A 72089-nucleotide genomic window follows, 5' to 3' on the forward strand; every position below is an offset into this window, starting at 1 on the left:
GTTGGTAATACAATATTTTCCATAAACATTACTGTTCAATGTACAGTAATAAAATTGTTTACAGCATTACTGCCCAACTTGTACTGGCAGCAGCATTGTTGCTGTGTAATCATTATTATACTAGTTACTCTGCAGCCAAGGCAGTCACTGTGATGTGGCGGAGGTTGCCAGGCGGCTTGCGTGTGGGTGGCTGTCTTTTCTCCAGCTGTGACCAGTTGAATTATAACACCTGTCCGACTTGATGTATTATGATATGCCCAAACCCAAGATGCATGATGCTACAATTGGTAAATTAATGTCTGCGATCGCAGGCAATTAATAATGATTAGCAGCAAACCGGCAGGGTTAAATCTTTGCATTTAACAAATTGCTTCAGTACTTTTTCCACTCTTGCTATTTGGCCAGACTGTCTTCAGGGAGGCCTCTGAATTTGGTGGTATCTCTGTGACAGGAAAACAAAACACTAACCCCTCCGACCATTTAGAAATCCCCATTAGATAGTCATGTGCGCTGCACTCCCGTTACTGCAAGTATAGTTGATCTTTTTCTTCTAAGTTGCAATGTTGTTATATTGTTACATAATCATCACAATCAGTTAAATCATTATTTTTTGGTTCTTGTGTTAAAGTACATAAAACCTAAATACTGGATAATATTCACACTTATCAAAACCTGAGCGATCCTGAATGAAAATGGCCTTTATTCATTAAAAAGGAAAAGAAATTCATTGTACCCATGTGTGAAACACCATCCTCAGTAAGCAGAATGTCAGCACTATGTATAATGTCTTTCAATCATCGTCCTTACACTGCTGTACTCAAAATAGCTTTAAAATGTGTTTTTTCTTACAAATAGGAATGGCTCTTCAGCATTATGTTCAATTTGTTTGTAAATCAGAAAAGCCATTTATGAACAAATATTAATTCAAATATAGACCATTGAGCTCCGTTAAGGGATTAAACATGAAAATGATTGACACCAGTCTTAGTTATCACTCTTCATCTCCAGAGACACAGACTTAAATACAGCCAATAGAAATTGATGGCTGTTAAGGAACACAAGTGGCAGCATAGCACAGTCAACAAAGATTCACGTTAAATAAACTCAAAGGGGGGAAAATTCGTCAACACTCCTGAGGCGTGAGACTTTGCGGCAGGCGCAGAAGTCACGCCTCTCACGAGAAATTGGGGTTACCAACCCCAATAGGAAGTGGAGCACTAAATAACGCGCTCCACTTCCTTTCTGAGGTGGTAGTGGGGCGAACGTATCGAGAGAGGGGTGCAATGCTATGCACTGGGCTGCATAGTGCTGCCGCATAGATGGGGTTCTACCCTTAATTAAAGTGAAGGGACCAAGCTGCAAACTCTGCATTAATCAAACGGTCCTACCTGGAGCACTGGGAAGGTGGGTGAGCCTGGTGTTGAAGCAGAGTGCCGGACTGATTGGTCGCAGCACGAATGTGCAAACTGGACGCAGGAAAAAGTGGCATAATTTCTTTTATAAATACATCGCACCTCCCCTTTAAGTTGCGCTCCGCGAGCGGCCGGCTGCTCCGTTCACGTCCCTTGAAGCTGTCGCTGTCATCGCCCCGCGCAATTTCAGGGGGCGATACCCAATTTAGGGTCCAGGGCACTACACGTGGTGATGACGTCATCACCACTGGCGCAGTGGAGTGAGGTGCTACGGATTACCGTTGCCGCTAAACTCCCAATGAATTTAGTGGGAGTCTTTAGCGGCGCCGGACCTGAGCGAAAAGTGGGGGCGCTAATGGGAGGCGCAAACGACCGAAATTTCTAGGCCTTAAATAGTATAAACACATTAGTTTGACAGTCCTAATCCTGTTGCTACTAAAGATTAAAGAAGAACTATATTTGGGTAAACTTCCATGTAATCTTAAGAGCGAGAACTAGAAAGAGAATGAGAGAGTGAGAGAGAGAGAGAGAGAGAGAGAGAGAGAGAGAGAGAATGAGAGAGAGAGAGAGCGAGAGAGAGAGAATGCAGGAGAGAGAGCGCGCGAAAGAGAGAGAGAGAGAGAAAATGAGAGAGAGAAAGAGAGAGAGAGAGAGAGAGACCTTTGTTTCTGTTTGGGTTGTTCCAAAGCTCAGGGGCACTGAAACAAATTTTAGCACCTTAATTGTTGCCCTGGCTGAAGTTATCTAATTTAGCAAAGCCCAGGAATCAAGCCTAGGATCTCCTAATCTGGGGTCTTACTTATCAGAACTCGTCTAAAATTGCCTGTCTTTTCTCTTTACAGATGCTGATTGGTGCTGTGTGCTATAAGCAATTTTATGTCTCAATATAGCATTTAGAATGATGACAATTCAAATCATTGGAGTTCCCCTCTAAGGGAGTGGTATATGGTGGTGGGCGCTCTAAGTGCAGTATTATGGTTTGGGACTGCTCAAGAGCTAATCTCAAAGGTTGTGAATGGAAGCTACAAGAACAATCTGTCCCAGTTGATTCATATTTTTATATGGGGGCCTGATGGTTGCCTACTTGGTGGGTACAGTCCTTCAGGACTATACTGAGAAAGGCAAAGGACATTTTTGGTCTTTCTTGTCCTTCTTTGATGAGATCAAAATCCCAATGCAGATTAGGTTTAGAAACATAGAAACATAGAAAATAGGTGCAGGAGTAGGCCATTCGGCCCTTCAAGCCTGCACCACCGTTCAATAAGATCATGGCTGATCATTCACCTCAGTACCCCTTTCCTGCTTTCTCTCCATACCCCTTGATCCCTTTAGCCGTAAGGGCCATATCTAACTCCCTCTTGATTTTTTTTTAACTGGAACAATAGGACTGGCCCACTCGTTGAACTAGATCAGTGAAATGATGCCTTCTCGTTGCAGCCAGTCTAGCTCAATCTCTACCCTTTCTCTCATCATGTATATTCTGGCATATTAAACCTATTCTTAAATAGTTCTTCTTCAAGCTTCATAACTCTTAATAGACATATAACAGAATTGCTTCTTTCAGCCCAAGATCCAGAAGAAAACTGTATGGGTTGTGGCAAAAAGGTCTGCAAAGAGAAGGAGAGAGAGGGCTACATCGTCACTGAGTACCCTCGAGCAGCATTCAGCCTCATGGTGGGGACATTCTTTGCTAAATTTCTTCATGTGAGGGCATAGATTAAACAGTTGGTGATAAGTAACTCCAATTCATGGGATTTGATTTGGATGTCTAGAACATCAAGGTAGCTGTTATGTCACAAGGTGCCCTCTGTAAGCCCTTCCACCATGATAAAGATGGATTTCTGTAAAATAGCTGATGAGGGAATTCTGAGGTGAGAGAATAGAGAGTTGTATATCCAAGGTGAAGATGTCACTAACTTAGGAAGCAGAGTAAGTTATGAGGATGCAATAATACAGGTGAGAGCGATCGTTCCTCTGGGGAGTGAAGCCAGAGACAAGACTATGGCACAATGGGTGGCTCAGCTGTACGGGGAAAGAGAGGATGAAGGTCAATAATGTAATAGTGATAGGGGATTCAATAGTTAGGGGAACAGACAGACGTTCCTGCAGCTGCAGAAGTGACTCCAGGATGGCATGTTGCCTCCCGGGCGCCGGAGTCAAGAATGTCACAGAGCGACATTCTGAGAGGGGTGGAAGGTGAACAGCCAGAGGTCATGGTACATATCAGAACCAATGACTTAGGTAGAAAGAGGGATGAGGTTCTGCAGGCAGAATTTAGGGAACTAGAAAAAATATTAGTAAGCATGACCTCAAAAGTAGTAATCTTGCACGAGTGAGTACAGAAAAAGAATGTTAGAGCAGATGAATGCGTGGCAGGAGAGATGGCGCAGGAGGGAAGGTTTTAGATTTCCGAGGCATTGGGGCCAATTCTGGGGTAGGTGGGACCTGTACAAACCAGATGGGTTGCACCTCCACAGGGCCAGGACCAATATCCTCGCAGGGATGGTGGGGGTGGGGGAGGGGGATTGGTTGCTCGTGCTGTTGGGGAGGGTTCAAACTAGCTCGGCAGGGGGATGGCAATCTGTGCATAGATTTAGTAGGGAGAGAGGCAAAGCTGGAAATGGAAGACAGTAAATTAGTAAGTGAGTTTGGAAGGCAGAGGAAGCAAAAGCTAGAAAATAGACAATGAAGGGGTTTGGCAGTGCTTAATGATATATACTTCAATGCTAGTGAATTTGAGTCTCGTGAACATGGCAGATGACCTGAGGGCACAGATAGACATGTGGAAGTACGATATCATAGCTATTACTGAATCATGGCTTAAAGAAGGGCAGCAATATCAGCTCAACATTGCTAGTTACAGTATTTTCAGTCAAGATAGAGACAGGGATAAAAAGTAGGAGGGGGTAGCAATATTGTTAAAGGAAACAATTACAGCTGTGAGGAGGGATGATGTGCTCACAGGATCATCAAATGAGGCCATATAGCTGAACTGAAGAACAAAAAAATGGCAATCACAAAGCTGAGAGTGTATTATAGACCCCAAGCAGTCAGAGGGAGCTAGAAGAGCAAATATGTAGGTAAATTTCTGAGAAGTGCAAAAACAATAGGGCAATAATAGAGTGGGATTTCAACCAACCTAATATTAACTGGGATAGAATTAGTGTGAAAGGTATAGAGGCCGCAGAATTCTTAAAATGCATTCAAGAGAACTTTCTTTAGCCAGTATGTAACAAACTCAACAAGAAAGGGGGCGGTTCCAGACTTCATTTTAGGGAATGAAGCTGGGCAGTGGGAGAGTATTTTGCTGATAGTGATCATAATTCAGTTAGATTTAGCATAGTTGTGGAAAAGGACAAAGATAGACCATGTTGTAAAAGTTCTCGATTGGGGAAGGGACAATTTTATGAAGCTGAGATGTGATTTAACAAAAGTGCACTGGAAACAGATACTTGTAGGTAAATCAGTGTTAGAGCAGTGCGAAATCTTCAAGGAGGAAATAGTGAGGGAACAGAGCAAATATGTTTCCACAAAGAAAAAGGGTCGGGCGCCCAAATCTAGAGTTCCCTGGATGTCAAGGGGCATACAGGGTAGGATAAGACAAAAAAGGGAAGCATTTGCCAGATACCTAGAGCTCAATACCACAGAAAGCCTGGAGGAGTATAAAAATTACAAGGGTGAAATTAAAAGGAAATTAGGAAAGCAAAGAGAGGGCATGAAAAAATATTGTAAAGTAAAATCAAGGAAAACCAAAGATGTTTTATGAATACATAATGAGCAAGAGAATAACTAAAGAAAGTGTAGGGCCTATTAGAGACCATAAAGGTAACCTGTGTATGAAGGCGGAAGATGTGGATATGATTCTTAATGAACTCTTTGCATCTGTCTTCACAGAAGAGAGGGGTGATGCATGCCTTGTAGTTAAGGAAGAGGAGTGTGAAATAATAGATGGGATAAACATAGAGAGAGGAAGAAATAAGAGGTTAATCATCTTTGAAAGTTGACCAGACCCGGATGAAATGTATCCCAGGCTATTCAGAGAGGCAAGAGAGGTAATAGCGGTGGCTCTGACTATTGTTTTCCAGTCCTCTCTGGCTCCAGGTGTGGTGTCAGAGAACTAGAGGACTGCTAATATTGTGCCATTGTTTAAAATGGAGAAATGGATAGATGGAGTAATTACAGGCCAGTCAGCCTAACCTTGGTGGTGGGTAAATTATTGGAAAAAATTCTGAGGGACAGTATAAATTGTCATTTAGAAAGTCACAGATTAATCAAGGACAGTCAGCATGGATTTGTTAAGGGAAGGTCAAGTCTGACTAACTTGATTGAAATTTCTAAGAATGTAATGAGGAGGATCAATGAGGGTAGTGCATTTGATGTAGTTCAAATGGATTTTAGCAAGGCCGTTGAAAAGGACCCACATGGCAGGTTGGTTAAAAAAGTAAACGCCCATGGGATCCAAGGGAAAGTGGCAAGTTGGAACCAAAACTGGCTCAGTGGCAGGAAGTAAAGTGTAATGGTGGACAGGTGTTTTTGTGACTGCAGGGCATTTTCCAGTGGGGTTCCTCAGGTCTCAGTACTCGGTCCCTTGCTTTTTGTGGTATATATCAATGATTTAGATTGTTATGTAGGGGCCATGATTAAGAAGTTTGCAGATTGTACAAAAATTGGCCATGTGGTTTATAGTGCGGAAGATAGCTGTCGACTGCAGGAAGATATCACTTGATTGGTCAGGTGGGCATGAATGCAGCAAATGGAATTCAATCTGTAGAAGTATGAGGTAATGCATTTGAGGAGGACTAACAAGGCAAGGGAATACGCAATAAATGGTAGGATACTGAGAAATGTAGAGGAACAGAGGGAGCTTAGAGTGCATGTCCAAAGATCCCTGAAGGTAGCAGGCCAGGTAGGTAAGGTGGTTATGAAGGCATAAGGGATACTTTCCTTTATTAGCCAAGGCATAGAATATAAGAGCAGAGAAGTTATGCTAGAGCTGTATAAAACAATAGTTAGGCGACAGCTAGAGTGCTGCATACAGTTCTGGTCAGCACATTACAGGAAAGAGGTGATTGCACTAGAGCGTGTACAGAGTAGATTGATGAGGATGTTGCCAGGACTGGAGAATTTTAGCTAAGAGGAAATATTGGATAGGCTGGAGTTGTTTTCTTTGGAACAGAGGAGGCTGAGGGGCGATGGAATTGACTACATAGGATTACATAGGACATACAGCATAGAAACAGACCATTTGGCCCAACCAGTCCATGCCGGCGATTATGCTCCACTTGAGCCTCTTCCCATCTTTCCTCATCTAATTCTATCAGCATAACCCTCTGTTCCCTTCTCCTTCATATGCTTATCTAACTGAGGTGTATAAAATTATGAGGGACTTAGATAGGAAGCACCTATTTCCTTTAGCAGAGAGGTCAATAACCAGGGCGCATAGCTTTAAAGTAATTGGTAGAGGGATTAGAGGGAAGTTGAGGGGAACCTTTTTCACGATTGGGGTCTAGAATGCACTGCATGAAAGGGTATTAAAGGCAGAAACTCACATTACATTTAAAAAGTACTTGGATATGCACTTGAAGTGCCGCAACCTGCTACGGACCAAGAGCTGGAAAGTGGAATTAGGCTGGATTACACTTTTTCAACCAGAGCAGAATTGATGGGCTGAATGGCCTCCTTCTATGCCATAATGTTCTATGATTCTATGGCAGCAGCAAGTTACAGGGACCTAGACAAAATAAGTGACTGGGCAAAACTGCGGCAGATGTAGTTCAATGTGGGGAAATGTGAGGTCATCCACTTCGAATCCACAAACGATATATCAGAATATTTTCTTAATGGAGGAATGCAGTGGGCAAAGGGATTAAGTATCCATGCATGATTCCATCCTGGATATCCCGACCAGAAAGGGGCTGTCTGGATTGCATCCTTCCTTCTGCTTCCTCTTTTTCAGCTTCTTCCTCTTCTGTGTCGTCCGCTTCCCTCTGTGAGCAGATGTTGTAAATGAGATTTGACAACATAAAATGCTGGAAATACTCTGCTGGTCAGGCAGCATCTCAACCTGAGACATTAACTCTGTTTCTCTCTGATGCTGACTGACATGCTGAGTATTTGCAGCTTTATCGGTTTTCTCAGAGACCTTCCTTTACCATCTGAGGCCTTGCACGCATCTAGCAGCACTCCCCACATACTCAAACAACCTTTAAGATCTCTTGCAGCAAGCCACTACTTCAATGGAATTTTTAAAAAACAGTCTAAAAGCTGAAATCCAAACTTACCTGAAAGATGTGTGTATCCCTTTAAGAGGTGCTGAAATCGCCACTGTCAGGTTTACCTGGTGTGCTTGGGACTCCACGCTGAATTTAGCACTAGGGTCAAAGTTCGGAGTGGTGACATTGCATGTTGATTGACATCACCACGCCACTATTTTTTTCCAGGGTGCTGCCAGCTACCGGACGCGGCTGAGTGGTGGTAAATAGATGAATTTCTAGCCCCAAGTTTGTATTCCCTTGAGTTTAGAAGGTTGAAGAGTGGTGTAATTGAGCATTTTGAAATGCTAAAGGGATTCAAGAGGGTAGATACTGCAAAGCTATTTCATCTAATGGAACCACCCTTCAATGGATGTAAATGTGTATCCATGTCGACATGAGTTGTACTACTCATTGTATCCGTGTGTACTTTGTAACTGCTGTCTAACTAGCAAGGTTCAAATCCATATTTAGCAGTTGTCTAGTAAAACGGTTTTCACATGTTTTATAAAAATTGACACACTCTCTGGGACCTCCTGTCCTAACTTCTGAAAAACAATGAGGGTAAGTTTCCTCAGAGGTTTTCCCACTAGTTCACCATAACTTTTTCAGAAGAGCTGGAGAAACTGGAAAAACAGTCTATTATTGCAGAAGGTGTGTGTTATTAATATCCAACATCAGAACTCACCTTCTAATAACTCTCCAGAGGGTTGGGGGGCCCCAGTTTGAAAACATCAGCATAAATTTTACAAGGCTCCATTTGCAACACAGACCCAAACTTGATGGGAGAGCAATTGGAAGATTGGGCAATGAGACTAGTCGATTCATGGCAATCCCAGTTTTCTAGTGACTTAAATGAATTACTGGAAAATTGGATACTCCATGATTAGAGTACGCTGGCCTCCATTCTCTGATTTGGCTCCTGTCAAGTAAGTCTTTGGGCTGTGAGTAGATCCTCATAACATTTACCATATGGTCTAATGGCCAACTAGTGACCAGCCTCTTTGAGGGGGTGGGAGACAGGTGGTTGCAAGATGATATGTCTATAAATGGTAGAGTCAGTAATCCATAATCCATTATCTGAGTCTGGCCGGTTTGCAGTACTCCTAATTGATGTTAGTCCAGTTAAGTTGGCTCAATAATGGTACCTTGAACAGTAATCCTATCACTTGGAACCAGATTCATCCTACTTGGCTCTCGCTAACTCTGCAAGCTAATGCCCTGACTGCGGTGGTGCTAGCGGGGAAAGCAGCAGGAACTGACCTCTTGCTCTGTAATTGTATACTGTATGGTTTTAGCTGATTAAACCCTGCAAGCCAATGTCTTAAAGCAGCAATGTCTAACCTGCGAATTTAGGACTTATGTGATCCCCATGCTCTGGCAAGCTGACCTTGAAACTCAGGTAACTTAGTCCTATATGTCCTTATCTTTCTTATTTGTTGGTTTGTCCTGCTTGGATTTTGGTGCTTGGAGGTTTGGAAAATGATGCTACAGGTATTAGCACTTCTGTCTTATTGGTGGATAAATGTTAAATTGGAACACCCAAATCTTTAGTGCCTTCAACTTGAAATATATTCGAAGTAATGGGAGCGTGGATCTAAAGTTTATATATGACCCCCGAGGCTCAATGGTATACACCATATGGCTCATGAAGACAAAAGATTGGGTACCACTTCCTTAAAGGGCAGGGTGGTCCTGGCTGGATAAGAAGTGGGAAGCTTCCCAGTGCTTTGTGTTTGGCTCTTGCGAAACTACACCAAATGTGTCTGGACTTAAATAAGTGGTATAGTGACAGATTAGGAAAAGGGGGGGTGCAACGAGACCTGGGTGTCATGGTACATCAGTCATTGAAAGGTGGCATGCAGGTACAGCAGGCGATGAAGAAGCAAATGGCATGTTGGCCTTCATAGCCAGAGGATTTGAGTATAGGAGCAGGGAGGTCTTACTGCAGATGTACAGGGCCTTGGTGAGGCCACACCTTGAATATTGTGTACAGTTTTGGTCTCCTAATCTGAGGAAGGACATTCTTGCTATTGAGGGAGTGCAGCGAAGGTTCACCAGACTGATTCCTGGGATGGCAGGACTGACATATGAAGAAAGACTGGATCGACTAGGCTTATGTTCACTGGAATTTAGAAGAATGTGAGGGGATCTCATAGAAACATATAAAATTCTGACGGGATTGGACAGGTTAGATGCAGGAAGAATGCTCCCGATGTTGGGGAAGTCCAGAACCAGAGGTCACAGTCTAAGGATAAGGGGTAAGCCATTTTGGCCCGTGATGAGGAGAAACTTCTTCACGCAGAAAATTGTGAACCTGTGGAATTCTCTACCACAGAAAGTTGTTGAGGCCAGTTCATTAGATATATTCAAAAGGGAGTTAGATGTGGTCCTTACGGCTAAAGGGATCAAGGTGTATGGAGAGAAAGCAGGAATAGTGTACTGAAGTTGCATGATCAGCCATAATCATATGGAATGGTGGTGCAGGCTCGAATGGCCTACTCCTGCACCTATTTTCTATGTTTCTATATTTCTGTGTGTCACTACAGAGAGATTGTGCACTCTGTATCAGGCAAACAGAAATCCTACCTGTGTGGATTCTTCAGTTGCTTGGCTGGAGATTCTGAAACATAATGGCAGACACCCAGATTAAAAAAAAAATGTTGTCAATGATTGTACCATTTTAGTATAGCAAAGAGTACTGTTTTAAGGTCGTACATCTTCTAAAAATTTATTATAGTTGGGCTTACTGCCATATCTCCTACACATATGCTTGCTGCTATAGATTCATGGGGATGAGCATGACTGGGGATCCCCTTTCATTCATTGGGCCAGCCCACATGATGCCAGTGGAGCTTGAGAATTGCATGCGGCCCAGGATACGTGAGCCTCTACCCATGCATACCCAAGAGGCCCAGGAGCACAAGTCGCCGTGGATCCTGAGGCACAGGTAGACCTGTAGGAAGCCTCCGACTGCAAATTCAGGGCCATTATATAGAATTACATAGAATTTACAGCACAGAAACAGGCCATTCGGCCCAACTGGTGAAAACCGGTGTTTATGCTCCAGATGAGCCTATTCCCACCCTTCTTCATCTAATCTTATCAGAATATCCTTCTATTCCTTTCTCCCTCATGGAATTATCTAGTTCTCCTTAAATACATTTATGATCTTCTGACATAAAATATTATAAAATAATGTGGATGTTTGTGCCAATCAGAGATCTGTCTTAGTTCATAAACTCTATAGAATAAATTCACCAATCTCACACTTCCAAAAAGAGTGCAGGTTGGAGAAGGAGTGCTGTGGTGTTGCACTAAATCTAGCTCATTTCAAGTGTAACTCTCCACTGAAAGCACAAGTTCTGTGATGTTACTTTTATATTTTTAATACTTAATTATGTGAGCTTGTGTCTGTGATCACTTTAATTTGATTACTACACTAATGGAACACAGTCTGGCCAATGGGATAGACATTTTTGTGACTCAAAGCTATATAAATAGTGTGACTTTTGAGTTCCTTATCTTCTCTAATGTCATCAATTACATGCCAGAAAATGTGTAGCTATGAGTCAGACAGGTAGGATGGGAAATCTAAAGCCTTCTGGTACAGCAAGTGTGGGAAGTCTGAAAGTTCTCTCAGGTAATAGAAATAACTAAAATAGAACACCAAGGTCTGGGTCTCCCCAGATATACAGTCTCTTTCATGTACTTTTATGCCAGGTCATTGAAGGGCTGCTAGCTGCGATGGCTGTCTCAACAGGGGACCCTGTTTATCAGACTCACAGCGCTACTTTGTCCAGGAAATAGATGAAGGGCTTGAGGGGGAGGACACTTTGAAGTTTATTTTTGATCGATAGCTCTATAGTGAGAGACTGCCTGTTTTGCGTGTAAGTGTGATACCTCTTTGGCTGTTCACTACTTCCCCTTTTTGCTGTACTACCCTTCTAGTGAAGACAAACAGAAATCTCCTCATGCTTGTCTTTCTTAAGTAAAGTGTTGAATCAAGGTCAAAAATGTAAAATGAGAAATTATTTTTTAAAATCCCAACATTTACTATTTTGAGAGAGATGCCATGAGATTATGTAAGGCATTATGATACAGTGATATATATTCTATTGTTGCTTCTATTTAATTTCATTTATTTGTTTATAGCCTGAGAGATACAGTGTTACACCTCAATCAGCTGAATGTTTATCTATTATATAGTCGTTGCTTTAGAATTTTCAACAGATATCAAGTTCTGTAATGATCAGTTTTTCATTAATCAATCATTACAATTTTAGTAAGTAACAACTCCAGTCAACTAATTCTGAATTAGGCTTCACACCTTTATGTCAGTTCTGGTGAAATGAAGTTAAGGCTTTTGATGCAAAAAAGCACATATTCACTATATAATGGGAAGTTTTATGGGGGTGAAATTGCGTGGTGCCCCGTTTGGGGGCAGTAACAGTCGGAAGGCAGGAGTTCCTGCGCCAGGCACAGAAGTTCCACCCCGCTCGCGATATTGGGGTTACTGCCCCACAGAGGAAGTGGAGCACTCCACTTCTTCTGTGGGGCGCTAAGAGGGCAGAAGCACAGGGAGAGGGGTGCAGCGCTACGCGCCCCCGCGTAGAAGGGGCCCTACCCTTCAACAAAAACGGAGAGCCAAGCTACAGACTCTGTGGGGCCCTACTGGACCACCGGGGACCGGGGTGCCGTGCAATCAACCTGATACTCAAGTGGAGTGCTGGGCTGCTGCCAGATTACGACTCGAAACCCATGTTCAAGTATACAACATGCCGCAACCGGTAAGTCGGCCGATTTCTTTTTCACGCATGGCATCTCCCCTTCAACTAGCGCCCGCACGCGGCTGGCCGCCATGCAGCTGTCGCTATCATCTCCCGGCACAACTTCAGGGGTTGATCGCAAACGTTTGCTCCGGGGCGAAAATGAGTCACTGCGCACGGTGATGATGTCATCATCATTTTCTGTATAAACATATTAACATTTTTATTTGCAGCTCTATTAAAGCTCAGTATTTATTGCACTTGAATACATTATCTGAAACTTGAATCACCTTAACTGGGCTAAAATGACAATTCACATTTAGATCCTTTTAACAACATTGAAATTGTGTATTTGAAATTGTCAAGTACTAATGGGACGTTCTTATTTGTATTATGTGAGTTGAAAGATCCCGGAGCATCATGGGATTCTATTTTCCTATGCATTCAGACGTTGCTATGGAGAACGTATTTTACTGTAATGTATTGCCCCACAGAGAATGCTTTGTGCAACTGGATGGTGAAAAAGTATTGTGCCTCATTTTGCTTTCCCCTTTGCTAAGCTCTCTTGCCCTCTTTCTAGAATTATACTGGTAAAGGGATGTTTAACTTTTAGTGCATGGAATAATGCAATGCTGTAAAAATGTATTCCAGTAACTGAACATGTTTATATATGTGCAGCTTAGTATTTGTCCGATTGCGCTTTGTTTATTTGCTGTAAGCCTGGCTCTGCTGCTGTATGCAGAGTGGAGGTTGGTGTATTGTTTTGCTCCCATTTTGCTGTCTTAATAAACTGCTTTTGTCATAAAAAAGATACAATTTCAGTTCACTGTAGAACTATACTTTGAAGAGGCTCTGGGTAGTCAGCAATTATTTATACAATGTGTTCTACAATATCCACTTTCAAAAATTAAGAGTTAATCATTTTAAATTCAATAGCATCTTATATGGTTACTTTTGTATCCTGAAACGTCCATTGACTGAGAGAGCAGAACTCCGTAACAATGGTAAGGTGGTGATGTTGTATTGGGTTTGACTGCAAAAAATATGTGCCATTATAGGTGTGAGAGTGTGTGTGAATGAATAGGTAAGACCAGGAGGCTCTATCAACAAAGTATTTGCTAAAAAAGGATGATGATTAAAACACAAAAAAAATCCAGACTAGAATTGTAATAATTTCTAAAGTCTGACCGAACAGCAATCGTGAATGTGATAGATCGTAACTGAGAAGAGGCAGCTTGATTGAACAACTCAACCTGCACACTTGTCCTTCAGTCAAGCTGCCTGTCCTCAATTACAACCTACAGTACTCCCGCTTGTCCATTATTGCTTAATTATGAGACAAAACCTGCCAAATTGAATGCAGACTAAAGGAAGCCACACCTGTCTCTCCCACAGTTTGTGGTGTGATTACTGTAAAGATTTATGATTCCACATGCTCATCTTCCATGTTAATTGCTGGTGTCAAGCACTAGAAATCTGCTCCTCTGTATATTATTAAAATGCTTGAATCATTCAAACTACTGACTGTGGGCTAAATGAACAAATGAGACAGCTTGGCTTTCAGAGGTGTTGATATATTTTGTTGCATTTTTGGTTCCAATTCAATTACCATATGTGTATCACAGATCCAGCTGTAAGACAATACAATAGGCTCCACCGGAGTTTTTCTTAAACACAATTTAAATGCCATCCTCCTCCTAGCTTTCTATAGGTTCCTCCTGGCTCTCCCATCTCTCTCCCCCTTTCCACCCCCTTCCCCCATTCCCATGCTGTACACCGTTTGTCAGCCAAGTGCTTTGGCAGTTGACCTGCTCCCAGGATTCTTCTATAACAGAACAGATTGCTTTCCTTCTAATTTTTTCTCTCTGTCTGGGTAAATACCACATTTCCAGTTGGTAGTTATATCCTAAGAAGACCATTGCTCCTGAAGGGCAAAATTAATTATATAGCTCTTTGCTACCATGCTACAATTTCCACAAATTAAAACCACACATTAAAAACCCTGCCATGTCATATAAAAGCCTTCATGCTTGGTCTTGCCTCATGCAATGATAAGTGATGAAAAGAAGTGAGTGAATGGGAAATATGGCTGGCTAAATTCCTGCCATTTCCCCACATTTCTGTGTTGGGTGCCTGTGAGCAATTGTAATGAATATAAAAATTAATCCATCTAGTTAAAAAAACATTGTGGCTTCATTTCCGTTTATCTGTTTAACAGATATTTATTTGTTTCATTACAAAAGCACATTTGAATTACGTTTTGTAATATACAGCGGCTGAACATACTTTTTAAAATATGGAAAATATGATCTTGAGAAAGATATAGGGCATGATGTTTTATGTCAGCATGTTACAATAAATTTGGCAAGCTGTATTTTGTTCTATTAAAAGTAACTTAAGCTAATTGACACGGGTAAAAGAAAGATGTCGAGGACACTGGAAGAGATCCAGTTGAAGTGAATTACACATCCTGAATTCCAGAACACGAAAAAATGCTATTTCACAACAGATGAGAAAGAAAAGCAGCTTTTCAATACCACATAAAAATATCACAACATTTCAAAGTTATTCCAACAATACCATGATTTACAACATTAGCTAGTGAGGTATCTATTATCCAATTATACAAGTAGATAAGAGACTTTTTTTTACAAATGTTATACGACAAACTGCGTACACATGCTTTTCAAAGGACATTTATTTTCTCGGAGGGTAATAGCAGAAATACCTGAGTATAAATAGGCAGCACAGTTGATCTGGTAAATGTATTTTTTTTAAACAATAGAAAGAATAGAGTATTTAAAATCAGCACAGATTTGTAACTGTTGATCTAGTTCATATCAGCTTTTTCAAGCCACACTTCTCAAACATGAATTTACATTTAAAAAGACATTAAAACTGCACTGTATCTCAGTGGATCCATTAGTGATAAAATAGCCTACAGAGGTTTGAACAACCATGGAAAATGTGCGATGATAATAGGCTGCCTGCTGCTACATGCCTTTATGCAAACTTTACATTTATCACAGCAAAAATGTGTCTGTCTGGAGGGTGAACAGTCAGCAAATAAAATGACAGAAACTGAAAAAGAGGAAAGAAAAATGTCTAAAACATTCAGATTTTGAAAATGTTTTCCAGGAATAATTTTTCTTCTACCGCACGGTAATTGTTTTAACCCTTTGAGGACCGAGTGTGCATTACTTTAGAAATTTTGAGTAAAAAAAACATTATGGAGTCTAAGATGAGGAGGAGAGTGAAAAGAAGTGATTCAGATGATGCCATAAATCACTCAAGCTGTACAATCCCACTGTACAAGTCACTTGGAGCATGAGACTGCCACTTTGGCTTGGAAAGTCCCCAATCCTTTTATTTTATAGAATATATATATATATATTTACATACAAAGATTCATAGGTTACATAATTAAATTTAGTTGAATAAAAAGATTTTTAGCTCACCATTAATAATCAGATGCAGAAGTTAGCAACAACCAATGTCAGGTAGCCTGGGGCAAAGTGCACCAAATTGGGATGGAGTGGCAGTCATTTTGTTTTGATGTCTTTGCTACAGAAATGCTGCTATATTTGACACTGAAGTAATACAAGGGATAAGGGTGTATACATGCAGGTTAAAAGCACATTGAAAGCAGTAATGAAGGCATCACATACAGTCTAAAGATTTATTTTTGTTTTGTATAATTGTACAGTATAAAATGACTTTGCTAATTATCCTTTTTCCTTTCCAAGGCAGAAGAAATTTGCCGATTCGCTTTATAAATTTCACTTGTATGTATCCAGATTTGTATGTATATATTTTCATGCATTGTAAAACCCATTATATAAGTATATCAGACTTTCACATGTGTTATGTTGCCTACATGTAGGGCTGTAACTTTTAAATTTACATCATTTATAGAATTTTACTGAAAAGCCAGCTATAAAATAAGGGATAAAATAACAGTGCAACTTGTGTACTAGAACATATGGTTTGTATCAATCATAAAGACTACACTATCAGCACATCTCTTTATCCTCATTCAAATCCTACTCACAACAGACAATCAGATTCAGGATTCCCTTACTTAGTGTATCTGTAAAAATAGTAAATATTGATATATGTATAGATATCTATACAAATATGTACATATTTATTATTTTATATGTAGAATATCGTATATGTGTGTGTACATACATACCAATATTTATGATATATATACTTATCGACATAAATATTTATATGTACATGTCCCTAAGTCTTTGTCTATACATACATATTGAAAGCAAATATGGATATATATTTGTATGTATATATCTAGATACCTTATTTAGAGGAATGTATCTGCCATATATCGAATCAGTGTGAGGTATCAGACATACTAACTCAACTAATTCAACACAAATCATGCTTCCAGGAAAATTTCCAGAGTTTGAAAAGTAGGAAGTTCCTGCTGTATGTATTTTCTCTCGGTGGGACGAGTTAGCTGGCGACCCTTGTCAGAATGATTTCAATGCTGACATCACGCTGCTGTACAGAAAAATAATGCCATCAGGATACTGCATGAACAGCTGCCGAGGAAAGATAGCACTTTCGAAATATCACTTTAGTTTTACATTTCTTTCTATATTACACAGAAAAATGTGGCATGGTGATTTAATACTAAAGGTTTACAGAATAAAAGTTTAATGGTTTTCAATTTAGAAACTGGATGGATAAACAACACACTGAATCATTTTATTTTCACTTGCTGCGTTCTTTATTGGATTTGTTTCTGCAGTAATTCCCGAACTGAGAAATTATTCAAAATGTCACGGTAAAACAAATTAAAATGTTCATTTTTTTCATATGGGTGATTCCAGTGCATTAAAATAAATGCTGCGAGCTCATTTAATTAGAATAGTTAGAACTGTCTCTCCTCCACTTCAGTGATTCTGCAAATCACACTTTAATTTGTCAAAATCACCCTGTTGTATTCAGTTCATTCCTCATTAGTGAAAAGTCAGCATAATTTGAATAAATGTTTGTGGCAGCGAATAAGCAAACAGCCCAAAGTATATTTTGAAGAGACTATGCTGCACTTCTGGTCTCTATGTTACCATTTGTTATCTACTGACACATGGCACATGCACAATTTAGGAAGCTAGCAGTTTTCTGTCGGTAATTTCATGTTGCATCTCCCAATTTTTTAGTATGTAGAATTTTTTTTGCTACTGTTTGGATTTTTTGCTCTGTTAAATCATATTTTATCAGCAATGTTTGAAAAATTGTAGATCATTTGTACTTTGTCCCTAGCAAACTACACATGCAAAATATACCATAGTGTGTGCTTCATTAATGGATAAAGATGCTGTTTACACAGTCTGAAGAGCAGAGATTCTGTTTTGCTTTGCTTCCCGCTAGGTTTGGACTCTGCTTTGTTTACATTGTATTAGGAGTCAGAACTGAGGAATGAACTGTGCAGATTACATAAATTAATCACACAAAATGTACTCTTATATTACCTGGAAATTCAAGACCTGTTTTGAAGAATGAATTTAATTCTGTCTTGATTGGATGTTGAATCCTACTTTAATCTGGCATCACACAAACTCACCACAAGTTTATTTATTAGTGCACATACCATGCAAAATTATTCAAGCTGCAGATATTACTTATTAGTCACTATAAGCAACAAAAAAATTACAGAAAGCTGCTTGTAATTAGGATATGCTCCTAGTTACAACCCGTTACAAATGGCAGCTTGATTTAACCAATAAACTGCTCTACAAAGTTATGGCACTGTACAAGTCAAGAACAGCATTCATCCCTTCGTAGTAAGATTCAAGAGTGGATAACAGATGTGTTATCTGGCAAGAAAAATCCATAGTGCAACTGTATGATAGAATGTGTCACAGTGTGCTGGGTATTAGGGTGATGACAACTATCGGAAGGTGAAATAGTGGATGGCTAATGACTTCAGAATATCAAAATAGGGTGTAGCTAAAGAGAAGGAATTAAACTATGGTTTATGGTAACTGATAGAAGCGTCCAGTTAGTTAAATTTCAAACGGACTAGAGCCAGATATAACGGCAACAATGCACCTATCATCAACTAATCTGGAAAAATACAGCCCACAAATAGAAACTAAGTCTTAACTACATTCAAAGAAAAAGTAGGAAAAAAATACATTAAAATATATTTTACAGAAATTAACTCAGTGTGCATTTCTATTAATCACAGTTACTGGTTGTTATGATTAATAAAGGTTACCCAAAAGGAGTCCAGTCAACTGAAGTAAATACAGAAATACAGAAGTCAACACCAATTCTATTATATCTTTTGGAAAAGAATATAATTTTCAAAAGTGCTGGAATTTTGAAGAATCCACTCCACAATCTCTTGAATACAAAAAATGACTTTGGTATATATACTAAAGCACCAACCTTTTACAGTCACCTCCAAAAGATGTATTTTAAGCTACAACCAATTTTTATCAATGTAGCTAAATGAGGGGCTTGTCTCAGAAAAACAATGGATGATTGGAAACTTAGGGTATTGTACAATTGTCCATCAGTGCATGCGGTAAGGCACAGATTTTCTGCTGTGATATTGTATCCAGTGAGTTCGCAGTCTCAATTGATCCAATGCAGAGACGGTGCCAACAAGCTCAAAGCAAGCATCAAATGGGTAATTACTGTGAAACTCCAAGCATTCAGTTTCAGAATGTCAGTGGAGTGAGGGGTAGTTCAGTCAGTTGCTTACTAACTCGGCTCAGAAAAGGTAGAGGGATCTAAAAAGGAGAGAAAAAAATTAAAACTCTGGAAATATCAATTCAGACAAGTGTCAAAAGCTATCCAAAAGTATTAAGTTGAACACTTGCTTGTTTTGTCGTCTAGAAAGCTCTCCGATCTAGGTTCAGGAGGAAAAAGAAGTGACTTGCAAAAAATCATAAAGACCGTGGGGGCTAAATTGATAGCCACCAAAAACGGCCATCTTCATGCTGCCTGCTGATTAGTATGATTTCTACGTGCAGTCAGTACTAAACTGCACTATTCATTGGCTGCATTTATCAGCAGGGGACCCAAAATCGTAACCCCCCTGGCATAACTTAAAGCTAGCCTGCACCTCTTAAAGAGGGGCATGGGAGCGAGCAGGCTCCAATGTTTTCAGTTGGGGCACTGGAAGCCTTGGTGGAGGAGATGGAAAGGAGGAGAGATGTCCTGTATTCACAGGGGACCAGGAGACCCTCCAGACACACTGTGAAAAGGCAGTGAGAGCAGATAGTCGTGGAGGTCAATGGCAGGAGTCAAGCCCGAAGGACCTGGATGCAATGCCGCAAGAAGTTCAATGACCTCACCAGATCGGTGTGCCAGCTCTCTTCCAGCCACCACTTCAAGCTCCTGGCTGGCGGTCAGACACAAGGGCTATCCGCTATTCACCTGGCTCATAACTCCCCTCCGCAACCCCAACACTCCTGCCCAGCACTCATAAAATGAGAGCCATGCTGTCACCAGGAACGTCATCGGGCAGACCATCGGCCTGCTGAAACAATGGTTCCGCTGCTTTCAACGCTTGGGAGGAGCCCTCCAGTACTTGGCTGAGTCCCATTTTGTGGTGGTCTGCTGCATGCTTCACAACTTGGCCATCATGAGGGCACAGCCCTTGCCACCAGGGATTGCGGGACCACCTCAGGAGGAGGAAGAGGGAGAGGAAGAGAAGGAGGACAAAGAGGAAGAGGATGGTATATTCCCAGGGAGTGCAGCGAAGGTTCAGCAGACTGATTCCCGGGATGGCCGGACTGACATATGAGGAGAGACTGGATCAACTGGGCCTTTATACATTGGAGTTTAGAAGGATGAGAGGGGATCTTATAGAAATATACAAGATTCTGATGGGATGGGACAGGTTAGATGCGGGTAGATTGTTCCCGATGTTGGGGAAGTCCAGAACCAGGGGATACAGTCTGAGGATAAGGGGTAAGCCATTTAGGACTGAGAAGAGGAGAAACTTCTTCACTCAGAGAGTTGTTAATCTGTGGAATTCCCTACCGCAGAGAGTTGTTGATGCCAGTTCATTGGATATATTCAAGAGGGAGTTAGATATGGCCCTTATGGCTAAAGGGATCAAGGGGTATGGAGAGAAAGCAGGAAAGGGGTACTGAGGGAATGATCAGCAATGATCTTATCGAATGGTGGTGCAGGCTCGAGGGGCCGAATGGCCTACTCCTGCACCTATGTTCTATGTTTCTATGTTTTCAATATACTAGTCTCTAAAGAATGCCTAGTGCCAGTATCTGAGCTGATGCCTACCGGTGAGTCATCCAGTGATGTGGTGAGTACTTCCTCCTCCTCCTCTCTCTCTGGGGCATGGATCTGCCATGAATATACCTGGCTCAGTCCTCTGGCTCCTTCTCCTTGTCCTGCTTCCGTTTACTCAGGCAGGTGCACAGCCAGCAATGCTGAGAATGAGGTTCTGCAGCATCAGTGAACCTTCCCTTTAAGAATTGGAAAAAAACCTATGGGGGTGAAATTGCCCTGCACCCCGATTGGGGACGGTAACCTGCTCAGGGCGATATTTCCTGTGCCCAGTATGGACATCACACCCTGGACGTTGAATTGGCCTTACCGCCCCTCAGAAGAAATGGAGCGCAATCTCGCGCGCTCCACTTCCCCTTGGTACAGCGTCACTTAAGGGACGTGATTGTCAGCGCTACATGGATGCTCTGGGTAACGTTGATGCATTTCAATGCCCCTCCCTTTCACTTAAAGGGAAGGGCCGCCGCGCATTCTGCAAGGCCTCTGATGGCCTCCACGGCAGCGTGGTATCAGGGCTGTAGCCCAGCACCCAAAATGGAGTGCCGGGCTGCACGATGGCTTGGGTGCAACTATTGGAGTGGACCAGAGAGTCAGTAAAACTGCCAAAATGGCGACGCGAGGCACTGGCGACCTCCCCATTAACTTCCTCCCCGTGACCTGATGTCGGCCTGCTTCACGACATGAGGGTGGAAGCGGGTACGGTGCACGACGCTAAGGGGTCGCTGCACACGGCAATGATGTCATTGCCGGTTGCGCGATGGCTCGTGGTGCTACCCACAGGGTAGTGCCTCCACTAACACCCAGGCAATTTCCCACGAGCTTTTACTGCCCCCTGGAGGCGCTAACGGACAGTGCAAAAAGGGGTAATTTCAACCCCTGTGGCAATGATGACTGGAATTAGGACTCCAATCATTTCTTTGAGCAATGAGAACGAATTTTGCATACAGTCTAAAGCTTTCGTGTCTGACGCTAATTCTCTAACTTTTCTAATGACACCGCTCATTCCTGGGCTATAATGAATTTCTAGCCCAAATATTTTATTGAAGTACTGGCTTGGTGCAATAGATGTTAAAAGTTTTTAAACTGTGCAGGGAGTGCTGCTGTAAGCTTGCAAGGCCTCAGATTATAAAGGAAGGCCTCTAAGAAGACAGAAAATGCTGGAAATACTGAGCAGGTCAGGCAACATCTGTGGAGAAAGAAACAAATGGGGCTGAAATTGCCCTGTTTTGCAACTGCTGTTAGTGTCTCCAGGAGGTGCTAACGGACTGCAAAATAGTTTTCACCTCGGTGAGGGTTTTGCGGAGGTAGTGCCTCGCTCCTACTGGAAACGCCCTGCTCAGCTGCGCACGGCGATGATGACGTCATCACCGTGCACATCTCTCTGTGGCTGCGCAGGTCATGAAATTCGGCATCGTATCCTCACTTACCGCCTGAAACAAAATTTCTGTCGGCCATTATTTTTTTCTGTATTCCAAAACCGAGGCAGAGTAGCTGGTGGACTGATCGCAGTGATCTTTACTTCAAGGGCTGTTCTGCCTCCTAACTATTCTCCTGTTAGGGCAGATTTGCAATTCCAACATTTCGCTCACATCATGGCGGATGTGCACTCGAACTCCTGCTCCGACATGACCGTCGGTGGATGCTGAGGTGAAGACAATGGCAGAGACAATTGCAGAGAGAAAGGCAGAGAGAATGACATGGGGCAAGATAGGGAGAAACACAGGAAGGAAGGCACAGACAAAAGCAGAGGCACCGACAGGGAGAAGGACAGGGATAAAGGCAGCAAAATGTGGCCAGAGGGAGAAGGCGCCACAGGGCTGGCAAGAGAAGGCCTTACTCTCCCAGGGTATTCCGGCAGTAGTTCTCCTACATCAATTTAACTGAGGAACAGTGTGTGCGAAGTCTGCGCTTCAGTAAGGACATGGTCACCGAGCTCTCCCATCTGCTGCAACGATACCTCGAGCCACAGACCAGGGTGAGGACAGCTCTCTCAGTTGCAGTCAAGGTCACCATCGTGCTCAATTTCTACACCAATGGATCCTTTCAGGGGGCAACAGGAGACATTTCTAACATCTCCCAGTTTAGCGTCCATTGCTCCATCCGCGAGGTCACAGATGTTCTGTACTGAAGGAGGAGGGCCTACATCTCCTTCCCATGACCAGAGAGAAGCAGCTCGAGCGGCATGTGGCTTTTTCAGGATAGTGGGCTTCCCCATGGTGCCAGGTGCCATTGACTGCACCCATCTTGCTTTGCGGGCACCGCAGCACAATCCTGAGATCTTCCGTAACCGCAAAGGTTACCACTCACTGAAGGTGCAGTTGGTGTGCGACCACACATGCAGAATACTCACCATGAATGCCCGCTATCCTGGCAGCAATCATAATGCCGTCATCCTGCGCCAGACCAGTGTGCCAGATCTCTTCCAGCCACCAATTCAAGCTCGCGGCTGGCTGTTTGGAGACGAGGGCTATCCGCTATCCACCTGGCTTATGACTGCCCTCTGCAACCCCAGCACTCCTGCCCAGCACTCATACAATGAGAGCCATGCCGCCACCAGGAACATCATTGCGCAGATCATCGGAGTGCTGAAGCAACGGTTCCGCTGCCTTGACTGCTCAGGAGGAACCCCCCTGGTACTCCAGCAGGTGTTGCTATTCGTCATCATCTGCTGCATGCTGTACAACCTGGCCATCATGAGGGCACAGCCATTGCCATCAGGCATAGCCGCACCACTGGAGGAGGAGGATGAGGAAGAGGGGGAGCAGGCGGAGGAAAAGCAGGAGGAGGAAGAGGAGCAGGAGCAGCAACATGGACGATGGAGGAGGCAGCGAGGCCATCGCGATTGTCCAAGGGAGGTGCGCGACCAGAGTTCATTTCTAGTGAATTCCATCCCACTTCCCGGTTATTGTGGATGTCTCCATGACCACACACATTTTCCCTATGATTCCAAAGCCCCAAGACTGAAATGAGAGACAACAGAAATTAGTAAATGCATTATGTAAGACATTGTTGTTTTGATATAAATTTTGACTGGAATATTAAACATTCCAATCAAAATGTATATCAAAACAACAATGGTTACATAATGTATTTATTAATCACCCTTGTGCATTTCCTTATATCCCCTCTAACTATTCTAGTGCTCCTCCTCAGTGTGTTCCTTGTGGCTGCAGCACGGCTGGTGGAAGGCTGCTGTGTGTCAGGGCCAGAGACTACAGATGGCCTTGCAGGACGCCCTTGACCAGCTCTGGGCCTGGAAGGCCCGGCTGTAGACTGCACCATCTCAGGCTAGGAGGCGGCAGTTTGGGCTGGCTGGGTGACAACCAGCAACACGTGCCATGGCGGAATGGCAGTGGTGCGCTCAGGAACGCTGTCATTCTGAGAGAGGACAGCAGGTTCCTGCTCCACTTACCCAGTGCCACTCTCCCGGGGCAGGACCTCAGCATCCCCACCAATCTGCTGGAGCACCATTTGGTGGGCTGCTATGACACTGTGAGATCCCCGGTGGACTGTGGTGGACCCAACGGTGACGGAAGCAGTCAGAGCATGCATGGCTTCCAGCTGAGACTGCGTGAGCGCATTCTGAGACTGGATGTCAGCAGTCATTGACTGCATGACAGCACCAAGACGTTGCGTGGCATCAAGCTGAGACTGTATGAGAGCAGCCTGAGCTTCGATGCCACCAACCATTACAGCACTAAGACATTGAGTGGCTTCCACCTGTGCTGCAGTGTCCACGTCGCCCATGACACGCATCCTGAGGTCTGGATCTGCACCGTCTCTCTGGGAGTCCACTATCATCTGCAGACTGGCAATGATGGGCTCCAAGGTGTGCGCAGAGCTCTCTGCAATGCTGGAGGTGTACTCCTCCATGCTCCTGACCATTGCCGAAAGCCTCTCCGACACCCTTGCCATTGCACCATTGATGTCAGAGTGCAAGGCCATCACCCTTTTTGTGAATGCCTCCCCATTGAGGTCCTCATCTGAGTCCTCCAGACCAGAACTACCGAGGTTTCCTTTCCCCTTGGCCTTGCTGCAGCCCGCTAGGCCCCTGTGCATCACCCATGGCAGACCCCTCTACTAACCTAACCTCTAACGAACGCGTAGTGCCAGTCCCTGAGCTGGTGCCTGCCGCTGAGCGATGCAATGACGCAGTGCTCGGCTCCTCCTCCTCCTCATCTCCCTCCACAATGTGTTGGGGGTGGGGGGGCTCAGGTGCAGGATGGACAGCTTCTGCCTAATATTAGGGCAGAGGGTCAGGAATGGAACAAGGATTTCAGACAGAATCAGGAGCTGGAAAGTGATAAAGCGTGCTGGTGTGGGGCTGAGGGGGGCGGGGGGGGGGGTGGAAGTGGTATGAGAGAAGGAGAGGGGATAAAGATACCGTTGTTGCACCCAGCGGAGTCGACGTCTCCGCCAACCACGGCGCCCACCACCTGTGGGAGCCTGAGCCGCAGCACTCGCTCCTCAAGATTGGAGAGGGGTCGCAGGTTTGGTTCCCCTCCTCCAGTCCTCTGCTGCTACCATCTATTATGTGCCATCTTGGCCTGCAAAAGAAAGGAACTGGTGTGAGTAAGAGTCGAGCTATGTATGTGGAAGAGATGCTGGCCGTGGTTGAATAGCTATGAATGTAGGCAAGGCATGAAATGAGGATGTGAGTGTGAGTATCTGCAGATGCTTGGTGGTTGAGTGGTGGGGAATTGGTGGTTTGCACAGTGTGGGCAGACAGAGATTAAGACGCTGGTATGGAGGAGGTGTGGAAGCTTGTACTCACTTTTACCACCCGATATAGGTTGTTGAATTTCTTGCGGCACTGGGTCAGGCTTCTCTGCACCTCGTGCTGGCCGACACCTCCCGGGCCACCTCTTGCCACATGGCACGGAACACCTGCGATGGTGGCCGCCTTCCCGAGGCAGGGAACAGGGAGTCCCTCCTATTCTCTAGTGCCCCCACCAATGCCTCTAGAGCCACACTGCTGAATCTCGTGCCCTCTCCCTTCAAGAAGGATTTCCAGTGGCCATTTCAGTTCCTTCTTGAACTCCAGAGATGAGTGAATGTCTTCAGCAATGCTGAAAATGAGTATCAGCAGGTTCAAATGACCATCCCTTTAAGAGCCAAATGGAGCTGGAGTTAAGGATTGAAGTCTGATTGATGAATAGAACTCAGCTGAAATTGGGTAAGTGGCTGTGACTACCGCCCCTGCAGCACCCAGCTCAGGCCTTTAGCGCCTCATTTACCGCCCCCCCCACCCCCCATCACTCCTCGGGTGAAAACGGCCAATTTGCCACAATTTAGCAACCCATCTCGCCGGGCGCTAACATTTCTCAGAGTAAAATATTACCACCCCAAACAGGGCACTATCGAATTTCACCTCCAGAGTTCATGCCTCAGGCAAGATGCTGCCTGACCTGCTGAGTATTTCCAGCTTTTTTTGCTTTTATTTCAGATTTACAGCATCTGCTCACAGAGGAAAGAGAAAGACGGAGAAGAGGAAGATGCAGAAGAGGAGGAAGCAGAAAGAAGGCTCCGACTCAGACAGCCCCTTTGTGGCCGGCATATCCGGGATGGAATCATCTGCCTGTGGTACTAGTGATCACAATCCCAATTCCCCTTTCAATATTTGTCCCCTACCTTCCTTCTGTTACTGACCATCACACTGTCCTCTTAGGCACAATACTGAAATAAACACCACCACAAAACAAAATTATCCCTTTAATCTCTCCATCCAATATGACATCAAGAAATCAAATGACAGTGTTTTTTCTTCTTGTTGTTCTTCTTCTTGTAGTGATGCGTGAAAAACCCTGGATGCCACTAATCTGGCTTGCTGAGCCACTTGTGTTAGTGCTGAAGCACTTTTCCCATTTTTTCGGTGCAGAAGAGCTGAAGACTGCTATTTAGGAATTCTTTTTAATGTTTATTTTTTTCAGAAGGCAGTTGAGCTCTAAGGGTTATAAACTGCCAATTTTTAAATGATTTTTTTTTTCCTTTTAGAAGGCAGTTCTCCTTTAAGGGCCCAACATTGCTTTCTAAAATGACAGCCTTACTTTAAGAGAAGGCTGGTCTTGCTGTAATGACGCTATGGCCACGCAACATTGGGCCCCCTGCTGAGAGTATCGCCTAAAAATCGGCCTTGCACAGTGAGATTAGCGCTGCACTAATGTTAATTAGTAAGCAGCCCCAATATACTGGTACTGCAGCGCTATTAATTTTGGTGACCTGTAGTGCCACCAACAGGTTTGCAGCGCTCTCGAATATCTAGGCCGAAGACTCTGTCGGGGCTGACCTGCAGAACTCCTCCAGAACGATTCATGCAGCAGAACCTCTGTTTCAGATGTCGATCACTATAATTATAGCACTCCTCAAATTCTGTGGCCATGATCCTGTCATGAGTCATGAGCTACGTGTGGAGGGTATACCCCCTGTTTCCAAGCGGTAGCTTGACACTTTATCGTCTGGGTGGAATAGAGAGGGTATTGAGGACTGGGGCAGGATGAAGGCATCATGACTACTACCAAGAAACTGGGCACAGCCCTGCCCGTTGTTACACACCACCTGCACATTGAGGGAGTAGAATCCCTGGCCTGTTGATGTACATGTCTGGATCTTGATGTGCAATGCAAGACAATGTCTGTCCAGTCAATTAGTTCTTGCAGTCTTGGGAAGCCTGCAATCCTTGCAAAACCCCTAGCGCTTTAGTCCGCCTTGGTTGCTCCTCATCATAGGCAGTCCCCTGGAATCGAGGAAGGCTTGCTTCCACTCTAAACATGATGGCTGTACAGTCCAATACGAGAATCACAGTTTCTGTCACAGGTGGGACAAATAGTCATTGAGGGAAGGGGTGGGTGGGACTGGTTTGCTGCATGCTCTTTCCGCTGCCTGCACTTGATTTCTGCACGCTCTTGGTGATGAGACTCGAGGTGCTCAGTGCCCTGCCAGATGCACTTCCTCCACTTAGGGCGGTCTTTGGTCAGGGACTCCCAGGTGTCAGTGGGGATGTTTCACTTTATCAGGGAGGCTTTGAGGGTGTCCTTGTAACGTTTCCGCTGCCCACCTTTGTCTCGTTTGCCGTGAAGGAGTTCCAAGTAGAGCGCTTGCTTTAGGAGTCTCGTGTCTGGCATGCAAACTATGTGACCTGCCCAGCGGAGCTGATCAAGTGTGGTCAGTGCTTCAATGCTGGGGATGCTGGCCTGGTCAAGGATGCTAACGTTGGTGCGTCTGTTCTCCCAGGGGATTTGTAGGATCTTGCGGTATTTCTCCAGCGACTTGAGGTGTCTACATGGTCCATGTTTCTGAGCCATACAGGAGGGCGGGTATTACTACAGCCCTAAAGACCATGAGCTTGGTGGGAGTTTTGAGGGCCTGGTCTTTAAACACTCTTTTCCTCAGGCGGTCGAAGGCTGCACACGCGCACCGGAGGCGTGTTGGATCTTGTGTTGGATCTCGTCGTCAATGCCGGCTCTTGTTGATAGGAGGCTCTCGAGATATGGGAAGTGGTCCACATTGTCCAGGGCCACACCATGGATCTTGATGACTGGGGGGCCATGCTGTGCGGCGACGATGACAGGCTGATAGAGGACCTTTGTCTTGCTGATGTTTAGCGTAAGGCCTATGCTTTCGTATGCCTCAGTAAATACGTCGACTATGTCCTGGAGTTCAGCCTCTGTATGTGCGCAGACACAGGCGTTGTCCGTGTACTGTAGCTTGACGACAGAGGTTAGGGTGGTCTTGGACCTAGCCTGGAGACGGCGAAGGTTGAACAGGTTCCCACTGGTTCTGTAGTTTAGTTCCACTCCAGTGGGGAGCTTGTCGACTGTGAGGTGGAGCATGGCAGCGAGGAAGATTGCGAAGAGGGTTGGGGCAATGATGCAGCCCTATTTGACCCCGATCTGGATGTGGATTGGGTCTGTGATGGATCCGTTGGTAAGGATCACGGCCTGCATGTTGTCGTGGAGCAGGTGGAGAATGGTTGCTCCATGGAGAAGGAGATGAATCATTCCTCCTTGAGTATAAACTCGGTTATGTCGCTGATGTCACTTATTATAGCCTGGATTGACCCAGTGGCATAGAAATTCAGGGCCACGGTGACTTTGAGTGTGACTGCTTCCTTTCTGAAGCGGAAGCAGTTCCTGCTCATTGAGGTTGAGGTGTCCCTGAACACACGTATGGTGGCAGGCCTCCTTCTTGCAGCATCTGCAGGTCTGTGGACTCACACTTCCTGTTGCTGCTGCTCCTCATCCTCCAGTCCCAATGGCAGATTCAGCAGAACACCTATGACAACAGCAACTGCACAGAATTGTAAGGACAGAAAAATTTCCGCACCTCCAAAAAGGAATTAAAATTGGTTATAAAGCATTGCTATTCATAGAATCATAGAATGATGCAGCACATAAGGAGGCCATTTGGCCCACTGTGCCTGTGGTAGAGCTATCCAATTAGTCCCACTCCCCTGCTATTGTCCCATAGCCCTGCTAATTTTCCCTTTCAAATATTTATCCAATTCCCTTTTGAAAGTTATTATTGAATCTGCTTCCACCATTCTTTCAGGCAGTGCATTCCAGATCATAACATCTCGCTCCGTAAAAGAATTCTCCCTAACTCACCTCTGGTGCTTTTGCCAATTATCTTAAATCTGCATCATCTGGCTACTGACACTTCTGCTGCAACCCAAAAAGAGAAATTTATCTATTTTTATCGTGCCACTGGAAACAATTTCTCCTTATTTACTCTGTAAAAACACTTCATGATTTTGAGCACCTCTATCACATTTCCTCTTCACCTTCTCTGCTCTAAGGAGAACAACCCCTTCTCTAGTCTGTCCACATAACTGAAGTCCCTCATCCCTGGTACCATTCTAGTAAATCTCCTCTGCACTCTCTCTAAGGCCTTGTCAACCTTCCTAAAGTGTGGTGCCCAGAATTGAACACGATACTAACCAGTGTTTAGTAAAGGTTTAGCATAACTTCCTTGCTTTTTATAAAGTCAATGATTCCATATGCTTTTTTAACAACATTCTCAACTTGTCCTGCTACCTTCAAAGACTTGTGTACGTATACCCTCAGATCTCTCTGTTCTTGCACCCCCTTTAAATTGTACCATTTAGTTTACATTGCCTTTCCTCATTCCTCCTACCAAAATTAATCACTTTTTCATCTGTCATGTGTCTTCCCATTTCACCAGTCTGTCTATGTCCTCCTGAAGTCTGTTATTATCCTTATATTGGTTTATTACATTTACGAGTTTCGTGTCATCTGCAAATTTTGAAATTATGCCCTGTATACCGAAGTACTGGTCATTAAAATATATGAAGAAGAGCAGTAGTCCCAATATACCTGAGGAACACCACTGTATACTTCCTTCTGGTTCTAAAAACAACCGTTCACCACTACTCTCTGTTTTCTGTCCCTTAGCCAATTTCATATCCACCATGCCACTGTCCCTCTAATCCTGTGGGCTTTAATTTTGCTAATAAGTCTATTATGTGGTACTTTATCAAACGTCTTTTGAAAGTCCATATACACAATATCAACTGCGCTACCCTCATCAAACCTTTTCATTACTTCATGAAAGAACGACTGTAGTCAAAACAGCCAAAAACTGGACGAACAAGCGCCCTAGCCTAAGATGACTAACCAAAGGCTTATCTTAATGAAGGTGAGGGTCCCTTTAATTAGCGTTTATGAATTCTGCTTCTCGACTGTTCCCGACATGATTTACTGAGCGGAGTTAAGAAGTGATAAATTAGGAACTGGTACAATAGAAAGTCAGGAATCGGTTGTAAATCAGTCTATGGGCTCTCTTTTGGCTCTGTACTGGTTTTAGACAGGTACCCAGGATGACTAAGGGATAGTCACACCATTACAGCGATCAATGCACTTCCTTTCAAATGCGTGTGATTAGCGATATAAGTTATTAGTTTCTGGACTTGTTTTGTGCCCAACAAATGGGTGAAATGAGGCCCAATTTTGCCCACAGATCTCCAAATTTCTTTTGATTTTGTTGATATTTTTCTAGATATGAAGTAAAATTATCTCTGCAGAATTTGATTGACATTGGAAAAGGACACCAGTTTGTTTAAAATGTTAATTGGCCCATGGAAAAATAAAGCATTTAGTTGAAATTTCTCCTAATTGACTTCATACAACTCAGGTAGTGATTCATTTCTGTGGTAGTTAATATCCCTAAAACAATATTAAGACCAGTGCTATTTTCAATTCTTTGGTCAGCATTTGTAGACGACAAAACTAAATTCAAGAATCACCTTGACCCAAAACAGAACGCTTGGCAGCATTGAGTCATGGTGGTAGATTGTATCCCTCTCTGTCCAGCAGGAATGATGTGGCCAGGACGGGTGGGTGGGTCACGCAAGTTCCCGATGCGTTCCCGCTGCCGCCATCGTAATTTAGCTGAGAACAGGCACCGGGGGAGCCACCCCACCCTCGACAAGCGACGACCAACTTTACATTGAAAAGTCGTGGCTCGGAGATTTCATCAGTGCTGTGATGTCAATTTAACTTCCATATTCTCGCTCAGTGCCAATCCCAACACCTCCACCATGGCGGAAGTCCATGGATTGGCCAGAAGAGACCAAGGTGAGTTGGAAAAAATTGCAATCCTTAAGGGAGCACATCTACTCTTCCTGGTTCCACAAGGATATCTTGGGCCTCCCCTGCTTTCCCAGGCAACCCCCTACCACCAATCATGATTGTTCCCAAAACCCACTCTTCCTCACTTGCCTTGCCGGGGACTGTTTCAGTAGTGGCTTAATGTCTTCCCTCCCCCCACTGTACTTCCACTCCCGACCGCCAGTCTCCCGGCCAGTCTCCATGTCATTCCCGCTAGCTCCACATGGGAGTTACTGTCATGAACTGCTAGACCCGGGACTTAAAATCTCCCGGGCCTCACTGTTCAGACAGGTTGCTGGCGCTTGGGGTCCTGCACCCGCAATGTTTACTGCACAAGTGGAATGAAGTCATAAAATCATATCTAAACATTAACTCTGTTATGTGAGAAATGCTTTGGCATTAATCCATATAAAATAAACAAGTTGAATGTGTCTCACAGAGCTCACTTGGCTCCACACAGCCTGCATCAAATCGGATTCCAAAAAAATCATCAGTTGGCAACACTATTACTTGACATTATTTTTCGTATATTGTGAGTGTCATAAAATTCAACAATTTGGGAGGAAATTAGCCACAATATTGCAGACATAATTCAAAACAAATGACCATAGAGTCCAAAGACATCCATAAGGAATCATCTATGTCAGTGGTTCTCAACCTTTTTTGTATCAGAATCCCTTGTTACAAAATCAGAACATTTTGTGATTCTCTTTCCTCGTAACTATAATCCCTTTGTGACTAAGTACTAAAAGTCACTGCCCTGAGCTTCCCCTTGTGGTATGTTTTCTACGACCTCACAGACACACACTTACAAGATGGCTTCAACTCAAGAACTTGTCAGGTGATGTAGTCACCTGATGCTTTTATTTTATAAACATCAATGGCTGCATTACCGCAGTAGTCCATTAAGTGGAGCAGTAGTCCATTAGATGGAACTATATATTACATTCCTCTGGTGCTTCTCGCTGCCATTGCGTTCCCTAAAGGGATCTCCCTGCTCCTCAGCACAATCAAGTGCTTTCCCTCCTCATGCTGTGCTTTGATGGCTCCTGGCTGCCATTCTTGCTTTCGCTATGTCTCTTGTTCCCAGCTCCTTGATGACTCCTTGCTACCAATCCCAGCTCCCTGATAACTACTCATTGCTGCTTCCAATAACTAACTCACCTAAATATATCACTTCATTTCAGGATTAGCCTCTGGTGTGTGCTGTGAGTGCGAATTCTTGATCTGGCAATATCTATTGTGAGATTTGAAATTCACACCTACCGCGCATGACAGATAGTCCAGTCTGAAACAAAGTGATAGCTTCAGATGAAGTAGAAGCTGGGGATTGATTGCAAGCAAACATCAGGTGGGCATTAATGAATTGAGAGTATCATCAAGGAGCCGTCAGCAAACTATGGGGAATGGGAGTGAAGAGACATCAGGAAGCCAGTAACTGCACTTGGAATACTTTAGGGTGAAAATTGGTGGTATGATTGAGAAACCTGATCTAAAGTCATCTGGGGTTGCCAGACCCAAAAAGTGATTAACTGCGTAACTACCCTTTGAAATGGAACGAGTGAAGGTGGGGAGATCACAAGCCCACACTCGTGATTTTAATGGATGGAGCGTTACAGACTGCAGGTTCAAGATTTTCAAATGTGTATTCCCGATGAGTCTCACTCCTTACCAGCAGCGCCCAAAAGCAGAGTCAGCATTCTTTTATCCACACTATTGCCTGAGTCACAATCCCAATGATGGAAGGACAGACAAGCCATTTCAAAGTCAAGTCCTTAAGGACTAACTAAATATCTAACTCAAGAACAAGGGCCTATATTATGAAGATTTTTGCCTCTGTAGGTTCACAAAATAAGGGGGATGAATTGCCCTGCGCCACGATTGGGGGCGGTAACTTTCCGGGGCCAGGACTCACATAAGAACATAAGAAATAGGAGCAGGAGTAGGCCATACAACCCCTCGAGCCTGTTCCACCATTTAATAAGATCATGGATGATCTGATCATGGACTCAGGTCCACTACCCTGCCCGCTCCCCATAACCCTTTACTCCCTTATCGTGTAAGAAACTGTCTATCTCTGTCTTAAATTTATTCAATGGTCCAGCTTCCACAGCTCTCTGAGGCACCGAATTCCACAGATCCACAACCCTCTGAGAGAAGAAATTCCTCCTCATCTCAGTTTTAAATGGGTGGCCTCTGATTCTAAGATTATGCCCTCTAGTTCTAGTCTCCCCTATCAGTGGAAACATCCTCTCTGCATCCACCTTGTCAAGCCCCTTCATAATCTTATATGTTTCGATAAGATCACCTCTCATTCTTCTGAATTCCAATGATTATAGGCCCAATCTACTCAACCTTTCTTCATTAGTCAATCCCGACATCTCCAAAATCAACCTAGTGAACCTTCTCTGAACTGCCTCCATAGCAAGTATATCCTTTCTTAAATATGGAAACCAAAACTGTACGCAGTATTCTTGGTGTGGCCTCACCAATACCCTGTATAACTGTAGCAAGACTTCCCTGCTTTTATACTCCATCCCCTTTGCAATAAAAGCCAAGATTTCAAGACCCGAGGATGCAAGCCTTCAGGTCCAGGGGATTTATCCGCCTTTAGTCCCATTATCTTACTGAGTACCATCTCCTTAGTGATTGCGATTGTGGTAAGTTTCTCCCCCCCCCATAGCCTCTTGACTATCCACTGTTGGGATATTTTTAGTGTCCTCTACCGTAAAGACTGATACAAAATATTTGTTCAGAGTTTCTGCCATCTCCATGTTCCCCATCACTAATTCCCTGCTCTCATCCTCTAAGGGACCAACATTTACTTTGGCCACTCTTTTCCTTTTTATATACCTATAGAAACTCTTGCTATCTGTTTTTATATTTCGTGCTAGTTTACTTTCATAGTCTATCTTCCCTTTCTTAATCATTTTTTAAAATCATTCTTTGCTGGCTTTTAAAAACTTCCCAATCTTCTGTCCTCCCACTAGTTTTGGCCACTTTGTATGCCCTTGTTTTTAATTGGATACCATCAGGATCTTTAGCCCTCCGGAGGCACTAGCGGGTCTATAAAAAGGGGCAATTTTGCCCCCAGGAATTTGGGGGTTGACTTTCTATTTGCCGCTCAGGCATAAAACTGATGGTAGTAATTTTAACTTTGGTGTAAATGGGCTATATTGGGTTGGCCATCTATTGAAGTCAAACTGCAGTGTAATGGGTGCCTGATCTGATATCATCTGTTTTACTCCATCATAGAAAATTAAAAGGACCCACAAATTGTCGGCAGTTATCAAAATCAAAAATGTTAATTTCCATTGACTTGAATTTGGGCAATTTTTATAATGTATAGCCGATCTGCAAAACCAGTCTTACTGCAGGTTTGTTGAAAATCTACCCCTTTACCTCTTTAAATCTGCGAACCATGAAGTGAAGTGTTGACATTTTCCTGGCATTTCTTGTTAGATATTCAGCTCTCCTGACATGCAGAGTGGTGAGATAGGTTCTTATTGATGGAGCAGTGCACACCATAGCTCATGGTGTCAGTCTCACACGTTGGAAATAATTGTGCTCTGTGTTCTCAAGACAAATGATGACACACTGTGCAAGCAACAGTGACTCGGCCTCCTTCGAATGCACTGGGATGAATTTAGTGCTTCATCCATGATGGTTTTCAAAACCTTTCAAGAAAAAGGAATGTCAGGGGAAACATCTTTCTCACTGTTTGGAAATACATATTTATTGGGAGCATGCACTGCCTTCACTGGTGATAAAAAAAAAAGCTTAAAGTGTGCTTGTTACTGCAACAGCCACTAACATCACAGGAGTGCTTCCCTGTTGCATAAGCTGGCCGTTTCCATTCTCTGTACTTTTATTAACCTTGAAAAGGTATAATCACTAAAATGGCGATCGATCTGTTATCTGGACTTTCAGCAGATAAAGGACAGAAATGTAAAGATATTTTCCAAATCATATTTTACTTTAAATGGTCTTTATTACAATACAATACAACCGCTTCCAAAATATTTGTTAATAATCAGTGAAAGCCGTTCGGCACTGCAGCCTTAATTTGGGATTGTTCCAGTATTCCTGCTATTTTTACATATATATTTCAGCTTTGTGTATGCAACAGCTGTTTATAAATTGCTTCACAACACTTGGCTGGAGACAGCTTAATTCAAATGGTTTGATCTAAATACCCGGCCTGAACATTTCACCCATTCCAAAATAGTGATAAGCAAAACCATCCTAACCACTTGCATGTTAGATGAAAACCTGTTAAAAACCTTGGTTTTCTTTCGCAGATTAGGTGGCACAACAGGTTGTAGCCAGAGAGGGCTGTAACAAGGAAAGATGTTTCATGAAATTGACTCTGATGGTTGCTAGAAGCACAGAAAGACTTGAGAAATTGTATTGGATTACTAATGGACAAGTCTCCAACTTCCCACACTTTAGTACATCTAATGCATGCTCCAGCAACCTTAGTACAGCAAGTGATGATTTACTCTGTGTTCAGAATTATGTGTACATAGAATATAAGAACTTTAAGGAACAAGGAAGGGTCATTAGATCTTAACCCATGTATCTGCATTCGCCTCGTGTTATTTATTCCTCTCTCTCTAGGAAAACAAAATCTAATTGCCGCTTGAACTCATATTAATGGGCCAGAATTTGTGGGCGGTATGACATCGTACTCTGAGTACGCTGTCATACTGCCTTTGAAATGGACAGCAAGTTTGGGATTTTTGCATGCGCTTGCGCATGAGGCAAATTCCGAATCTACGATCTGTCAAGTTCTGACTTGACAGATGATCAGCACCAACAGTGAAATCCTAATTGTTGTCGCAGAGTTGGGCTAATGGCCCAACAACTGCCCAGCAATTACATATGAAAAGTTTACGGCTGGTGCGAACAGGCACAGTGCAAGGGGATACCTTCTGACAAGATAATGAAGAAATTGCACTCTATTAATTAAAAAAGGATGGTTAAACAGTAATACGAAGTGGTGAAAATAGCTTTCCAATGTGTACATGAAAAAAAATAAATGATTTGCTTAGAAGTTTCTGAAATTATGGAAGATCGAGCATATTTCCCAGAGACTGTATGAATTCCACTGTGTATAAGAAAGCCCCACTTCAAATATGCTTTGCAGAGAGAAAACGTCTCCAGCTCTACTCGCAGCAGGTCTGGGGTCAGTCCCCTCTGGATGGAAGCATTCTAACTGGAGAACACTTGGTTGTGTTCTAGCCCAGAACGGTAGTGGTGATTTTCAATCTGAATTATTGGAAATGTAACTTACTTTAAATCAGTACTTTAAAAAAAAGCAAAATAGCACCACAATTTCGAGCTATCCATACTTTTTTGGGGAATAACGCTAGTACCCAAATCACAAATTTAAGTATATTTTTGAAGTTCTGAAGTTTAAATGGAGAATAGCCGTACGATCTCTAATAGTATTAATGAGAGACCTTCTGTTTGCTGATTGGCACATCGGCCCACATGATCCCAGGTACGCATCTGGACACAGTGCACCCCTGGGATCCGCCGGCCACCACGCTGCCCTCTACTTCGCAACATCTGACAGTAACTTCTTGGAGGAGATTTCCCAGCAGTTAAGTGCGCAGTCAGTTCGGATGCCGGCGGCGTAATCCTTCGTTACACCGTCAACCACAAAATCCGGGCCATTATTTACTTCCATTGTTTCACCTGGTAACTTGTTCCACAAGGCTGTCTGTGTAAAAAAAAAAGTTCTCCCTTACTCATTTTCTTCCTTGTAACATTCAATATTTATGTTGACTCCTCTAGTATTTGAACCATTTACCATAGCAATCAACATGAGCAATCCTCGTTGTAATCTTAAACTTCAATTTGGTCAATTCGATTCTCTTTGTTAAAAAAAAGACCAGCTTTCTTTGTTTTCTCGTAACAGATTTCTGAAAATACTCTTAATTGTCCACCTCTGTACTCTCTGATGGACAATAATAACCTTCGCAAGAGATGACCAGAACTACACAGATACAGTCTGATACTTTATATAGCAACAATTCAGCCTCGATTGATTTACATTCTATCGCTCTGATCGGACCTCATAAAGCATTTCTTTCTACTAAGCTAAGCATTGTGATGACAGTTTTATAAATTTATCCTTTATACCCCCAGATCTCTTTCCTCACCAGCATGTTTTTATATTTATTCCCTCTTTGATTCTTTGCATCGACATTTATCCGATCTTTTATATTATGATTATTCAGTCTTAGGTATTCTCCTAGTTCTATCTTATGCACCATATCTGGGTCAGTACTGATGATTACATCCAGAGCAACCTCTAACTGTTTTGGCTGTTGGACAAACTGACTATCTCCAGAGAAATGCATTCCTCAATTTTCACTCTGCTGTTTTTGCAGTCAATATTTAGGTAATTCAGATCCAACACAATCAATGTAATGTCCTTTTCACAGGTCCCCCTTATCTATTAAAGCATTTCCCTCTCCTCTGTAAAAAAAAAATCATTCAGAAATGTATTTTTTTTTTTAACATCAATTCACACTGGGGTAGGTATTCATTTTCAGTGCCTCGGCTCAGGGCTTTTTGCAGCATGAGTGCTTACTGGAAAGTCAGGTGCCTGCACTCCGTGAGTTTTATCCATTACGTTCTGTGCCTGGAGTGCTATAGAAACAAAAGCCCAAACTGTCTCTGCTGTGTCAGCCAGGATGCTTATATCAGCGTAGAGTTTACACATTCGTTCTCCCTCAAGGAGTTTTTAAATGCATGATTGTTTAACTGGAGCTTGAAATTAATGGAACAAGAACAATATTACATTTCCACAGCACCTTTAAAATGTCCCAAAACACAGAAGAGTAAGGAAAAATGGGACACCAAGCCAAAGAAGAAGATACTAGGATGGGTGACTTGGTCAAAGAGATGGGTTTTGAGGAGGGTCATAAAGGAGGAGAAGGGGTGGAGGGGCAGAACATTATAGGGAGTGAATTCCAGACTGTGGGGCCGAGGCAGCCGAAGGCACAGCCTGCAATGGTGGGGCAAAGGGATAATTGCCCTGTCATTTCTTTCCCGAGAATCTTACGCATATTATTACCCTCTATCTGCCTTGCTATTCCTGGCCCTTTTGTGGATTTTACTCCCTATTATTTTATACCCTGTTATTTTAATCTGCCCATCAATGTCTGTGTTAGTCCTATTACTTCATAGTTTGCCTTTAACACCAATGTTTCCAATTCTGGAAATTTGTTTTGTTTATTCCTAGCATTAGTTTAAAATGCTTACTGTTACCCTATGTTATTATTTGGCATGTCTATTTTTTAACCTCCTTTCTTCTTTTTCCCCTTATTTAATGGTAAGTACATTCCTTGGGGTCCCAATATACTTCTTTAGTATCACTGGGCCCTTCCCTTCCACAGTCCCATGCAATGGTACCATTTGAAAGAGATTTCCACAGACAGGAAACATTTTGCTACTGGAATTCCGTGTAGACTTTGGGATTAATGCAGAATGTTGAGGTGCAGTTACAACGCTTTTTACACTCCTGGCATGTGAATCACACCATAAATCATAGATTGGCACAGCATAGGAGGCGGCGATTCGGACCATCTTGCCTGTTTGAAAGATCTATCCAATTAGTCCCACACCCTTGCTCTTTCCCTAGTCCTCCAAATTTTTCTCCTTCAAGTATTTAGCCAATTCCCTTTTGAAAGATATTATTGAATCTGCTTCCACCACCCTTTCAGGCAGTGCATTCCCGATCCTAACAATTTGTTGTGTACAAAAACTCTCCTAATTTCACATCTGGTGCTTTTACCAATTGTCTTAAATCTGTGTCCTCTGGTTACCAACACTTCTGCCACTGGAAACAGTTTCTCCTTATTTACTCTATCAAAACCCTTCATGATTTTGAACAACTCTGTTAAATCTCCCCTTAACCTTTTCTGCTCTAAGGATAACAACCCAGCTTCTCTAATCTCTCCATGTAACTGAAGTCCCGCATCCCTGGCACCATTCAAGTAAATCTTGTCTACACCCACTCTGAGGCCTTGACATCCTTCCTAAAGTGCCCAGAATTGGACACAATATTACAGCTGAGGCCTAATCAGTGTTTTATAAAGGTTTAGCATAACTTCCTTGCTTTTATACTCTATGTTTATAAAGCCAAGGATTGTGTATGCTTTTTTAACAGCCTTCCTAACTTGTCCTGCCACCTTCAAAGATTTGTGTACGTTAACTTCCAGGTCTCTCTGTTCCTGCACCCCCTATCAAATTGTACCATTTAGTTCATATTGTCTCTCCTCATTCTTCCTACCAAAATGCATCAATTCACACCTGCCTGCATTAAATTGCATTTGCCATGGGCTGGGTTTTCAGCTTTGATGTCTTTGGGGTGGTAATGGCGGTGGGGCGGTAAAGTTTGCGCCCAGGAACAGTTTGCGCCTCAGTAAGTAAAATTGGGCATCTGGGCCGAATCAGGGAGTGCGGTGCTAAGGGAGCCATTGTACATCTTTTTTAGGGCGTTACAATGGGAAACTTCCGAGTTAAAGAGCCGAGCCAGTAGCGCTCTGAGAGACGCCGGGGGGCGGGGGGTGGGGGAATCCCACACCACCACAAGACAAATCGCAAAACAAATTAAAAGAAAAAAACAATCAGACTTACCTTAGGTGTCCATTACTTACCTCTCTGCAGTCGGTATTGTTGCACCGTCTGATTTCCCAGGCGTTCATTGCGGGGCGCACTTCGGGGCGTATGGGTCAGGCAAGAGTCAAAACTCGTGCCGGTATCACAACCAGGGCATTGCACACCGGCGCAGCTTTTCCGGGTGGTGCTGCTCAGCGCCGCCCCTAAACCGGACCCAAGGATCGTTGCAGGACGCTGGAGGCTGACCGCCCGGCCAGAACACCTCACCGCCGCTATTGCCGCTGCTCCGGGATGAAAAACAGAGTGGAGAGGAGCTGAAAATCTGCCCTATGTGCCTGACTTAACCAATAGTCTGTTTCTCTACCCATAGTTTTGTGACAGATTCCACACATTTCCAATATCACAGAAGGTAGACTTTGCCATAGGGTACATCATTCTCTTCTCATCAAAGGTAACTCTTTGCATGGCTTTGGACTGTACTGAATCCAGGCACAAGACTGGATGCTCTCTGCAGGCTGCCAAATAAGGTTACAATATTCTGTAAGCCATGAAGAACACTGATGTTGCCAGCTTTCTTAAGGATTCCCACTTTTCTATCTGATTTTCAAGACATCCTGGACACAAGCTAGCCCAGTGTAAATCACTGGTGTGATAATGCCGTCAGTGAGCTGAACATTTATAACTGGAGGCAGTTTGCTACTCTTAGAAAGTAGAAGTTTGGTGGCAACTAATTTTGAGTCTGTCACCAGCTTTATATTATCTTTAGAGCACCCCATGATGGGTGATGGCGGACATGACTTTATCTCTGTTGATATGCAACCTCTTCACACTGCCATGCTGAATAAGTAAAGGATAAGTAAAGGAAATGTTTCGCTACTTAAAGGTACGCTGTGATCCAGAGCCAATAATACCAAGTATGTAAAATGTGTCATTCCAGTCAACCTGGAGACAAGGTGGGAGAAAAACAAAGCATCTGGATTAGAAAATTTGATTTTTTTAAATGAGAGGAGTAAATATTTTTTTTAATTAATAAAAGCAGAAGGAACTAAAAAGTGTTTTAATTGGAGTTATGTTTAACGGTTTGATTTTTACAAACAGCACCTTTCTCTGATGGAAAACCTAATTCCTTAAGGTACAAGTAAATCCAGCATAGTTTGCTCATCTTCACCCCACAGCTAGCAATAGAACATTTCACAGACTGTAATGGTCTGGTGCAGACGCGTTCTATAATATTGATTTAATTTAGACCATTAACGTGTGATCTCAGCCTGATGTCTGATGTAAGCAGGGTAGCAGTAACCGCTGAATCCAATCTCAGCAGTTAGGGATCACAGTCAATTGACACAGAATACATGGATTATAGCCTTTCTTTGGATTGTCAGCATAATAGCACTCTATTTTCTTTGACTCCCGTGCCGTATTAAAAAACTGGGGATTTACACTACATTACCCTCTATCCACCAAAAAAGAGCATGAAATGGTATGAAGTAATTTTATAGACCAGAAAACATATCTATAGACTTCATACAGTGTGTAAATTAGGTTATATAAAAGAACTTGTAATTAAAGAAAGGAATAGAATGGTAAATATTATGATTTGATACATTTTTTTTAAGAAAATGTCAAAAATATGCAGCTTATCATCATGCAGCTTTAGTTAAACAATCACACATAGAGGAACACCATGCAAAATAATTTTCTGACACCCGTATTAACACAATTTTCATGGTTCAGCATTATCTTAAAGCCAGCTTCTGTAGCAGAGATCAATCATTTTGACTGCCAGCAAGTACTTTTCTATATTCTATTTGTGCAACTTTTATTCTGCCGTGAATCCGATATGGAGTTAACTGTCAGTTTTGGATTAAAACTTGAAAAGCCTCCTGGATTATTGACAGTAAAGTCACAGCAACGAGCAGATACACTCACTTTGCTAAAGATAGGTTTCATCCCAGTTTGACTCCTCAGTCAAGGGCTGTGTAAATGATTGCCTCAAGTCACTCTGGCATCAGGCCTTTGGGTTGCTTGGCAACGAAGCATTAACGTAGAGGCTTCTACTGCATCGAATATCACCCTTTCCTGTGTGTTGTGTATTGTAGAAATACAGGTGTATTTAGCCGTTACCAAGGATAGGGATTGACGAGCACTGTGAGCTGCATTGCTCTGATGGTGTCATCCTTGGTATCTGGAATGAGCTAAAACAGAATCCCTTTGGTTAATGCTGTAAATGGAAAGCTGGTGAAGGAGATTGACAGGAGGCAGTTAGAGCACCCACTTTATCCACCCCACAGCAGAGTTCATTAGCGAAAACCACAACATTTTAACTTATATATCTATCTGCTTTAACAATATTATCCAATTAGTCTCTTCCTCAGTGTTTGCATTTAATAAGAAGATCCTGATAAGATAGAAGTTCTGACATGTTAGAACATTTCAATTTGGGAGGGGCAGAGTGGCAACAAATGTATTTTTACAGTTATCCTTCCATCCCTTATTTTCTCTTTTTCAGTTTTTAGCCTCATTGCTGAATGTTTGCTTTTGTATGGATCTCTTCCTGGTATTTATTTTCTGACATTTTTAAATGGGATTGTGAAACTACTATTGAGATTCCTATATTTTACCTCAGAAATGCAAACGTGTTTTTGCTCAAAATCTTGTTCTGCATTCAACAAGATCTGCAATTGACTAATAGTCAAATAAAAGTCACATCTCTAATTTCACAGCTGGCCAATTGTTATCTCAATGTTGGTTTTATTTTCTGTGAAGTAGTGATTCAATATCCGAGTACATTTGGCTACGAAAGATTCTACTAAATAAACATGGACACTGGCTTAATTAATATTCTCACCACACTGGATACTGTACAACTAAACAATACTCCATATAAATATTTTCCTATATGAACTTATTTCAAAAATTACAGCTTACTCTTCAAGTAAAAGTTATAGTTAAATAATATGATTATTAAAGTGGACAAAGAACAAATCATTTTAAGTAACACAGCAGCACTGTAGCATAAAGGTAATTTCAACTACATGGAACATAGAATAGCAGAGTACAAATATTTAAAGTTATTTAATATGTTATTGGATCTGGAGCAATAAGCTACCACAAAGATAACAGGCTTTTCATTCACCGTAGAGCCACACTGTCACTGTGAACAGACTAGGTGTGATGAGGCACTGTGCCTCTTTCTTCAATTAGGGACAAATTACCTTTATGATACTGTGCTGCTGTGTTACTTAAAATGATTTGTTCTTTGTCCACTTTAATAATCATATTATTTAACTATAACTTTTACTTGAAGAGTAAGCTGTAATTTTTGAAATAAGTTCATATAGGAAAATATTTATATGGCACTTGTCCTGCTATGAATATATACCTAGAAACACTGAAGTTGCTCATTATGAAGAGAAGATAAATGCAATGGAGAGGTTAAAAGCTACCTACAAATCTAACATCAACAATTTATCCAGAACAAATAGAGGTTTCAGCAGACACCCCAACCCAACCGTCTACCCTCTAGGCTTGCCAGTTGGATTATCCATGGCTCATTCTCAAACTGTTCATTACCGCTGGTGGTACTCCGTAATCCTTACTCCTTACCAGGGAACATTTAAGGCCCACCAATTCAAGGCCCCATAATACCTGAAACTTTAATTCTGTTTCACACAGATGCTGCCTGACCTGCTAAATATTTCCAGCATTCCCTGTTTTTATTCCAGATTTCCAGCATTCACAGTATTTTGCTTTTGTATTAGTGTTTAATTTACTGACACTTCTCTTCTAGGAATGCCCATCTTGAAAAAGTTCATCTCTTTACCTTGTCCACCTTCATTGCTTTCAGTTTCTCTTCTCGTGTTTGATCAGGTATCTACCAAAACTCACTTTCACAGCCATATCTCTTTCCTTCGTAATGATCTCTGGCTCTGACTTATTCCATGTAGATTCTAATTGAAATTCCACCCTTCATGTTTCAAATCCACCCATGATAACGGGTATCTTCAAGATATTCAGCGTTCCGTGTACCACTGCTCTCGCCGCATCCTGAGAACAACGCTCAAAGCTAATAGGCCGCCACATGCATGCTTTCGACCTCTCTCTTCAGCAGCATTGACTCACTTTATCTCAAAGCTGTTCTGGTCAGCAGTTCTATTTCATCCTTCGCCTCATCTGTCGCTTTAGCAGATGATCTTTCAGGTGTCAAGGATTACAAGCACCAACGCCCATTGGGATCCTTCTTTCCCTTCATTTTCCTCTGAGCCCACCCCTCCTTCCAATCTCACCCTTTGCCGTGTTTTCACTATCCCCTCTGACCTTCATGTATCTGACCCCGAACGATCAGTCCTCAGCAAAGGCCTCAGCACTGTTCACAACCTTGGCATCATATTTGACCCCGAGATGAGCTTCCGACCACATATCTGTGCCATCAATAAGACCGCCTATTTCCACCTCTGGCACATTGCCTGACTCCGCCCCTGCATAAGCTTATCCATTGCTGAAACCCTCATCCTTGCCTTTGTTACCTTGAGACTTGATTATTTCAAAGCACTCCTGGCCGGCCTCCCATGTTCTACCGTCCGAAAACTTGAGGTCATCTAAATCTCTGCTGCCCGTGACCTAACTTGCACCAAGTCCCATTCATCCATCACCCTGTGCTCGCTGACCTACATTGGCTCTGGGTCCTTGGCCTTGCCTCTCCCTATCTCTGAAATCTTCTCCATCCCCCTAACCCACTGAGATAGCTGCGCTCCTCTAATTCTGGCCTCTTGAGCATCCCTCAATTTTAATCACGCTACCATTGACAGCTGTGCCTTCAGCTGCCAAGGTCCTAAGCTCTGGGATTCCCTTCCTAAACCTCTCCCGCTCTCTTTCCTCCTTTAAGACATTCCTTAAAACCTACCTCTTTGACCAAGCTTTTGGTCATCTTCCCTAATATCTCCTATGTGGTTTGGTGTTAAATTTTGTTTGATAATACTTCTGTGAAGCGCCTTGGGTCAGTTTACTACGTTAAAGGAGCTATATAAATACAAGTTATTGTTATAAAGCAATTGGGGACAGAAAATTATTGAGGGTACAGATGAAGATTGGGGAACAAAGAAGCAGAGGTTGGGGGATGGAGACAAACAGGTATCGGGGGAGTTACAGACAGAAAGACTGGAGAGCACAGAAGCAGAGATTGGAGCCAATAAAACAGAAAGCAATAGATTTACAGATAGAGAAAAACAAATTGAGAACAGGCAGAGAGAGATTCAGGGCCTAAGGCGAAAGGTAGAAACATTTGGGGACAGAGGCCGAAATTGGAGCGACAAAGAGAGTTGAGTGGACAGAGAGATAGATATACCCAAACAGAAAAAGAGTTTATGGCAGAGAAAAAGGCATGCATAAGACAAACATTAAAAGAGATCGTAGCGAAAGACAAATAAATCAAAAAAGATCAAGGCACAGACAAAATTGCTGCATGGGACACACTCAGAAACAATCCAGGAAGGATGTAGAGACATTGATAGAAAAATCAGGGGACACATAAATAAACATCCAGAAAGCATGGACAGAAACACACCAGGGTAATGTGGACAAATAAATTAGTCACAACTACACAGAGTTACGAATACTCCAACAAAGATCATGTCACAGGCAGAAACACAAAAAGAAAGAGAAATGGAGACAACAATAGAGGGAAAGGTACAAGAATTAGGGGATAGTCACCCATTAGAAAAATATATAGGCCCAGAAATTGCAGCCCCCCGGGTCCGTACGGAGTTTCTACGGACCCGGGAAGGCATCGGAAAAGCCCATTTCCGGCGCGCAATGCACATGCGCTGTAAACGGCTTTTCCAATCTGTCAAGTTTCTGGTTTGACAGATCGCACACATCTCGGGAGCGAGGACATTCCCACGGCAGGAATTGGGCTATTTGCCCATCTCTTGCCCTGCGAATGTCCTTAAAACTCTTGCGCCTGGTAAAAGCAGGCACATAACCTACTTTTACCAGATAAGAGTTCAAAAACATATCAAAAACATATTAAAATAAAATTTAAAAATACATTTTTGTTAAAAACCTTGCCCACTCAGGTAATTTTATTTTAAACCATAATGAAAACTTTTTTTAAAAATCGGCAACAATTTTTTTTTCAAAAACCTTTCTAACAACTTTTAATTTCTATAATGTATTTATGTGAGTTTTTTTTAATGTTAAATGTAGTGTTTGGGTGCTTGGGGGTGTTTCTCATTCATAATAATAGGAGTTTCGGACTTACAAAACTCCTATTACTATGAATGAGAATATACTATACATGATTGGCTGCCCAGAGCCATGTGACTCCAGCTCCAGGCCTGCACACGTCCCGACGTGCATGTGCTGTAACGCGCAGTCAGGAGAGCCTCTGGACCAGGATCTCGCGTGGGTGCAGCAGCTGCAGGTAGGTGCGTTACTTTTTTCTAGAATCCAGTCGAACGCCCGTGGGAAGGAGAAACCGGGATTTCTGGGCCATTTTTCACAGACAAAATACACATCTTCAACAAAAGAGACACATATCAAGAAAACACAGACATCAGATCAACAGAAGATTCACTAAGCTGAGCCATAGGAGAGCCACTATCTTACCTCTATGTGTCTCATCCAATTATCTCCTGCTCGCTTACCCAACGTCATCTGAACATGACACTGGGTCATGACTGCCCATGTGCAATGCCACAGGAGATCGACTAAAAGACTAAGGGGTCGAAATTCCGTTTCTAACACCACCATTACTGCCGGCGGGAGACGGCTAATGAGCGGCAAAGCCCTACCATCGGTGTTAAGTGGCGTCCACGTATCCGGAGAAATTCAGTTGGATCTTAGGTAGAGATGCCAAGTGGTAATGCTATGCCATCTAACGCCACCCACGTGGTGACTTCATCCAGTGTGGCACCGCTCTAGTGATATTTGGTCTCCATGGCGGTCTTCTCACAGGTGTTTTTACAGCCTGGAAAAAGTAGTGAATACATAGCGGATCTTGGGCCAAATTGCCCAGAGAGCAAGGTAAGTTTTTTTCTTTCTTTATTTCTGGATGTTTTCCTTAGTTGTAACAGTGGGGAAGTGTGTGTGTAGGTCGGTGAAGTTATAGGGCTAGATTTTCCATTATTTTTGTGTGCATACTGCCCATTTAATGTCCATTTTAATGCTGAAATGAGGTGCAACACCCATATATCGCCCATTTAGCTACAAAATGGAAACTGATGCCCATTTCACGCTCACTTATCGTCGAGCGTTACTTTCCACATGTGCATAACGACAAAAAAAATAATACCGCCCACCCATTTTTTTTCAGCGGAATCATGTTAATGGGTGATCCCAATGCCCATAATATCAGCCAGCGTTACTTTTGGCATGTAATTAATGCTGAGATTTAATAATACCGACCGCCCACAGTTTTTTGTCGTAAAGATCACATTTACCGAAACTAACGGCCAGTATATCGCCCATCCTTACTTTCGGCATCTCGCACACATCTCGCCGACAATATCGTTCGCCGAAAAAACCACTGGGAAAAAGTTGAACTAACTGGAACTACTCACAGTGGTATCGGCGCCATCTTCTAAATTGCAGGTCGCATCATTTAAAAGGCTGCTCTGCTTCAACCTCGGGAGTTCGGATGTACTCTGGATGTGTGTTGTGTATGGAGAAAGAGTCAGACTGAACACTGTTAGCTCAAAGTAAAGTGTGATCGTAGTCTTTTATTACAGGTCTCCAGAGTGCCTGTCCAACCTGTGAAACCTCCTTAAATACCTGTGCTCCCAAGGGATTATGGGATCCCTTGAGACTCCAGGGGATGAGCCCTCTGGTAGCTGTACAGAGTAAATACAAGTTTACATATATAGCATCACTCCCCCCAAAGTCAATAGTGTAACTATTTACAATGTGAGTCGATCTGGGGCCCTTCTTGCCCTGGTTGATCGTCTCGGTGTGAAAGCTGGTGTTGTTGAATCATTTGTTGGGCCCTCGCTGGGCTGCTGTGCAGCTGGCCTTGCTGGGCTGCCTTGTGTGTTGGGTCCTGCTGGGCTGCTGTGGATGATGGGTTCTGCTTTGTGGTCAACCGTGGTGCTGATTGCCACTGGTGTATCTGTTGGGGGTTCAAAAAAGGTAGGGTCCAAGGTGGGTTGCTCAGGATAGTCCGTGAATTTGAATTTGATTTGGTCCAAGTGTTTCCGGTGAATGAGTCCATTTGAAAGTAAGACCCGAAACACCCTGCTCCCTCTTTGGCCACGACAGTGCCGGGAAGCCACTTGGGACCTTGTCCATAATTTAATACAAATACAGGATCATTGATTTCAATCCCGCGTGACACATTTGCGCTATCATGGTATGCACTTTGTTGAAGTCGCCTGCTCTCTACCTGTTCATGTAGATCAGGGTGAACTAACGAGAGCCTTGTCTTAAGTACTCTTTTCATGAGCAGTTCAGCAGGTGGGATCCCAGGTGAGTGAGTGGGGTCTCGTGCGGTAGCTAAGCAGGACTCGGGATAGGCGAATCTGCAGTGAGCCTTCACTTACCTTCTTCAAATCTTGCTTGATGGTTTGCACTGCTCTCTCTGCCTGACCATTGGACGCTGGTTTAAACGGGGCAGATATGACATGTTTGATCCCGTTACGGGTCATGAATTCTTTGAACTCAGCACTGGTAAACATGGCCCGTTGTCACTCACCAGGACATCGGGTAGGCCGTGTGTGGCAAACATGGTCCGCAGGCTTTCAGTAGTGGCAGCGGACGTGCTAGCCGACATTATCTCACATTCAATCCACTTGAAGTACGTGTCTACAACCACAAGAAACATTTCACCCAAGAATGGGCCTGCATAGTTGACGTGTACCCGAGACTACGGTTTGGAGGGCCAAGATCATAAACTTAGCAGTGCCTCCCTGGGTACATTGCTTAACTGCGAGCATGTATTACATTTGTGAACGCAGGACTCTAAGTCCGCATCGATACCAGGCCACCATACGTCAGATCTGGCTATCACTTCCATCATTACGATGCCTGGGTGGGTATTGTGCAGGTCATTGATGAAGGTGTCTCCTTCTTGGGGAGCACTACTCGATTGCCCCACAGAAGCAGTCTGCCTGTATAGACATTTCATCTTTGCGCCGCTGGAACGGCTTTATCTCTTCCTGCATTTCCACTGGGACACTGGACCAGCTCCCGTGAAGCACACAGCTTTTGATTAAAGATAATAAGGGGTCCTGGTTTATCCAAGTTTTGATCTGCCGGGCAGTGACGGGTGATTGCTCACTCTCAAATGCTTCCATAACCATGGCTAGATCTGCGGGCTGCGCCATTTTCACTCCTGTGTGGGCAATGGCAGCCTATGGAGAGCATCGGCGCAGTTTTCTGTGCCTGACCTGTGGCGGATGGCGTAGTTGTATGCGGACAACATGAGTGCCCATCTCTGGATACGGGCTGATGCGTTTGTATTTATCCCTTTACTCTCGGAGATAAGGGATATAAGTGACTTATGGTCAGTTCCAATTCGAATTTTAGCCCAAACAGGTATTGATGCTTTTTCTTTATCCCATAAACACACGCTAACGCTTCTTTCTCAATCATGCTGTAGGCTCTCTCAGCCTTAGACAGACTCCTGGATGCATAAGCAACCGGTTGCAGTTTCCCGAAATCATTAGCTTGTTGCAATACACACCCGACACCATATGACGATGCATCACATGCTAGTACCAAACGCTTACATGGATCATACAACACAAGCAATTTGTTTGAGCATTACAATTTTCTCGCTTTTACAAAGGCATTTTCTTGGCTTTTACCCCAAACCCATTCATCCCCTTTTCGTAGTAAGGCATGCAGTGGTTCTAACAGTGTGCTGAGAACTGGTGAGAAGTTACCAAAGTAGTTCAGGAGTCCCAGAAATGACCGCAGCTCCGTCACGTTCTGTGGCTTCGGTGCGTTCTCGATTGCCTCCATCTTCGCATTGGTGGGCCTGATGCCATCTGCCGCAATCCTTCTTCCCAGGAACTCTACTTCAGGTTCCAGGAAAACGCACTTCGAGCATTTTAACCTGAGCCCCACACGGTTGTGTCGACTTAAGAACCTCCTCCAGGTTCTGCAGATGCTCAACTGGTTCCAACCTGTGACCAAGATGTCGTCCTGGAAGACCACGGTGTGCGGGACCGACTTCAGTAAGCTTTCCATGTTTTTCTGGAATATCGCCGCCGCTGATCGGATTCCAAACGGGCATCTGTTATAAACAGAAAGACCTTTGTGTGTGTTGATGCAGGTGAGGGCCTTCGATGATTCCTCCAGTTCCTGCGTCATGTAAGCTGAAGTCAGATCCAGCTTCGTGAACGTCTTTCCTCCTGCCAGTGTTGCAAAGAGGTCGTCGGCCTTTGGTAGTGGACATTGGTCCTGCAGGGAGAAACAATTGATAGTTACTTTGTAATTACGACAGATTCTGATGGTGTCGTCTCCCTTGAGGACTGGGACGATAGGACTGGCCCACTCATTGAACTCGATCGGGGAAATTATGCCTTCTCTTTGCAGCCAGTCTAGCTCAATCTCTACCCTTTCATCATGTACGATACTGCTCTCGCCTTGTGATGGATGGGTCGCGTCCCCAGAATTAGGTGAATTTTGCTCCTTGGAATTTCCCGATGCCTGGTTCGAACAGCGAAGGAAATTTGTTTAAGACTGGGCACACGAAGTGTCATCAGTGGGCGATAGCGCTCGGACGTCGTCCCAGTTCCAGCGTATCTTTCCCAGCCAGCTCCTGCCGAGCAGTGTGGGACCATCGCCCGGTACCACCCAGAGTGGTAGCTTGTGCACCACTCCATCGTAGAGGACCTTTATGGAAGCACTGCCGATTACAGGTATCAGTTCTTTCATGTAAGTTCTTAGTTTCGTGCGAACTGGAGTTAAGACTGACCTAGAGGCCTTGTTGCACCACAACCTTTCGAAAGTCTTTTTGCCCATGATGGACTGGCTCGCGCCCGTATTCAGCTTCATTGACACTGGTAGTCCATTTGGTTCAACATTCAGCATTATCGGGGGACGATTCGTGGTGAATGTGTGCACCACATGTCCCTCTACCTCCTCGATCTGAGGCTCTGGTTCATCGTGATCCTCCGTGGATTTGTCCTACTCTGCAACATGGTGGTTTGCAGGTTTAACAGGCTTTGCAGCTCGCCTGCACACTCGTTGGAGGTGTCCCATGGTTCCCCAGCTCTTGCAAATGTACTCTTTGAATCAGCATGAATGGAAATGATGATCACCCCCACAGCACCAACAAGGTGTTATTGGCCTTGCATTCATCACCCTAAATGGTGGACTCTGAGACATCTGCGAACGTGTAGCTGCAGGTATGTGTGACCTGCCCTGTACATTACGATTCGAAAACAACATCACTTTGTTCACAGTACTTGTAGCAGCACTTGTGTGCTGAGAGATTTGCTTTGTATTGTCACTGTGGCAATGAACACCTGGGCTATTGCTGTGGCCTTACTCAATGTTGGGGTCTCTACAGACAAAAGTTTGCGAAGTATAGTTTCGTGGCCAATGCCAAGTACGAAAAAGTCTCTGAGCATGTGCTCCAAATGTCCTTCAAATTCGCAATGTCCTGCAAGGCGTCTCAGCTCGGCGACACAACTCGCCACTTCCTGGCCTTCAGACCTTTTGTAGGTGTAGAACCGGTACCTCGCCATCAGAACGCTTTCCTTCGGGTTTAAATGCTCTCGGACCAGTGTGCTTAAATTGTCGCACGATTTCTCCGTGGGTTTTGCTGGAGTTAGCAGATTCTTCATGAGGCCATATGTTGGTGCCCTTTGTTTGGCAGCGCTCTCTTTCCCATCTAACTCGTTGGCCACAAAGTATTGGTCGAGTTGCTCCACAAAAGTTTCCCAATCATCTTCCCCCAAGATTTTCTCCAGGATGCCCACTGTTCTCTGCATCTTTGGGTTTGCTATCTGTATCTCGTCGCCAGTTGTTGTGTATGGAGAAAGAGTCAGACTGAACACTGTGAGCTCAAAGTAAAGTGTGACCTTAGTCTTTTATTGCGGACTCCAGAGTGCCTCTCCAACCTGTGAAACCTCTTTCAATACCTGTGCTCCCAAGGGATTATCGGATCCCTTGGGACTTCAGGGGTTGAGCCCTCCGGTGGCTGTACAGAGTAAATACAAGTTTACATATATAACAATGTGAACATCTGAACAAACATCTTTTCATACTGTGGATGATTGGAATTTACTAGGTGTTTTCATTGGGACATTCGTTCTTTGTGAACAATTGGTGGAAAACAGATAGCTGTTGGAATGGGGCCTGTCATTTCTCAACCTCTCTTGATGACCACACACATGCTGCAGACTCGAGATGGCAGAAAGTACAAGCGACAGCATCATGTGCCCAATGTAAGAATTGACAGACTGATGAGGAGGACTAGACGTTAGATCCCCTGCAAGTACAGGGAGAGGTGGTCTTACCTCAACTTGTGCGACACCACCTGCCTTAGGAGACTGCGCTTCCACAAAGAGGTTATCAGTGAGATATGCCAGCTCATAAGGGGAGATCTGCAGTCTGCCAGCACCATCAGGACTGCACTGTCCGTCAAGGTCACCACGGCACTTTCATTCTACGCGTCGGGTTCCTTTCAGGCCTCAGCTGGCGACATTTGCGGTATATCTCAGCATGCCACACATTGCTGCATTCGACATGTCACTGAAGCCCTGTACGCATGCAGGATGGACTTGATCAGCTTCCCTACTGTTGTGTATCTGTAAAGCCTGCACTCCCATGTTCCGCCACCAGGGAGCTCATCCCCTGAAGTTCCAAGGGATTCCAGCATCCCTTGGGAGCACTATATATAAGCCGGCCCCCTAAGGCCTGTTCCTCAATCTGGAGTGTCTTATTAAAGACTGAGGTCACTGTTACTTTAACCTCCCTGTGTGCAGCCTCATCTGTGTTGAAACACAATAACTGGTGACGAGAATATGAATCCAATGCATAGATGCAGCAAACTGTGGGCATCCTGGAGAAGTTCTCGGAGGGTGAGGACTGGGAAGCCTATGTTGAATGACTAGACCAGTACTTTGTAGCCAATGAGCTGGACGGAGAAGGAAGCACTGCAAAAAGGAGAGCGGTCCTCCTCACAGTCTGCAGGGCACCAACCTAAAGCCTCATGAAGAATCTTCTGGCTCTGGTGAAACCCACAGATATGTCATATGAGGAGCTGGGTACACTGGTTCGGGAGCATCTTAACCCGAGGGAGAGCGTGCTGATGGTGAGGTATCGGTTCTACACGTGCCAGCGTTCTGAAGGTCAGGAAGTGGCGAGCTACGTCGCCGAGCTAAGGAGCAAATGCTCAGAGACTTTTTTGTACTGGGCATTGGCCACGAGACCATCTTATGAAAACTTTTGAGTGTAGAGACACCGACCCTCAGTAAGGCCATTGCGATAGCACAGGCGTTTATGTCCACCAGTGATAACACCAAACAAATCTCTCAGCACACAAGTGTTAGCAATGTTCACAAATTAACTGGAACTGTGTTTGCGAGCAGAAATGTACAGGGCAGAACCCACGAGTCTGCAATTGCTAGTAGGCCTCAGGTGACCCAGAAAACTCAGAGTCCCCAACAAAGGATGAATGCAAGGCAATTCACACCTTGTTGGCGTTGTGGAGGCTTCCATTCAGCCTATTCATGCCGCTTCGAAGGGTATGTTTGCAAGAGCTGTGGAACAATGGGGCACCTCCAACGAGCATGCGGATGAGCGACAAGCTCTGCAAAACCTACTAACCACAACATGGCAGAGGAAGATCGGTCCATGATGGATCAAAGTAATTTTGAGCCTCAGAGAGAGGAGGCAGATGCTGAAGTACACGGGGTGCACACGTTTTCGACGAAATGTCCACCTATAATGCTAAACGTAAAATTGAATGGCTTACCCGTAGCCATGGAACTGGACACTGGTACTAGCCAATCCATCATGAGTAAAAGGATGTTTGAGAGACTGTGGTGCAACAAGGCATTCAGACCAGCCCTGAGCCCCATCCACACGAAACTCAGAACGTACACCAAAGAGCTTATCACTGTCCTGGGCAGCGCCATGGTCAAGGTCATCTACGAGGGCACGGTGCATAAACTGCCACTCTGGATTGTCCTGGGCGATGGCCCCACACTGCTTGGAAGGAGCTGGCTGGGCAAAATCCGCTGGAACTGGCATGACATCCGAGCGCTATCACATGTCGATGAGGCCTCATGTACCCAGGTTCTTAACAAATTTCCTTCCCTTTTTGAGCCAGGCATTAGAAACTTTTCCGGGGCGAAGGTGCGGATCCACTTGGTCCCAGAGGTATGATCCATTCACCGCAAGGCGTGAGCGGTACCCCACATGATGAGGGAGAGAGTGGAAATCGAGCTGGACAGGCTGCAACGCAAGGGCATCATCTCCCCAGTAATTCAGCGAGTGGGCCAGCCCGATTGTTCCAGTACTCAAAAGTGATGGCACGGTCAGGATTTGCGGCGATTATAAAGTAACTATTAATCATTTCTCACTTGGGGAGCAATACCCGCTACCTAAGGCAGACGACCTATTTGCGACGTTGGCAGGAGGCAAGACGTTCACCAAGCTCGACCTGACTTCGGCCTACATGACGCAGGAGCTGGAGAAGTCTTCGAAGGGCCTCACCTGCATCAACACGCACAAGGGGCTGTTCACCTACAACAGATGCCCGTTTTGAATTCGGTCGGCTGCAGCAATCTTTCAGAGAAACATGGAGAGCCTACTCAAGTTGGTACCACACACCGTTGTCTTTCAGGACAACATTGGTCATGGGTCGGGACACCGCCGAGCACCTACAAAACCTGGAGGAGGTCCTCCAGCGACTGGATCGCGTAGAGCTGCAGCTGAAGAGGTCAAAATGCATCTTCATGGCAACAGAAGTGGATTTTTTGGGGAGAAAGATCGTGGCGGACGGCATTCGGCCCACAAACGCTAAGACAGAGGCTATCAGGAACGTGCCCAGGCCACAGAATGTCACGGAGCTGCGGTCATTCCTGGGACTCCTCAACTATTTTGGTAACTTCCTACCGGGGTTAAGCACCCTCTTAGAGCCCCTACATATGTTATTGTGCAAAGGTGAGAACTGGGTATGGTGAAAAAACCATGTAATTGCTTTAGAGAAAGCCAGAAACATTTTATGCTCCAACAAGCTGCTTGTATTGTATAACATGTGTAAAAGACTTGTGCTAGCACGTGACGCATCGTCGTACGGAGTCGGGTGTGTATTACAACAAGCTAACGTTGCAGGGAAGTTGCAACCTGTCGCCTATGCTTCCAGGAGCTAGTCTAAGGCCGAGAGGGCCTACAGCATGATTGAGAAAGAGGCATTAGCGAGTGTGTTCGGGGTAAAGAAAATGCATCAGTACCTGTTTGGCCTCAAATTTGAGCTGGAAACCGATCACAAGCCCCTCACATCCCTGTTTGTTGAAAACATGGGGATAAATACTAATGCCTCAGCCGGCATACAAAGGTAGGCACTCGCGCTAGCAGCGTATAACTATACCATCCGCCACAAGCCAGGCACCGAGAACTGTGCGGATGCTCTCAGTCGGCTACCATTGCCCACCACGTCGGCGGAAATGGCGCAGCCTGCAAACTTGTTGATGGTGGCGCAGCCCGCAGACTTGTTGATGGTCATGGAAGCGTTTGAAAATGATAAGTCACCTGTCACGGCCCGCCAAGATCCTCTTCTGTCCCTAGTAAAAAAAACTGTGTACTGCATGGGAGCTGGGCCAGCATCCCCGTTGAAATGCAAGAGCTAATCAAGCCGTTCCAGCGGCGAAAGGATGAGCTGTCCATTCAGGCAGACTGCCTGTTGTGGGGTAACTGCGTAGTGCTACCAAAAAAGGTAGGGAGACGTTCATCTCGGATCTCAGCACACATCCGGGTATAGTAATGATGAAAGCGATTGTCAGATCCCACGTGTGGTGGCCCGGTATCGACTCTGACTTAGAGTCCTGTGTACATCAATGCAGCGTGTGTGCTCAGTTGAGCAATGCGCCCAGAGAGGCACCACTAAGTTTGTGGTCCTGGCCCTCCAGACCATGGTCGAGGATCCATGTCGACTATGTGGGCCCGTTTTCGGTAAAATGTTCCTGGTAGTGGTGGATGCTTTTTCAAAATGGATTGAATGTGAAATAATGTCGGGAAGCACCACCACCGCCACCATTGAAAGCCTGAGGGCCATGTTTGCCACCCATGGCCTGCCTGACATACTGGTCAGTGACAACGGGCCATGTTTCACCAGTGCCGAATTTAAAGAATTCATCACCCGCAATGGGATCAAACATGTCACCTTGGCCCCGTTTAAACCAGCCTCCAATGGGCAGGCAGAGCGGACAGTACAAACCATGAAACAGAGCCTTAAACGAGTCACAGAAGGCTCACTCCAAACCCGCCTGTCCCGAGTACTGGTCAGCTACTGCACGAGACCCCACTCACTCACAGGACTGCCACCGGCTGAGCTACTCATGAAAAGGACACTTGAAACCAGACTCTCGCTGGTTTACCCCAACCTGCATGATCAGGTAGAGAGCAGGCGGCAGCAACAAAATGTAAACGATGGTCGCGCCACTGTGTCACGGGAAATTGATCTGAATGACCCTGTGTATGTGCGAAACTATGGACATGGTCCCAAGTGGATCGCGGGCACGTTGCTAGCTAAAGAATGGAATAGGGTGTTTGTAGTCAAACTAGACAATGGATGAATTTGCAGAAAGCACCTGGACCAAACGAGGCTGCGGTTTCCAGACTGCCCTGAACAACCCACAGCAGACACCACCTTTTTCGAGCCCACAATACACACCCAAAGGATCAACGACACCACGCCGGACCAGGAAATCGAACCCATCATGCCCAACAGCCCAGCAAGGCCAGGCTCACCTAGCAGCCCTGCAGAGCCAACAACACACCAGCCCAGCGAGGGCACAGCCAACACACCAGAACAGACATTTGTACCGAGGCGGTCCACCAGGGAAAGAAAGGCTCCCGACCACCTCACCTTGTAAATAGTTTTCACTTTGACTTTGCGGGAGGAGTGATGTTGTGTATCTGTAAAGCATGCACTCCCATGTTCTGCCACCAGGGAGCTCATCCCGTGAAGTCCCAAGGGATCTCAGCATCCCTTGGGAGCACTCTATATAAGCCGGCCCCAAAGGCCTGTTCCTCACTCTGGAGTGTCTTATTAAAGAATGAGGTCACTGTTACTTTAACCTCCCTGTGTGCAGCCTCATCTGTGTTAGGAACACAATATCTATGACCAGGGAGGCTCAGACTGAGAGAGTTTTAGGATTCTACTGAATTACTAACTTCCCCAAGGTGCAGGGAGCAATAAACTGTACGCACATCACGATGCGGGCACCCTTTCAGAATGCAGAGGATTTCAGGAACCGTAAGGGATTCATAGAAACATAGAAACATAGAAAATAGGTGCAGGAGTAGGCCATTCGGCCCTTCGAACCTACACCACCATTCAATGAGTTCATGGCTGAACATGCAACTTCAGTACCCCATTCCTGCTTTCTCGCCATACCCCTTGATTCCCCCGAGTAGTAAGGACTACATATATTTGGTGAATTGGCCTCAACAACTTTCTGTGATAGAGAATTCCACAGGTTCACCACTCTCTGGGTGAAGAAGTTTCTCCTCATCTCGGTCCTAAATGGCTTACCCTTATCCTTAGACTGTGACCCCTGGTTCTGGACTTCCCCAACATTGGGAACATTCTTCCTGCATCTAGCCTGTCTAAACCCGTCAGAATTTTAAACGTTTCTATGAGATCCCCTCTCATTCTTCTGAACTCCAGTGAATACAAGCCCAGTTGATCCAGTCTTTCTTGATATGTCCGTCCCGCCATCCCGGGAATCAGTCTGGTGAACCTTCGCTGCACTCCCTCAATAGCAAGAATGTCCTTCCTCAAGTTAGGAAACCAAAACTGTACACAATACTCCAGGTGTGGCCTCACCAAGGTCCTGTACAACTGTAGCAACACTTCCCTGTCCCTGTACTCAAATCCCCTCGCTACGAAGGCCAACATGCCATTTGCTTTCTTAACCGCCTGCTGTACCTGCATGCCAACCTTCAATGACTGATGTACCATGACACCCAGGTCCCATTGCACCTCCCCTTTGCCTAATCTGTCACCATTCAGATAATAGTCTATCTCTCTGTTTTTAGCACCAAAGTGGATAACCTCACATTTATCCACATTATACTTCATCTGCCATGCATTTGCCCACTCACCTAACCTATCCAAGTCACTCTGCAGCCTCATAGCATCCTCCTCGCAGCTCACACTGCCACCCAACTTCGTGTCATCCGCAAATTTGGAGATACTACATTTAATCCCCTCGTCTAAATCATTAATGTACAATGTAAACAGCTGGGGCCCCAGCACAGAACCTTGCGGTACCCCACTAGTCACTGCCTGCCATTCTGAAAAGTACCCATTTACTCCTACTCTTTGCTTCCTGTCTGACAACCAGTTCTCAATCCATGTCAGCACACTACCCCCAATCCCATGTGCTTTAACTTTGCACATTAATCTCTTGTGTGGGACCTTGTCGAAAGCCTTCTGAAAGTCCAAATATACCACATCAACTGGTTCTCCCTTGTCCACTCTACTGGAAACATCCTCAAAAAATTCCAGAAGATTTGTCAAGCATGATTTCCCTTTCACAAATCCATGCTGACTTGGACCTATCATGTCACCTCTTTCCAAATGCACTGCTATGACATCCTTAATAATTGATTCCATCATTTTACCCACTACTCATGTCAGGCTGACCGGTTTATAATTCCCTGTTTTCTCTCTCCCTCCTTTTTTAAAAAGTGGGGTTACATTGGTTACCCTCCACTCGATAGGAACTGATCCAGAGTCTATGGAATGTTGGAAAATGACTGTCAATGCATCCACTATTTCCAAGGCCACCTCCTTAAGTACTCTGGGATGCAGACCATCAGGCCCTGGGGATTTATCGGCCTTCAATCCCATCAATTTCCCCAACACAATTTCCCGACTAATAAGGATTTCCCTCAGTTCCTCCTTCTTACTAGATCCTCTGACCCCTTTTATATCCAGAAGGTTATTTGTGTCCTCCTTAGTGAATACCGAACCAAAGTACTTGTTCAATTGGTCTGCCATTTCTTTGTTCCCCGTTATGACTTGCCCGATTCTGACTGCAGGGGACCTACATTTGTCTTTACTAACCTTTTTCTCTTTACGTATCGATCGAAACTTTTGCAGTCCATCTTAATGTTCCCTGCAAGCTTCCTCTCGTACTCTATTTTCCCTGCTCTAATCAACCCCTTTGTCCTCCTCTGCCGAGTTTGAAATTTCTCCCAGTCCCCAGGTTCACTGCTATTTCTGGCCAATTTGTATGCCACTTCCTTGGCTTTAATACTGTCCCTGATGTCCCTTGATAGCCACGGTTGAGCCACCTTCCCTTTTTTATTTTTACACCAGACAGGGACGTACAATTGTTGTAGTTCATCCATGCGGTCTCTAAATGTCTGCCATTGCCCATCCACAGTCAACCCCTTAAGTATCATTCGCCAATCTATCCTAGCCAATTCACGCCTCATACCTTCAAAGTTACCCTTCTTTAAGTTCTGGACCATGGTCTCTGAATTAACTGTTTCATTCTCCATCCTAATGTAGTATTCCACCATATTATGGTCACTTTTCCCCAAGGGGCCTCGCACAACGAGATTTCTAATTAATCCTCTCTCATTACACAACACCCAGTCTAAGATGGCCTCCCTCCTAGTTGGTTCCTCGACATATTGGTCTAGAAAACCATCCCTTATGCACTCCAGGAAATCCTCCTCCACCGTATTGCTTCCAGTTTGGTTAGCCCAATCTATATGCATATTAAAGTCACCCATGATAACTGTTGCACCTTTATTGCATGCACCCCTAATTTCCTGTTTGATGCCCTCCCCAACATCACTACTATTGTTTGGAGGTCTGTACACAACTCCCACTAACGGTTTTTGCCCTTTGGTGTTCTGCAGCTCTACCCATATAGATTCCACATCATGCAAGCTAATGTCCTTCCTAAATATTGCATTAATCCCCTCTTTAACCAGCAATGCTACCCCACCTCCTTTTCCTTTTATTCTATCCTTCCTGAATGTTGAATACCCATGGATGTTGAGTTCCCAGCCCTGATCATCCTGGAGCCACGTCTCTGTAATCCCAATCACATCATATCCATTAACATCTATTTCCTCTCCCTGAATGTGCAACTCGTTGATGACCACCAGCAAATTATTATGGCAGTTAATGCTAAATTTCCGGGCAGCAGCCATGATGCTCACATCCTGCGTGAAAGCACTGTATCTGATATGTTTACCAGTCAGCCACAAGGTCAATGCTGGATGCTGGTGCAAAGGATATGACCTTGCCACCTAGCTGATGACTCTCCTGCATGACACCCACACCAAAGCCAAGAAGTGATATAATGAGAGCCACAGATCCACTTGCAATATCGTCGAGAAAACCATTGGAGTGCTTAAGCAGCGCTTTAGATGCCTGGACCACTCAGGAGGCAGGCTTCAATACCACCCTGAGCAGATAGCTCAATTCGTGGTCGTGTGCTGCATGCTGCACAACTTGGCTATCAGGAGGGGTCAATAATTGCCAGAAGGATCTGACGGTCCACCTCAGGAGAGAGAGGAAGAGGAAGACGAGGAGGTGGATGCTGACATCAGGCCAGACAATCAGGCTGACGCTGACGCCAAGCCTCCTCCCCCTTGTAGACCGCAGGAAAGGGCTCGTGGTGGCATCATAGCTGGAAGACTCTTACGTCAGGAGCTCATAAATGAGCGCTTTGCTTGAAAGAATGTTGGTGATATTTACAAAGCTGCAACACTGCTGGGTGTGCAGGTCATACATCAATGGGTGACCGTTAAAGTTTAAGTTGATTCGAGTTAAGGAATCACCAGGGTGTAACAGTGCAACTATCTAAGCCAATGTCCAACAAGGTTATGTTAAATAAAAAACATTTAATCCAACCATTTGTCTGAAATCATAAATATATCTATTAAAAACCACCTCACCCCATCACCGCCCCAGTGCACAACAAATTTACATCATTACAATAGTCCCCATTTCCCACAATACAGAACACAAATGCAAACCAACAAGGTAGCCCCCCTCACCCCTTGCCCTGACCCTCCCATCAAAATAGCAGCAGCAACCTAAAAATATGCCCCAGACAACACCTGCGGCCATGGACCTCACTTTCCTTCTCATCACCCCCCGCTTCTCCTCCCCATCTCTATCCCTTCCCCTTCCCCTCCTGACTCCAAGCCGCCTGGTCGAGGAGCTCCTCAGACGATGTTTCATTGGCGGGGGGGGCGGGTGGATGACAGCAGAACCGCTGCTTGGATGGATACGGGAGAAGACGTTGCTCCTGGCTATCATGAGTCATTGGCAATGTGGGTGCCGCACCTTGGGGTGCAGTGCCGCGCTCTGAGACCACTGGGAGCCCTCTGCCACAGTGTTCCTGCCTAACAGCTCCAGGGCCTCCTCCATCCCTTCCATGTTATGTATTATTTGTTGGACAAAAACTCAGTGCCAACTATGTTCTTGGTGCTTAGTAGGCTTTTTGCTGCTGGTGAATCTCCCTCATGCCTCCCACAACAGCACACACCACATCCACGCATGCTTTCAGTTCCACTCTGCTCCCTCTCTCTCTGTCTCCTTTCTGCGCATGTAATGATGACCCCTGATCTCCTGAATCGCGGGAAATGAGCGTTGCCATGCCGTTGCTAAGGATGGCGACACTTTACGGCAGAAGTTCAGAGAGATTTAACGCTAACGCCCATTTCAGATTGCTCGCGGTAACGCCCAATTATTAAAATGGAGACTAAGGGCTTTGAAAATGGGTGACAAGCTGGTGATTTGAAAACCCATTTTTACCGCCCACGTCGGAAATAACCCCCAATTTTGGGCGATCTGCACAAAGGTGTAAAATCTAGCCCTTAGATATTTTTGCTCTTCCCGTTTTTTCAGTCTCCCGTTGCAAAATTGAGTAGGCCTCCTGAGTTCCCACTGCTGGTGCCGAGAATGAGTGTGCAACGCCACCTTTTGGCAGTTTGGCAGTTTGAGCCTGCACCTAACGCCTGGCGGTAAAATCAGCACTCAAAAGCGGCAGTACCGAATTTCGACCCATTAGGGCTGGATTTTTGGCTATAGTCACTTCGAGGCGGTAATGGCGGCATGAAAAAAGTTTGTGTCCTCATCTGCAAAATTCACCAAAAAGTGAGGTTCCATGATCGGAGGCACAAAATCAGGTGTTACACAAGGACGTTTGTGAGCCCCAGCCAAAAATCGCGGATTTAAAAAGTTTAATTAATTTAAGGAACTTCATTGTTGTTCAGTGCCCAGCAACATAACGTTGTACATTGTGTGGTTTTATTTTGGTGGGTGGAGTTTCTATTACTTTGTTGCAGTAAAGTTTATGATTCTTCCTTTGCCAATGGTGTCTTGTGTATCATTCCAACGTTCACCGGAGATGTGCCTTTATGGGGGCATGTAGCATGTCCAGTATTAGCTCCATCCCCCAGTTTCCTCCATTTCGGAGAACCGGCCCATTATGAGCTGGCGATGTGTGACTCTTGGTCTGGCAGCATCTCCACGCTGCCTCCCCCGTCGATGGGGTGGCTATCCAATGGGGGCCTCGCCAGGCTCCTCTTCATCGCCCTCCTCCTCCTCATAAGTTGGGCATGCAATCCCCCCTGGCAATGCCTGGCACCTCATGATGACCAATTTGTGCAAGATGCAGCACACCACAATGAATTTGGATACCTGTTGAAGGGAGTATTGAAGGCTGCCTCCTGAGCGGTCCAGGCATCGATCTGCCTATAGGAGCATATCTCTGTCAGCACTTCCTTTCGGAAGCACAGCCTTCTCTCACTGCTCATCAGAGAGCTGGAGGTCTGAGCGTTGGTGCCTGTAAACCCGTGAGGAATAAACCCTCCTCCCCAGACATCTTTGGTCTCTCCTCATCCATGGGCTGACATGGCACGCAGCCCTTCTAGCTTGATGCCACCTGCCAATAGCAACCAGCATGATACACTGGAGAACTAGGAATGTCCCCATTAAATTCCCTCACTGACCTTGGAAGGGCACTGTATTGGCAGATAAAAGTGCAATTTGCAAGTCGGTGCTTCACGCAGTGTGCTGTGCCCAATCGTTGCAGTCAATGTGAGCCGCGATGTAGTATCCTCATCCCTCCATTGAAATACACCACCAATACCACCTGCTGCACCCTGGGAGTGCCTGTTTTTTCAGACGATTCCTGGGGCAGACATTTAATGAGGCATTCGGGCCAAATTTTGCATCCGGGGCGCTAGCGGAGCGTTGCACGACGATTGACGTCATGATCTCACTGAAACGAGAGGGCAGGGCGATACGTTTTTGTGCCGCCGCAAACCATGAGCCAAATTTACCGACCGGACGCTAAAAGCTGGACGCCCGGCGTTATGTCTAGAAATAACATTTATCGTCCCTCTGGGGCGCAAACAGGGTTGCAAACGAGCCAAAAATCCAGCCCTATCCAGACTGGTAATATGGGCTAGTCTTTCCCTAAAGGCCCTCAACTGAGAGGAACCGTTAACGTTCGGTGAGAAAAGCTGGCAAGAATTTCCATTTTTATGTTTAAAGTAATTAAAACTAATAGCCAGACGAAAAAATGGGCGTTGCACATTCATTGTCGGCGGTTTTCTCGGCGAGTAAGTGGAAAGTTAGCTACACGGGCAGTCATTACCGGAATGGACGGTAAGTACTAAAATTTAGTCTGAGGCTGTGGTTGGGCCGAGGGAGAGGAGAAAACTTTTTTAAAAATTCAATAAATAAAAATAAAAACGTACAAAGCATTCCCAAGACAGTTTTAAACCTAATCGCCCTTTTAAAATAAAAAAAAAAGAAATAAAGAACCTTTACCTTACCTTTCTTGGCCGGGTACTCACCTACCGCCCTGTTAAAGCAGCTTTTACAGGGCGGTTCTCTCGGCGATCTGGACGTCGGCGTTTGAGGCCAAACTTACACCCTGGCGGTCGTTTTCGGCGTTGCACGTGGGCTGTTTGGTCCCGGCAGGCGTCTTCAAATGTGGGCGATACCATGAAGAAGCTTAAGTGGAAACTTTCGCCGGGCAGAAAAACAGCTGTACCGCGGAGAAAATGGCCGACAATGAAGCCGAAAGTCTAGCCCATAGGGATAGAAATTGGTATGCATTGTACCCGGGGCTGAAATTGCCCACCGCCTGAAAAGAGTCTCACCTACCACTCTTGAAGTGTTCCGGCAATGCATGGGTCAGCCAAACCGTCGAAATTCAGCACTTCAGGGATTTTTTTGGAGCGGGGCAGAAGTGGCCTCATCATGGGGGTGGAAGTGGAGGCGGGGCGGAGTGGCCGTCACTAGCGGGGCGGAAGTAGGTGTGGGTCGGAGTGGCCGACGGTGCAAGGCATCAGCGCTGCATTGATGACGTCATCGCGCTGGCACGTCACAATGCCTCACCCCTTTAGTTAAAGGGGAGGGCCGCTGCGAACTCTGTAGCCACTTTAATGGTAAACACTGGGCCACCAGGGAGGGTTTCGGCTGGGCCAGCAGCCTGACCTGTTTCTAGGATCTAAACGAGGCATGCTAAGGGGCGGTGGTTAGACTATCTCTTGTTGGAGACAGTTATTGCCTGGCACTTGTGTGGCGCAAATGTTACTTGCCACTTATCAACCCAAGCCTGAATGTTGTCCAGATCTTGCTGCATACAGGAATGGAATGCTTCATTATCGGAGGAGTTGCAAATGGAACTGAACACTGTGCAGTCATCAGTGAACATCCGCACTTTTGAACTTATGATGGGGGGAAGCTCATTGATAATGCAACTGAAGACGGTTGGGTGTAGGACACTGCCCTGAGGAACTCCTGCAGCAATGTTCTGGGGCTGAGATGATTGGCCTCCAACAATCACTAACATATTTCTTTGTGCTAGGTATGACTCCAGCCAGTGGCGAGTTTTCCTGCTGATTCCCATTGGCTTCAATTTTACTAGGGCTCCTTGGTGCCACACTCGGTCAAATGCTGCCTTGATGTCAAGTGCAGTCACTCTCACCTCACCTCTGGAATTCCATCATCAGGGCTGGGGGTCCAGGGATCAATGGTCGAGGGGCCAGGATCGCTGCGATTGGGACCAGGGATCGCTGGGATCGGGACCAGGGATCATGGGAATCGGGACCGGGGTCACGGGGGTCGTGACCAGGGATCATGGAGGTGGGGACTAGGGATCACAGGGATCGCGACCAGGATTCATGGGAGTCAGAACCAGGGATCGGGACCAGGCATCATGGGGGTCGGGATTAGGAATCACGGGTTGGGACTAGGGATCACTGGGGACGGGATTGGGATCACGGTGGTTGGGATTTGGATCATGTCTGTCGAGATTGCAATCAGGTAGTTCCATGTACAGATTCCCTATATACTCTGGTGATAGGGAATCTGTACATGGAACTACCTGATTCTCCTGAGCATAAACAGTGGGATATCCTTTAGAAATCCCATTCTCAAGCCTTGCCCTGAAATCTCTTTACTGGAAGTGTACTCTCTCAGAATGGTATAATATGTAGCTTGAACTTCAAAGTGCAGCCCTGAATTGTCCAAGGGAAAAAAGTTGTTTCAATTACTTTAATTTTTTGGTTGACATTAGCCTTGCAGTTCCCTTGTACAAAATCACTTCTATCCCCTTCATCAAGGTCAGCAGAGAAACGCCAGGTAAATCCCAGCAGACTTGGCGTGGGTGGAGTCAAGGGTGCATATAGCGGGATTTAGGATGGATGACATCATCCCTTGGTTGCACTGAACAGTGAGCAAGCACATATCTTTCCTAAGGCAGAATGGAATAGCCAATGGAGTGCAACATGATTGGATCCATGATGGATTCGAGGTATGCCAATAATCCTAGTTCCCCCCAACCCCCAAGAACTTTCCACTCTTTTTTAGCCCTCCCCCACTGGAATTTCAGGGGAAAATCTTGTTGCACTGACTGTCATTTGTTCTTTTGTGATTTATCAATTACAAACCAAACTGCTATACTGTCACCAAATTTCTCTCAATGTTTTCAACAAGGTAACAAGAAAGGACACCCATCTTTCACATAGCTCATTCCAGTGAAACTTATTGACGTGGCAGTCAACTGAAAGAATCTTATCTATTTTTATTCCAAGATCCAATGTCATTGCCTGTGAAGTTGAACTTGATGCTGTGCCTAGAGTGATGACTGCTTTGTGGCATTGGACGCTCGATCGTTCATTTTCATTCTGTTATTTAATACAGAACTCACAGAAGAACGTCTGTCAATATAGCATTCAGAACCAGTTTCATGGATGTAGTGGGAGTTGAAGATTGAAATTCAAAGCTGCTGCATTATGAAAGCTAGTCCAGTGTAATCATAATCTGTCATTAGTGAGTGAGAGCTTGAATCCACAGTATATTTTACTGTTTAGATTCTCTTTCTTGTTACATAATGAAACTTAAATGTATTGGATTGAAGATTGTGACTTTAGATTTGCTCCTTTGGCAAACCTTTACCTGCTTGCGTAATCAATGCACAATCCAGCAGTGCAGGGGGTAGAAGTTGGATCGTGCCAGCCTGTTGGCATGAACTGGGTGCAGGGAATGCTCTTACACCAGTCTCAGGCAGGACAGGCCCAGATTGGACATGGGCTATCCCACTGATAAATTGGTGTGCATTGCGCCATTTTACGCCTGAAAAACAGGTGCAACACCTACCAATTTCAGAAGTGCCAAATCATAGAGGTGCAAACCTCGGCTTAAGATGTATTTCAAAGAACAGAGGACAAGTAACAAATTGGGGCTGCAATACCAGGAATTACAAAGGCTGGAACATGTTGTAGCCAAGTAACTGTCAACAATAATTAATGGCGAAAGACAAATTAAAACAATAATGGCTTTGCCTTTATGACAAGTTTATGCCTATTTAATAAGTTTGAGAATTATTTTGTGTGAAATCGTTACTGTGCCATGAAAATTTCCAACATGAACATATGTATGAACAATGGGATTAAAAATTTTTCATCGACCCTAATAGTGCTAACTGCAATTTGAAAATTGTTTTAGAATAAATTATGCAATAAAATGGTTGTTGTGCTCAATTTTTTTAAAATCATGTAAATATTCCAAGGCTGTGAAGCCATGTTTACTACAAGGCATTTAATCCTGAGTGAATATGAAATAGATACAATTCCACAGTAAATAGGTTAACAAATACAGCTAAAGTCTGACCTACAGATGAATTCCAGACTCAAATTACCTGATATACTTGGACCAGCTCCACGGTGAGGTCTATCACCCACTACAAATTATTGACATGCAGGACCAAAGCCAGCATTAGTCAGGGGTAAATAGCACACACTCCCTCTGGCATGTGCATAAAATATGCTACTACATCGCAATTCTATTCTGTCTTGAATTTGATACCAGCAGAACTCTGACCCAGTTTGAACACAGAGGAGCCGGAGGACTGGGGAATGACTCCACTTTACTTATCTAAATATATTTTAGCAGAGCTGCAGAGAGAGATGAGTTTGATCTGGTTTTCTGACAAGTTTTTGAGGCAATCCTTTAAAAACGTTCTCATCGACATTGCATGATCTGGTCAGCACCACGCAGTTGAACCAGAAGGCGTGGTTTGATGTTGATGGTTCATTTTAATGGAATCTAAAACCTTTACTTGAATTCCAGCTGTCTGCAGTAAACCAGATTTCCCTTCAAAAACAAACACTATTTGAGCCAGCCATGTTAGTCTGAAATTAATCCACTGACTTTGATGAATTGCGTGCGTCTTACTCTCTGCTCAGCCATTCCAATATTTCAAAGCATCTGGTACTGCTTTTCTGGAACAGAGATCTGCACTGTTATATTGGAGCTGTGACTGAAAAGGCTAAGCTTAAACTTTTGGATGGTATTGATGTCAATAATGTTCTTAAAGACTCTCTGGTCCGAACATTGATATTAGCAACTTCAGACATTAACTGTTCTTCACCCCACTCCCTATTTCACTGCCTGTTTCTTCCATCCATCTTTCACTTCATTCTTTCCATTTTGAAGCTGATTTTTTGCATGTGTCTTTTATTTGGTTATTTTCACACCTCTAAGAGGTAATTTTTCAAAATTGTACTCCTGGGATGGAGCCATTCCCACCGGAAGCACATTTGGAGAATTTGGGCTCGCTCCGCATTATTTTGCATTTACAAATGGTTGTAAAAATCAGGATGGGAGTTGGAGCCCAATTTTCTGGTACGCACTTCAGGCAGGCAAAGCTCTGTATCAGAGGTGCAATTTCTATAAATTACCCCTTTAGTCTTTTTAATCACTTTTACTGACTCACTGAGATAATCTTTGCATATCATTCAAAGGATTTTCACCTTTTTCAATCTTTTTGGAACAGCTTTTTGCAGGATATTAAACTCATTGGGCCCGAACTTGGTCAATGCTAAGGCCCATCCAAGTGTTGTCCAAAGGATGGCTGAGAGACCTGGCGGTACTGTGGCAGAGAGATTCGCCAAAAAGATCTGCAAAGACCGCCCGGCAGCAAAAGAACACCCTGAATGTGACGGCAGTGGGCCGGAGCTCCCAATCTCAGTGGCAAAGGCAATCCTTACCAAAGTGCTGCTGAGGATTGAGTCGGGCCCAGGGAGGGGGGGAACACATAAAAATATACACAAAAAAAACCTACTGGAAAACCTTCAGGTGACCCCCATCCACCTGAATGGCTGTAAAAAAAAAAGAAATTTCCGAACTTTTTTTGCAGGTCTTCATACTTACCGTTGCGGTTTGACCTGCCTCACACAGCAGTCCTTCCCCCTGCTGCCGCCAACTCCCACCCGGAGCAAACTGGCAGCTCGGCGGGCGGGAGGACACTTACGCGCCTTGCATGCTAGCAGACGTCAGCGGGCGGTTCTCAGTGGTCCTCCCCTTCTACCGGCGGGAGGCCTAGAGGAAACTCATCATCATGGGTGGTCCCTCGAACGAGGATGGCTTGCTTCCACGAGAGTTCACAGATGTTTCAATGAAGGACCCGATGTTCCAGTCCTGACCTCCAATTGAGCGGGTGGAAGATGCCTGTGCGTGAATTTTTTTTATCTGTGGTGACCGTTGTACATCAGCCACTACACGGGCTTGACAGAGCTAAGCCTTTATCCAGTGGCAAGGATTAACCAGAACAACTGGAGACTTGCTCGGCTGCATGGACCTTGTGCGCACACATATCGCAGAGTGGGCAGGTCCGTGCTGCCCCTGGGCCCTCAGCTCTTCTGGGCCCCGTACCCTCATTTGCCCTACCTCCGCCACAATGTCCCAGGGCCCGGTGCTCCAGCTCTATTTATAACCCTGACCTGCGGTGGTGTTCTCACACAGGTCGGGGCGGTCCACAAGGAAACTGGCACCAAGGGGAGACCGCCCAAAAAACTCGCCGGCAGCGGGCAGTGAGAGCACCAAGTTTGGGGCCATTAACTGCCTCTCAGTGCAGCATAAATGATTTCACCCTTATCTGTTTTAACTTAAATAGGATTTCTTACCTTCCAGGTTCCAATTCTGACAACAAAAACATCAACAACAACTTGCATTCATATAGCACATTTAATTTAAAAACATCTCAAGGCATTTCACAACGGCTTAGGAACAAAATAGAAATGGAACCAAAGGAGATATTTGGAGGGGGTGTGCAAAAGTTAAAAGTTGTAGGTTTTAAGGAGTGGCTGAAGGGGCTATCATTGACAGGCCTAATAATTTCCTCATCTGATGTCCACGCACACGCAATGCCACATGCAAACCCTTGTCATTTTGGTATTCCCTTGACTGGAGATGCTGTGCTCAATTATTCATTTTCAGTTCTATTTTTCATTTGTATTTTACTTTTTCCTTGTTTTTCAGCTGCTTTAAATTCAATTGTCCTTTCCTCTTTTCTCTCAGGCTACCCGACCGCTGTTGATGCTGCTTTTGAGCCAGCTGGGAGGAATAGCTGGGAATGTTCCGAATGATTTACTTGCTGCTTTTTCCTTTCTTTCTGGGACATTGAGCCAGATTTTGCTCTCAGCGGTGAACGATTGGCGCTTGTCCACAGACTTTCTATGGGGTTTTGCACTGTAACTTGCTCTGATTAGAAAGCCATTCTGGGGCAGCACCCTGTACAGGGGATCTGGGACCTGTGTGAACAGGGCAAGTAACTGTGTATCGCCTTAACCAATTAGATTGAAGAAGGGATTGAAGATTGTTAAAGAGCAGTGCAGAGTCTGAACCATGAAGTGTTGGTTAGACTAGAATTTAGTGTCAAATCAGGTACAAAAAGCAAAATAAAGAGAGGGAAAGAAAAATTGGACTAAGAGGCAGAAAGAAAAAGTAAAACAATATTCTAATTTAATTTGATTAATTTTTTTTAATCGGCAATAATAATTAAATCTGAAGGAATGATACTCCACTCTTGCAAAACTGAATTTTCAGTGAGGGAGGTTGTTTGTCAATAATTAAGACTTACCACACCATTAAAAATTCACTTTACACTGGAATGGACAAGCCCTAACTTTTTCTGCCATGTTTAGTAGGTGTCTATTATGTAAGTGCAGCAACTTCACGCCATTCCATGTATTTTAATCCAGAGTCTCTGGGTGAGTTACAGGTATAGCGAAGCTTGTGGAGGAACATGGAAACTCAGACAGCAAACTTCTGATCTTCTCCTTTAACTGCGGACGTGTGATCGCTGGAAGTTGCTGTCCGATTTACACTTTAATAATAGTGAGCGGTAAGCCTCACCATTATTTCTACCACAAAATTCGGCCCAATGTGCCTGGCCTACATGCACAGCCTCCTTCTAATGACACAGCCAAGATTGAAAACTTGCATGGGAGAATTGTTTTTTGTCTTATTTGTTCTCTGGATGTGGGTGACACTGGCAAAGTCACATTTATTGCCCACCTCTGGTTGTCGTGGAAAGGAAATGGTGGGTTTTCTTGAACTGGTGATAATTATAGACAAGTTATTGCACTCCACAGTCCAGTGAGCCACATTGTCACTTTTCTTTACTTTGAATATTATTTCTACCTAGATATTTTATTTATTCCTTCAGTGGTAATAATTAAGTTTGAGTTACAAGATCATGTTACACAGAATATTAATTTTACCTAGATAATTGCATGCATTTATTTTTCAATGTATCCTATAAAGGGGCACCTTCGACACACCTCACAGTTGGAATTTGAAATCATAGTAGAAATAAGAAATTAATTTAATGCCTCAATTCACTTAACATGTAACTGAATGATGTGTACTTTTGGTTATGATGAAATTACTACCCACCTACTGTGAAAAACTGAGTGCTGATCTTGCATCAATCCATAAAATCCAGTTGAATACATTTTACAAACTAACAAAGAAAGAAAACACATATACACTCGGATTTCTAACTGGCACTGCAGGAACCAGTCATTCTTAGGTCCACAATGTTTTTCAGTGAAGTCAATTTAAGGTCAAGCTCACAACCTGTTGCAGGACAGAATGTACGTCTGAAAATCATTTCAAGGCATCACAGTACACAGCCAGTTTTGTACTTTCCACTTACTGCCTTCTTCATCTCATCAATCCATCAGTCAGCAATGCTCAATCAATTAACTGGTGGTCTGGTAAAGCTCCCAATATAATGAGTTTCTCCTACCTCAGCCAAAAAGCATCCATTGCATAGCATTATCTGCAATCTTTAAACTATCACTACTTTATAGTCTAAGTGCAATATGCACCACACAATATCTTACTGTATATGATTTTTATAAGATTTTGCTCTACTGGTAGTTATAAATCATTTTTTATTTCTCAACAGAAATGATGAATTAAAATTAAAAAGTGTAAATGAAATGCGAGGGCAGGGTAGAAGGGAAACCAGCTTGACAACTCAAGATGTTGTAACTGGCAACCATATTACTTTAAATATACATTAAAGATACTTCACTTTGCTCCCTGCCCTTTATACATTTTGCCATTTTGCATTGGTGGGT

Source organism: Pristiophorus japonicus, chromosome 5 (assembly GCF_044704955.1).
Source record: "Pristiophorus japonicus isolate sPriJap1 chromosome 5, sPriJap1.hap1, whole genome shotgun sequence".
NCBI classification, from domain to species: Eukaryota; Metazoa; Chordata; class Chondrichthyes; family Pristiophoridae; genus Pristiophorus; species Pristiophorus japonicus.